A 72,089-nucleotide genomic window follows, 5' to 3' on the forward strand; every position below is an offset into this window, starting at 1 on the left:
CTTCCATACAGCAAAGAAAACAATCAACAGAGTGAAGAGACAATCTTCACTTAACAGAGTGAAGAGCTAAATGGAAGAAAATATTTGTGAAATATATATCTGATAAAGATTAATGTTTAAAATATATAAGGAACTCTAACAATTCAACAGCAAGAAAACAAATAACTTAATAAAAACAGGCAAAATACCTGAGTAGACATTCTCAAAAGAAGACATAAAAACGACCAACAGGTATAAGAAAGAAATGCTTCATATCAGTAATCATCAGGGAAATGAAAATCAAAACCATGATGAGATGTCACCTTACTCCTTTGAGAATGACTATTATAAATACAAAAAGGAAAACAAAACAGCAACAACAAAAAACACAAAAAATAGCAAATATTGGTGAAGATGTGGAGAAAAGGAACCCTTACACACTGTTGGTGGGAAGGTAAATTAGAAAAGCCATTGTGGAAAACAGGACAGAAGTTCCTTAAAACATTAAACAGAACTGCCATATGATCTAGCAGTCCCACTACTGGGTGTATATCCAAAGGAAAGAAAATCAGTATGTTGAAGAGATAGCTGCTGTCTCGTGTTTTTTGCATCACTATTCACAATAGCCAACCTATGGAATTAACCTATGTGTTCATCCACAGATTAATCAAAATAAAATGTGGTGTGTCTATTTAATGAAATACAATGCAGCCACAAAAATAATGGAATCCTCTCACTTGTGACAACATGTATGAGCCTGGAAGGCATTATGCTAAGTGGAATAAGTCAAACACGGGAAAACAAACATTGCATGTTCTCATTTATATATGGAATCCAAAAAAGCTGGTCTTGTAGAGATTAGAAGGCTATTACCAGAAATGAGGTGGTTAGGGAGGAGGAGGGCATAGAAGAGTGATTGGTCAAAGGATAATAATTGCAATTAGATAGAAAAAATAAGTCCAAGAGATCTATTGTACAGCATGGTGACTATAGCTGATAATGATATAATACATTGTATTTTTGAAAAGCCCAAAGAGAGTGGAGATCATGCCATACTCAACATAAAAATAACTATTTGAAGTAATGTATATGTTAACTAGATAGATTTAAGCATTTTGTAATATATATTTATACTTTAAAATATCCTGTTGTACATGAAAAATACATATACTGTCAATTTTAGAAAGACTGCTTTTATTATTACTTGTAATAAGTGAACAATAAAAAACGTAAAAGTAGAGGATATTCATTATTTTATATAACATTCACTTCAGAGAGGTAACAGCCCTACTCCATGTGTCATTCTTAGTCTCCAGTGCAATTTCTCACATAGCCTCTTTTATAAAATCATTTCCTATTTGAGCCTCATGGTGTTATGCTATGGCTCCGTCAGTTGTTCCTTGTTTGAAGTCATCTATTAAAATCTTAGTCTTGCTACCTCATATCAGATGTTGACAGTTGGCTTATAGTCTAGTTGGAATCAATTCAGACTAAAAGCACTGTTCTTCAAAATAAAAGATCATAGGCCATCCATGAAGAGATAATGGAAAAAAAGAGATCTCAAATCAACAATTGATGGATGGATGCTCATAGATTTGCTACATATACCTCTACAATTTGTCATGCCATTATCACTATTTCCTTCTCTTTTCTGAAATTGGAAAGTTTCAAATTATTTACAATTTCTTTTGAAACACACAAAAATACTTAGTAGGTTGTCCACATTGATCACCACTTTTCTGATTTTTGGATAACTAGAATTTCACATTTATAGGAGTTTTAAAAGTCATCAAATCTAGAGCTCATTTGGAATTTTCTCTAAGGATTCTTTCCTAAATAGATATCCAAGATTTGCTTAAATCCCACTAGTGACAAGAAACTGTCTTCTAGCACTTGTAAAACTTGTTTCTCTTTAAAAAATGTTTTAAAAATCTTTTTAAAAATGTTTCTTTCACTTATTTGCAACTCTTATTTGGGCCCATATGGAAAACACTTTCTGGTGAATTAAAATTCCAGTGGTAGCCTGAGTAAGTTTTAACAATATCTCATTTAGAATCTTGCAGGTTTCAGAGCTCTGCAAGAGGTATATTGCTCATGTACTTTTCTAAATAGTTTCTTATTCTCCGATGATGTGCTTTCTCTGTTATATTGTAAATTCTATTAAGTTACAAGATAATGGAGAAAGCACATCATTGGGGAATAGGAAGTTATTCCCCTATATGGTTATTTTATTTTATTTTATTTTATTTTATTATACTTAAAGTTCTAGGGCACATGTGCACAACGTGCAGGTTTGTTACATATGTATACATGTGCCATGTTGGTGTGCTGTACCCATTAACTCGTCATTTACATTAGGTATATCTCCTAAGGCCATCCCTCCCCCCTCCTCCCACCCCAAAACAGGCCCCGGTGTGTGATGTTCCCCTTCCTGTGTCCAAGTGATCTCATTGTTCAATTTCCACCTATGAGTGAGAACATGAGGTGTTTGGTTTTCCCCTACATGTTTTCACTCACTTTTTTTATTTTATACTGAGTCAAGCAAAATAATACAACATGAAATAATTTTAGCAAATGCTTATGAGATAGATTAAGAAAATATAAAATGCAGTAGAATGGGAGACTAGAATGACACATAGAATGATGTATAGAGTATAACAATGTGGTAGCAGTATAAGTTATAATAGGACAAATTCCTAAATATTTGATATCCCTCTGTTAAAAACAAACACTCTAGTGCATAAGGTTTTAAGACACTCTGTGAGAAGTGCTATAAGCCACTATTTTATCTTTCTCTATTTATTTATTTTTGACATGCAGTTTCACTCTTGTTGCCCAGGCTGGAGTGCAATGGCTCGATCTTGGCTCACTGCAATCTCTCCCAGGTTCAAGTGATTCTCCTGCCTCAACCTCCAGAGTAACTGGGATTACAGGCATGAGCCACCATGTCTAGGTAATTTCTTATTTTTAGTAGAGATGAGTTTCACCATTTTGGTCAGGCTGGTCTCGAAATCCTGACCTCAGGGATCTGCCTGCCTCAGCCTCCCAAAGTGCTGGGATTACAGGCATGAGCCACTGTGCCAGGCCTCATATAAAAAAGAGTTTTATATTTAAATATACACATCTCTCCTTCATTTTTGGAAGTGCATAGAAATATGTGTAGGCTTAGGCAGGTAGGTATGTTTATGCAAGTACAGTATTTCAGAAAGTGGAGATCACGAGGACAGGAAACCCAAAACATCTTTGTATCTTTTGACCTATAGGAGAAGCAATACTGTGATTATGGAAATTTTCTGAACTCCAAATATGAGCATAAAGCAGTGAGAAGTTGAGGAGTCACATTGGCTTCTCAACAATGAACTTCATAAGACATCAGCTTGCAGAAAACATTGTATAGGTACCTGTGTGAAACATCTGTTTAAAGGCTTAGCAGAAATAATACTTTGTTTTATAGTTTTTGTTTCATAGCTTGTATAACAGAATGCACTCCCTAGATATTAGTCTTTCAGGATTCAAAGACACTGATGTGAGGAAGACGTAATTGTGTTAGAATGTCTGAGTCAACCCAAAACATGTAAAGTGCAGCTCAGATCTGCACCTAGAGAGGATACTGCCAGTAGTTATTTAATTTTACATAAACACACTCTTTGAGGCTGAAGCAAATCTGATTGATTTTTAATGTGAAAATAAAGTATAAAATCTGTTCTTGGAGTTATTGCTAAATAGAACTAACATCATAATCTTCTGAATTATCAGAATCATCATATTTCAACAAAATTGGATTCATCAAATGTATCTTTGGCCAACAGTTGTTCGAGAATAATGTTAACATTATGGATAAGAATGTTATGTTTTCCAGGATTTGACATTTTCTACGATCGAGAATTACTGCATTTTGTAAATGGAAATACCTCTATTAAAATCGAATGCTGAGCGCCAGCGACACAGAAGACTGGTGATTTCTGCATTTTCAACTGAGGTACTGGGTTCATCTCACTAGGGAGTGCCAGACAATTGGTGCTGGTCAGCTGCTGCAGCCCGACCAGCGAGAGCTGAAGCCGGGCGAGGCATCGCCTCACCTGGGAAGTGCAAGGGGGAAGGGAATCCCTTTACCTACCCAGGGGAACTGAGACACACAACACCTGGAAAATTGGGTAACTCCCACCCCAATACTGCGCTTTAAACAAACAGGCACACCAGGAGATCATATCCCACACCTGGCCGGGAGGGTCCCACGCCCATGGAGCCCCCCTCATTGCCAGCACAGCAGTCTGTGATCTAACCACAAGGCAGCAGAGAGGCTGGGGGAGGGGCACTCGCCATTGCTGAGGCTTAAGTAGGTAAACAAAGCTGCTGGGAAGCTCGAACTGTGTGGAGCTCACAGCAGCTCAAGGAAACCTGCCTGTCTCTGTAGACTCCACCTCTGGGGACAGGGCACAGCTAAACAACAACAAAAGCAGTAGAAACCTCTGCAGATGCAAACGACTCTGTCTGACAACTTTGAAGAGAGCAGTGGATCTCCCAACACGGAGGTTGAGATCTGAGAAGGGACAGACTGCCTGCTCAAGTGGGTCCCTGACCCCTGAGTAGCCTAACTGGGAGACATCCCCCACTAGGGGCAGTCTGACACCCCACACCTCACACGGTGGAGTACACGCCTGAGAGGAAGCTTCCAAAGCAAGAATCAGACAGGTACACACACTGTTCAGCAATATTCTATCTTCTGCAGCCTCTGCTGCTGACACCCAGGCAAACAGGGTCTGGAGTGGACCTCAAGCAATCTCCAACAGACCTACAGCTGAGGGTCCTGACTGTTAGAAGGAAAACTATCAAACAGGAAGGACACCTACACCAAAACCCCATCAGTATGTCACCATCATCAAAGACCAGAGGCAGATAAAACCACAAAGATGGGGAAAAAGCAGGGCAGAAAAGCTGGAAATTCAAAAAATAAGAGCGCATCTCCCCCTGCAAAGGAGCGCAGCTCATCACCAGCAAGGGATCAAAGCTGGACGGAGAATGACTTTGACAAGATGAGAGAAGAAGTCTTCAGTCCATCAAACTTCTCAGAGCTAAAGGAGGAATTACGTACCCAGCGCAAAGAAACTAAAAATCTTGAAAAAAAAGTGGAAGAATTGATAGCTAGAGTAATTAATGCAGAGAAGGTCATAAACGAAATGAAAGAGATGAAAACCATGACACGAGAAATACGTGACAAATGCACAAGCTTCAGTAACCGACTCGATCAACTGGAAGAAAGAGTATCACCGATTGAGGATCAAATGAATGAAATGAAGCGAGAAGAGAAATCTAAAGAAAAAAGAAGAAAAAGAAACGAACAAAGCCTGTAAGAAGTATGGGATTATGTAAAAAGACCAAATCTACGTCTGATTGGGGTGCCTGAAAGTGAGGGGGAAAATGGAACCAAGTTGGAAAACACTCTTCAGGATATCATCCAGGAGAACTTCCCCAATCTTGTAGGGCAGGCCAACATTCAAATTCAGGAAATATAGAGAATGCCACAAAGATACTCCTCGAGAAGAGCAACTCCAAGACACATAATTGCCAGATTCACCAAAGTTGAAATGAAGGAAAAAATCTTAAGGGCAGCCAGAGAGAAAGGTCGGGTTACCCACAAAGGGAAGCCCATTAGACTAACAGCAGATCTCTCGGCAGAAACTCTACAAGCCAGAAGAGAGTGGGGGTCAATATTCAACATTCTTAAAGAAAAGAATTTTAAACCCAGAATTTCATATCCAGCCAAACTAAGTTTCAGAAGTGAAGGAGAAATAAAATTCTTTACAGATAAACCAATGCTTAGAGATTTTGTCACCACTAGGCCTGCCTTACAAGAGACCCTGAAGGAACCACTAAACATGGAAAGGAACGACCGGTACCAGCCATTGCAAAAACATGCCAAAATGTAAAGACCGTCGAGGCTAGGAAGAAACTGCATCAACTAACGAGCAAAATAACCAGTTAATATAATGGCAGGATCAAGTTCACACATAACAATATTAACGTTAAATGTAAATGGATTAAATGCTACAACTAAAAGACACAGACTGGCAAACTGGATAAAGAGTCAAGAACCATCAGTCTGCTGTATTCAGGAGACCCATCTCACATGCAGAGACATACATAGGCTCAAAATAAAGGGATGGAAGAAGATTTACCAAGCAAATGGAGAACAAAAAAAAGCAGGGGTTGCAATACTAGTCTCTGATAAAACAGACTTTAAACCATCAAAGATCAAAAGAGACAAAGAAGGCCATTACATAATGGTAAAGGGATCAATTCAACAGGAAGAACTAACTATCCTAAATATATATACACCTAATACAGGAGCACCCAGATGCATAAAGCAAGTCCTTAGAGACTTACAAAGAGACTTAGACTCCCATACAATAATCATGGGAGACTTCAACACTCCCCTGTCAACATTAGACAGATCAACGAGACAGAAAGTTAACAAGGATATCCAGGAATTGAACTCATCTCTGCAGCAAGTAGACCTAATAGACATCTATAGAACTCTCCACCCCAAATCAACAGAATATACATTCTTCTCAGCACAACATCACACTTATTCCAGAATTGACCACATAATTGGAAGTAAAGCACTCTTCAGCAAATGTACAAGAACAGAAATTATAACAAACTGTCTCTCAGACCACAGTGCAATCAAACTAGAACTCAGGACTAAGAAACTCAATCACAACCGCTCAACTACATGGACACAGAACAACCTGCTCCTGAATGACTACTGGGTATATAACGAAATGAAGGCAGAAATAAAGATGTTCTTTGAAACCAAGGAGAACAAAGATACAACACACCAGAATCTCTGGGACACATTTAAAGCAGTGTGTAGAGGGAAATTTATAGCACTGAATGCCCACAAGAGAAAGCAGGAAAGATCTAAAATTGACACTCTAACATCACAATTAAAAGAACTAGAGAAGCAAGAGCAAACACATTCGAAAGCTAGCAGAAGGCAAGAAATAACTAAGATCAGAGCAGAACTGAAGGAGATAGAGACACAAAAAACCCTCCAAAAAAATCAATGAATCCAGGAGTTAGTTTTTTGAAAAGATCAACAAAATTGACAGACCGCTAGCAAGACTAATAAAGAAGAAAAGAGAGAAGAATGAAATCGATGCAATAAAAAATGATAAACGGGATATCACCACCGACCCCACAGAAATACAAACTACCAGCAGAGAATACTATAAACACCTCTGTGCAAATAAACTGGAAAATCTAGAAGAAATGGATAATTTCCTGGATACTTACACTCTTCCAAGACTAAACCAGGAAGAAGTTGAATCCCTGAATAGACCAATAGTAGGCTCTGAAATTGAGACAATAATTAATAGCCTACCAATGAAAAAAAGTCCAGGACCAGATGGATTCACAGCTGAATTCTACCAGAGGTACAAGGAGGAGCTGGTACCATTCCTTCTGAAACTATTCCAATCAATAGAAAAAGAGGGAATCCTCCCTAACTCATTTTATGAGGCCAACATCATCCTGATACCAAAGCCTGGCAGAGACACAACAAAAAAGGAGAATTTTAGACCAATATCCCTGATGAACATCAATGCAAAAATCCTCAGTAAAATACTGGCAAACCGGATTCAGCAGCACATCAAAAAGCTTATCCACCATGATCAAGTGGGCTTCATCCCTGGGATGCAAGGCTGGTTCAACATTCGCAAATCAATAAACATAATCCAGCATATAAACAGAACCAAAGACAAGAACCACATCATTATCTCAATAGATGCAGAAAAGGCGTTGACAAAATTCAACAGCTCTTCAAGCTAAAAACGCTCAATAAATTTGGTGTTGATGGAACGTACCTCAAAATAATAAGAGCTATTTATGACAAACCCACAGCCAACACCATACTGAATGGGCAAAAACTGGAAAAATTCCCTTTGAAAACTGGCACAAGACAGGGATGCCCTCTCTCACCACTCCTATTCAACATAGTGTTGGAAGTTCTGGCTAGGGCAATCAGGCAAGAGAAAGAAATCAAGGGGATTCAGTTAGGAAAAGAAGAAGTCAAATTGTCCCTCTTTGCAGATGACATGATTGTATATTTAGAAAATCCCATTGTCTCAGCCCAAAATCTCCTTAAGCTGATAAGCAACTTCAGCAAAGTCTCAGGATACAAAATTAATGTGCAAAAATCACAAGCATTCTTATATACCAGTAACAGACAAACAGAGAGCCAAATCATGAATGAACATCAAGTTACCAATGAGTTTCTTCACAGAATTGGAAAAATCTGCTTTAAAGTTCATACGGAACCAAAAAAGAGCCCGCATCTCCAAGACATTCCTAAGTCAAAAGAACAAAGCTGGAGGCATCACGCTACCTGACTTCAAACTATACTACAAGGCTACAGTAACCAAAACAGCATGGTACTGGTACCAAAACAGAGATATAGACCAATGGAACAGAACAGAGTCCTCAGAAATAATGCCTCACATCTACAGCCATCTGATCTTTGACAAACCTGAGAGAAACAAGAAATGGGAAAAGGATTCCCTGTTTAATAAATGGTGCTGGCAAAATTGGCAAGCCATAAGTAGAAAGCTGAAACTGGATTCCTTCCTTACTCCTTATACGAAAATTAATTCAAGATGGATTAGAGACTTAAATGTTAGACGTAATACCATGAAAACCTTAGAGGAAAACCTAGGTAGTACCATTCAGGACATAGGCATGGGCAAAGACTTCAGGTCCAAAACACCAAAAGCAACGGTAGCAAAAGCCAAAATTGACAAATGGGATCTCATTAAACTAAAGAGCTTTTGCACAGGAAACGAAACTCCCATCAGAGTGAACAGGCAACCTACAGTATGGGAGAAAATTTTTGCAATCTACTCATTTGACAAAGGGCTAATATCCAGAACCTACAAAGAACTCATACAAATTTACAAGAAAAAAACAAACAACCCCATCAAAAAGTGGGCAAAGGATATGAACAGATATTTCTCAAAGGAAGACATTCATACAGCCAACAGACACATGAAAAAATGCTCATCATCACTGGCCATCAGAGAAATGCAAATCAAAACCACAATGAGATACCATCTCACACCAGTTAGAATGGCGATCATTATAAAATCAGGAAACAACGGGTGCTGGAGAGGATGTGGAGAAATAGGAACACTTTTACACTGTTGGAGGGATTGTAAACTAGTTCAACCATTATGGAAAACAGTATGGCGATTCCTCAAGGATCTAGAGCTAGATGTACCATATGACCCAGCCATCCCATTACTGGGTATATACCCAAAGGATTATAAATCATGCTGCTATAAAGACACATGCACACGTATGTTTATTGTGGCACTATTCACAATAGCAAAGACTTGGAATCAACCCAAATGTCCATCAGTGACAGACTGGATTAAGAAAATGTGGCACATATACACCATGGAATACTATGCAGCCATAAAAAAGGATGAGTTTATGTCCTTTGTAGGGACATGGATGCAGCTGGAAACCATCATTCTTAGCAAACTATCACAAGAACAGAAAACCAACCACCGCATGTTCTCACTCATAGGTGGGAACTGAACAATGAGATCACTTGGACTCAGGAAGGGGAACATCACACACCGGGGCCTATCATGGGGAGGGGGGAGTGGGGAGGGATTGCATTGGGAGTTATACCTGATGTAAATGACGAGTTGATGGGTGCTGACGAGTTGATGGGTGCAGCACACCAACATGGCACAAGTATACATATGTAACAAACCTGCACGTTATGCACATGTACCCTAGAACTTAAAGTATAATAATAATAAAAAGTAAATTAAAAAAAACAAAATCGAATGCTATAAATAGAATAATGTCTTTTGTTTCCACAGTCGATATACTAGAGTGATATGAAAATAATATTTAAAGTGAGATATTTTATGGCAAAGTTATTTTGAGGTTAACGCTGCAGCTGCAAGTGCTGCCAGCAACTGTTCATAGGGCAAATGGGAAAAGGGTTGAAAAGGAGCTTATATGGCAAATAATTATTCTTGCTGTGCTTTATCCAAATAATCAGACCAAGTATAAGAAGACTAGAGCTTACTTTGCAATCAAATCAGTCTTATCATAATTTGTTTTTAATAAAAATGAAGAGTGAAAAGAGAAAATTTATGTTTGAAGAACTATGGTACACCTGTCAGTAGAGCTGCCTGGCCACTGGTGCATGCAGACAGCCCATCCCAAGGGAAAAACCAGAGGTGAAGGAATGTAACCCCTGGAAGCATGGCAACGTATAAAACTGCAAGTCAAAGGCCAAACTGTGCGCTTAATCTCCCAAGTCGCCCGTTTGACCCTCTTCCAAGTGTACTTTACTTCCTTTCATTCCTGCTCTAAACTTTTTAATAAACATTCACTCCTGCTCTAAAACTTGCCTCAGTCCCTCATTCTGCCTTATGCCCCTCAGTTGAATTCTTTCTTCTGAGGAGGAAAGAATTCCGGTTACTGCAGACCCATACAGATTCTCTACTGCTAACAATAGGAAATTTTACATTGTTGAGTGTCTACATTTAGTTGTTTTCCTTTAGATTGTTGGAAGTTTATCTTGGCAAACCATAAGTTACATGCTGATCAGCTTGTTTCTTTCAAGTCTTGATTTTAATCTTTTTTCTTTTTATGTAGAGTAGCTGTTATTCCAGTGCTAGTTACGTACTACTACAAACTAATGACCACTTCAGCAATTCTACTGAATGCCCCAGGCATTCAATATGGTCTCTCCACAATGACTATTCCGAGATGAAACATATTCTGGCCCTGCATATGTTTCAAAATTGTTTAAGGTCCCCATTAATCATTCTTTCCCCAGTGATTGCTCTTTGTTCCTGTACATTTGCAGCTTAGGATGCATGTTATCATTCATGTGTGCTTAGAAGCTGTCCAATTAATGAGAAAATAATGTTCAAGAAAGGTATGTTAGGTGTCGACATTATTGCTGGATTATATGCTATAATACGAGCAATCCTTTGACTCATTAATAAAGCTTTGTTTGCGTACCAAAACCTGTGATATACTGGATCTGAAAGATAAATGTTCCAAGCACAGACACATTGGGGAGGAGGATTCAGGAATCTCATATCCAATAAAACTCATTGATAACTGTTACTCATATGAGAAATCAAGGCAAAACCCCTGACCTCTTGCAATGCACATTACAAAAGCTTACCTTGTAAAGTTTACCTTCTCTTAGCTTGTAAAGAGAAGGAGAGGTAGAGAGAGAGAGGAGGTGAGGGGAGAAAGAGAACTAGAGAAAAGCAATGATGTGGTTGAAGGGTGAGAGAAAAAGACCTAATTACAGACCAGTAGCAACCTTCCACCACTGAGGACTGAAATGTCAACTACAGTGTTTTTTTCTCCAATGTATTCCTTTTTGTGAAAATAAGAAAAAAAGGACATTACACATAACAGACACAACAAAATAACCACAGTTGTATTTTCAATACTATAAAATTCATGCCATATTAAGAGATGTGTGTTCAGAAATATAAATTTTTCACTTTAAAATCTGCTTTAAGGAATGTCAGTGTTTTGGACAAAATATGATTATAAGCATGGAATAAAATGAGAGAGGGCCAAGAATATTTCTGAGAAAATGGTGAAAAGAAAGATAGACTTAAAATAAAACTGATGTTTTTGAAAAGCACACAGGATATATAGTGTATCCAGTTTGAGGTTATAGGAAACAGGTATGAATTTCAGCCCACTCACTCATTAAGTCATTAATAAATTATCTTATTTTAGATATTCAGAGATCCAGCTGTCCTTGTTAGAACCCTTTCTTCAACAACCTCTGCATTCCCTGCTTAATCTCTTGGGTTCTTACCCCATAAACGATGGGGTTAAGGGCTGCAGGAATGACATGGTGTAGAACATTGAGCAAGACCGGCACATCAGGGGAGACTTTCTTCTTAGCCACATGTGTGAGGACAAAAACCAGAAGGATGGTGCTGAAGAGGATAAGGATGAAGTGGGAGCCATATGTGCTTAGGGCCTTTGCCACAGCACCCTCCACCTTGAGTCTCAGCACAGCTCGCAGAATGAGGGTGTAGGAGAGGAAGATAAGAACGAGGTCAGATCCTAGCAGAGTCCAGTCTGCAGCTAATTGGTAAAGGCGATTGATGGTGACATCATCGCAGGAGAGTCTGGAAACAGATATATTGAACAGATGCAGTTCCCAATGACATTTCTTCCACAATAACGGAGTTGTGCTGAGAGGATGGGGATGGGCAGAGTCATAAGCACATTTCTGGTCAAAATAAAAATGACAGCCTTGACTACAAATTGATCAGTGATGATTGATGGATATCTCAGTGGGTGGCAGATAGCTACATAACGATCATAAGCCATGACCATGAATGTGCAAGACTCCATGGCTTGGAAACAATTCATGATGTACATCTGCAGGAAGCAGGCAGGGAAGCTGACGGGCCTGAGGTCAAACCAGAAGATGGCCAGGACCTTGGGGATGACAGTGACGCAGAGCACGATGTCCAGCAGGGAGAGGAGGCTGAGCAGGTAGTACAGTGGTTTGTGCAGAGAGGTCTCCAGCTGGACGGTGATCAGGAGGGTGGCGTTGGCCCCTATGGCCAAGAGGAAGATGAGGCTGAGGGCCAGGGACAGCCAGTGCTGCCAGTTGGGGGATCGGACAAAACAATTCAAAAGGAAGTCTGAAGCTTCAGTGGAGAGGGTGCCATTTCGGTGTGTTGTCATATTTTCCCATATATTTTGCTGCTTTCTTTTAGTAATCTGGAAAATCAGGATTACAAATTAGTTGTGGATTCTTGATACACAAAGATAGCACAATTTGTTTGTATAGGTACAACTTGTGGTATCTAGCAGGTTATGTAGAGCCAAGCAAATTCATCCATTTATCCTCAGTGTCGTGTCACTGGGGTATTCCTATCACTTTAAACAGTACAGCTGTCTGAGGTGATCATTCCTCTATACATGTTTACTTTATTCAACATCAATTTTCAGTAGAGTTGGTTTTTTTTAGAGAAATTGAAAAGGAGAAAATACTTAGAAAACGACTTTAGTGTGACGTGAGACTCTAAATTTTACCCATAAGTTTCTTCTTCATGATTTTCGTTTTAATGTACACATAGCCTATCATGTCTACAAGTTGACTATTGCAATATGCTCAAATAAATAGCAGAGCCTGGCAAAAAGATGGGACTCAGATAAATGTCCCTAGTCCCCATGTACACATGACATCCTTATTCTAACCTTTCTACTGCATTTATTTTGCTTAGAGATTTTTTAAATCATACATGTAAAATAAATTTAGTTAACTTGTATTTTGTCTAAAATTTCATTTTTATTTAGTAGGCATAGATTCTGCCAAATAATTGCATTAATATCTCTCTATTTTTTAGATGTTCTTATTTTTAGGCTTCCTAACTTCTGGGAGAAACAGTTTTAAAAGGAGAGTGGGCACTTCCACATAGCTAACAGGGAGCAATGCTTGTCATTAGACATGAGAAAAAATTGGTGTCTCTTATTGTAATGGTGTGAGGGTGACGAAGTTCATTATTAAAGTCCCTCCATCTCCTTTCTAGTTCCTTTTTATATCTTGACTATAATGATATAGCTACACATTTCCCACTCTCCTGTCAGTAGTTCATTATTCCATTATCATTTATTTATTTATTTTTTATTATTATTATACTTTAAGTTCTAGGGTACATGTGCATAACGTGCAGGTTTGTTACATATGTATACTTGTGCCATGTTGGTGTGCTGCACCCATCAACTCGTCAGCACCCATCAACTCGTCATTTACATCAGGTATAACTCCCAATGCAATCCCTCCCCACTCCCCCCTCCCCATGATAGGCCCCGGTGTGTGATGTTCCCCTTCCCGAGTCCAAGTGATCTCATTGTTCAGTTCCCACCTATGAATGAGAACATGCGGTGGTTGGTTTTCTGTTCTTGCGATAGTTTGCTAAGAATGATGGTTTCCAGCTGCATCCATGTCCCTACAAAGGATATAAACTCATCCTTTTTTATGGCTGCATAGTATTCCATGGTGTATATGTGCCACATTTTCTTCATCCAGTATGCCACTGATGGACATTTGGGTTGATTCCAAGTCTTTGCTATTGTGAATAGTGCTGCAATAAACATACGTGTGCATGTGTCTTTATAGCAGCATAATTTATAATCCTTTGGGTATATACCCAGTAATGGGATGGCTGGGTCATATGGTACATCTAGTTCTAGATCCTTGAGGAATCGCCATACTGTTTTCCATAATGGTTGAACTAGTTTACAATCCCTCCAACAGTGTAAAAGTGTTCCTATTTCTCCACATCCTCTCCAGCACCTGTTGTTTCCTGATTTTATAATGATCGCCATTCTAACTGGTGTGAGATGGTATCTCATTGTGGTTTTGATTTGCATTTCTCTGATGGCCAGTGATGATGAGCATTTTTTCATGTGTCTGTTGGCTGTATGAATGTCTTCCTTTGAGAAATATCTGTTCATATCCTTTGCCCACTTTTTGATGGGGTTGTTTGTTTTTTTCTTGTAAATTTGTTTCATCCTGATACCAAAGCCTGGCAGAGACACAACAAAAAAAGAGAATTTTAGACCAATATCCCTGACGAACATCAATGCAAAAATCCTCAGTAAAATACTGGCAAACTGGATTCAGCAGCACATCAAAAAGCTTATCCACCATGATCAAGTGGGCTTCATCCCTGGGATGCAAGGCTGGTTCAACATTCGCAAATCAATAAACATAATCCAGCATATAAACAGAACCAAAGACAAGAACCACATGATTATCTCAATAGATGCAGAAAAGGCTTTTGACAAAATTCAACAGCCCTTCATGCTAAAAACGCTCAATAAATTCGGTATTGATGGAACGTACCTCAAAATAATAAGAGCTATTTATGACAAACCCACAGCCAACACCATACTGAATGGGCAAAAACTGGAAAAATTCCCTTTGAAAACTGGCACAAGACAGGGATGCCCTCTCTCACCACTCCTATTCAACATAGTGTTGGAAGTTCTGGCTAGGGCAATCAGGCAGGAGAAAGAAATCAAGGGGATTCAGTTAGGAAAAGAAGAAGTCAAATTGTCCCTCTTTGCAGATGACATGATTGTATATTTAGAAAACCCCATTGTCTCAGCCCAAAATCTCCTTAAGCTGATAAGCAACTTCAGCAAAGTCTCAGAATACAAAATTAATGTGCAAAAATCACAAGCATTCTTATATACCAGTAACAGACAAACAGAGAGCCAAATCATGAATGAACTTCCATTCACAATTGCTTCAAAGAGAATAAAATACCTAGGGATCCAACTTACAAGGGATGTAAAGGACCTCTTCAAGGAGAACTACAAACCACTGCTCAGTGAAATCAAAGAGGACACAAACAAATGGAAGAACATACCATGCTCATGGATAGGAAGAATCAATATCGTGAAAATGGCCATACTGCCCAAGGTTATTTATAGATTCAATGCCATCCCCATCAAGTTACCAATGAGTTTCTTCACAGAATTGGAAAAAACTGCTTTAAAGTTCATATGGAACCAAAAAAGAGCTTGCATCGCCAAGACAATCCTAAGTCAAAAGAACAAAGCTGGAGGCATCACGCTACCTGACTTCAAACTATACTACAAGGCTACAGTAACTAAAACAGCATGGTACTGGTACCAAAACAGAGATATAGACCAATGGAACAGAACAGAGTCCTCAGAAATAATACCACACATCTACAGCCATCTGATCTTTGACAAACCTGTGAGAAACAAGAAATGGGGAAAGGATTCCCTATTTTATAAATGATGCTGGGGAAATTGGCTAGCCATAAGTAGAAAGCTGAAACTGGATCCTTTCCTTACTCCTTATATGAAAATTAATTCAAGATGGATTAGAGACTTAAATGTTCGACCTAATACCAAAAAAATCCTAGAGGAAAACCTAGGTAGTACCATTCAGGACATAGGCATGGGCAAAGACTTCATGTCTAAAACACCAAAAGCAACAGCAGCAAAAGCCAAAATTGACAAATGGGATCTAATTAAACTAAAGAGCTTCTGCACAGCAAAAGAAACTCCCATCAGAGTGAACAGGCAACCTACAGAATTGGAGAAAATTTTTGCAATCTACTCATCTGACAAAGGGCTAATATCCATTATCATTTAACCCTTTTCCCTGGCATTCTGTTAGGTACCAGTATCACAAAATTTAATAAGAAACTGTCCTTACTTTTACAAAAATAAACCTATAACCACTCTGGGAGATGTTGGGTGTAGTACGAATGAAAGATATTAGCAAAGTCAGAGATATACACAAATTATTAGGAGGCTGCAGAGGAGAGTTGACTGTGACACAGGAGATAGGCTGGAAAAAACTATTATAAATAGAGTGATGTGGTACCGACATTTACATTAAAGGTAAAGGATTCTAAGATTCCCCTCCCCTGCATTGCGAAAGACAGCCCATAGAAAGAACATATGTAGCTTGACAAAGGTAAAGGTCAGGTCTTTTGGGGGCTCTTCAAATCATGCAGTTTTATTGTGCATATTTCTGTCTACTGGGACAGAGGTTTCTGTTCAGATGTTATTTTGTGAGTTTAAAAATTTAAAAAATCCTTTTCGTCGCTCTTGGCCTTTTGGCTAAGCTCAAGAGTGTGAAATTCCTGTTCATCAAATGTTTAAGAAATGTCCTGTTTCTCCCACTTTGGCTCACTAATATAACAAAATTACATGGTTATTTTTGTAATTCTTTCTACTTATTGGGAATTGTGCTCTAATGTTTTAGCACTTCTTCCCATTTAGTTATTCAACGTTCTGTAAAATATGTTTCATTATCACCACTTACAAACAAGGGAAGTGATATCTCAAAATCCAGGTTCTTAACCACCCATAATCTTACCTAATATAGAGGTTGGTTTGGATTAATTTCTAATGTTCCTTCAGACCCAATAAATAATTCTTTGTTTTGTTTTGTTTTGTTTTGTCTTTTAGATGGAGTCTAGCTCTGTTGCCAGGCTGGAGTGCAGTGGCGCAATCTCTGCTCACTGCAACCTCCGCCTCCCAGGTTCAAGTGATTCTCCTACCTCAGCCTCCAGAGTAGCTGGGATTGCAGGCATCCACCACCACACCCGGTTAATTTTGTTTGTTTTTGTGGTTTTAGTAGAGATGGGATTTCACCATATTGGCCAGGATGTTCTCGATCTCCTGACCTGGTGACCTGCCCACCTCAGCCTCCTAAAGTGCTGGGATTACAGGCGTGAGCCACCGTGCCCCGCCAAACCCAATAAATAGTTCTATGATACATATTTGCCCCATCGATCCTATAAAAAGTAAACAAACTTTGCCCAATATACAATTGATAGTTCTAAGAACTGAATCTGTCAGAGGAGAAAAGGTTTGGGGGTGGGGACAGGGTGACAAGGAAGGAAGTTACAATAAAACTGTGAACTCTAAACTGTATGATATTTTCCTATTGAAGGAAACATATTTTTGGAAGAGGTTCAGATAGTATTTTTGTTTTCAGTTGCCCTTCCTATTCCCCAAATGCAGTTCCAGTCCTTGCTCAACTGGGTCCTGTCAGATTCTCCTCATCAGAAAGACCGTGTTAGTAACTGCGGCTGCTGTCAGTGGAGGGAGGACAGGCATTCCCTCCAGGGATCCTCTCTTCACTCCTCTTGATTATCTGATTCCCCATGTAGTCTGCCAGGCATGGCCCTTCACTTTATATACAGAAGAGATTTAGATATTCTCCCAATTCTTTTCTCCTACAAATAATAGGGTATATTAGTAATGACCTTGGTAAGTTCAAAATGAATTTTAAACATACAGTTTTATTTGTGACTCATAATACTTTGAAGTAGGTAAGGTAAGTTGATTATTTTAGCAATTTATCTGTCACATAGGCAAATCAAATTTTGTGGTTTTACATGTCTTCCTACAGTTTGTCAGGGTTCAACTGTGGAGAAAATAAAAGTCTAAATAATTCATTCAGGTCCAAGCCAGTGAAAATAGGAATACGCCTGTGCCCTGTGTCACCATAGTGATGCATAAATTGTCTATGTTATTTGGGATTTTGTTTTATATATTTTGTAGGTTTTTCTTATCCACCCACACTCTCATGCATACACATGCTCTCCTAAGGGCTGTTTTTCAGCAGTCTGGAGCTTCTCCCTCTTCCTTCCTCTTGCAACTCTGACTCCTGCTTCCCACAGCTCTTAGGCTCCAATTCCCTCCTTATTCCCCTTCTGTATTATGTCTTTTATTGTATTCCTGGTTTTGACTCCTAAGGAACAACCCCTTCACAGTTAAATAAAGATGATAAATTCATTCTCTATGCACTTCATACCTGCCACCCTCCAATCTTACTTTCTCTTTTCTAATATTTTTGCCATTTTCCTTGATAGACTGGCTCAGTGAGAATAAGACATACTGGAATTACAGGAGGTCCTCAAGATAATAACCCTTAGAACAAAACTTCCAGCCTTGAGTTGGTGACTAACGACCCTTCTTCATGCCCTGGGCACTATCTTCATTCACTTCTGCCTTTCCTTCTCTCTTTGCCTTTGAATACATTAGCTTGTAAGTGTGGAACAAAAGCTAGTAAGACCTGCTAAGCCTAGAATTTGGCACAATTGACCCAACCCCAATTAACTTTACACCTATAGCAAGTGCAACTACAGGCTGTTAAATTTCACATATTCCCTTTAAACACTATTTTCTGCATTACTTTCTTGTTATTTATTCCTTTGCTTATTGCATCCTCTGATCCTACTTTCTGCAAAATTTTTTTCAGGAAAAAATCACAGCCTCTCGATTAGTTGTATTCTCAGGTATTTTATTCTTTTTGTGGCACTTGTAACTGGGATTGCCTCTTTGATTTGACTCTTAGCTTGAACTTTATTGGGGTGCAGAAATGCTACTCCGTTTTGTACATTGATTTTATATCCTGGATCTTTACTGAAGTCCTTTATCTGTTCTAGGAGCCTTTTGCAGAGTATGAAGGGGACTTAAACTTCGGTAATGTCTTATTTTATTTTTAAAAACCTGAAGCAAATAAGGGTTTTTTTTTTTTTTTTTTTTTTTTTTTAAAGAAAAATCACAGCCCCAAATCTCACCTTTCCAAGTAGCTTTTCTTCTCCGGAGATCACAAAGGACTCCTATAGGGAATTAAATGTTTTGTGCTTGGAAGCAGAGAAAATCTCGAAATGACCTTTGCAGGGTAGAGCCAAATGGAAGATCTGGTGACTCAGGCATGAGTATCGTAGAGAAGCCTAGAGGAAAAAGTACATTTTCCATTTCTTCAAGAGCTTTGGGATAATTATTTTTACCCTTAAGATGAAATTTTTGAGGATCACATAGGAGGATTTTTTTTTTCCTAACTCACTGACTCTTCCCTTTTCCTTCTATTTTCTCTAATATTTCTGCATGTTTTTCAATCATTCAACAAGCATCAATAAAGTACTCATCCCTAGAAGCAAAGCATCTGGGAACACATTTGCTCCTTTTCTCCTTTCATTATTCTATCTTGGTTTGTAATCAAAACTTGCCAGTGGCACACTAGGGCTTAGGAACTGGAGCTAATGGTCTCCAGTTCCAGCCAGGAATGAGATGAGAAAGCCAGAGAAGTTGAAGCTCAAATACTAAAGGAGAGACCATCAGCCTAGGTTTTCCCAGGTTGCAAGATAGTCCCACAGAATAGTACCAAAGAAGCCCTGTTTTAAAAAGTAAAAAAGTTGCCAGGGTTCTATCTTGAAAAAATTCAGGCAAGCCTGTAAGATACCTCTCTCAGGTGTATTTTCAGATATTATTCAGTGCATACAGTGACAGGTAGCTAGCTGCTCTTCTGGGCATAGTTTTCTGTTCTCATCAGAAGTAGATTTTAGCAATTTTGATCAGAAATCTTTTAGACTACTTCCTGACTTCCACTGGTCCTGAGCTGTGGTCTTTGTCTTCAACCTCTGAAGTTACAGAAACTAATGTCATTCTTACTTTATATTTCAGGCATTGGTAGGCGTATTCTTTGTTTTAAAGTCACTAAATTTCTGTATTCAGAGTTGAAAACTCCAAATTTTCTTAACTTGGCTCCAAAATATGCACTTTTTAGCTCTCATACTTCCTGCTAATATTCTACAGACAAATTGCAACTTTCCTGCATTTCTGCTACCACCAAGCACCCAGAGGATGACAAAAGAGAGAAGGTCCCAGAGAATATAAGCCTCTTTACCTGAGACAGGTTGCAGTTGTTACCTATTCCCTTTACAGACTACTTCAGCAGTATTGACCCAGGAATGGAAAAGAGCACAGATAGGGACTGAAGACAGAGATCTCTCCAGTCTTCTGGCTAATCTTGGTATAGCCACCTTTAACATCCTCTAGCCAGACTTACAGAAAATGTGAAGCATGGGGTTTGACTCCATTAATATTGGAGCTCTTGTTAGTTCCAGAAGTATCTGGGGCAGTTATAATTGTAGTGCCTCAGAAACTGTGACCTCTGGGAACTTCTTAATCCCTTTTCCCTTGGGACCAAAAGGTCCTCCTGGGATAAACAGGCAGTTAGATGGGAGAAGAAAATGATTTTCTTTCTTCCCATGACGAACCCCTGGTAATCCAGTGCTATATTGACTGCATGTCCTGTAGGCAGTAAGTACATCTCCTGGGTACAGGGATCTGATGTCCACATCCGTCTGTGTTCATATTCATTTGCCTATGCACACTGAACACCTTCTGTGGATCCAATAAGTGAATAGAAATTTTAGTGGGCTTCCTGCTTGTTTTGTTTGATAGGCATTGCCCAAACCATGCTATTGAATGGATTGGTGTTAATCTATCATGGCTTTTATCAAGGTTTTATGATAAAAATGCAAGAGAAAACTGAACAAAATCTTACTGAGAAAATGCAATGTGATATTCAGAGAGAAAAGATCTATAATAATTTTTGTTGTGGTGAGAGGTTTAAAAATGGAATTTATAAATAATCCGATGTTAGTTAGGAACCATGTTTTTCCTTTAGGCTTTATTCTCATTTTGAACCTTATATGAATTATTCACACTTATCAACTAATGGAAACAAGCATCATAAGTTTCTTCAAGGCCGTTCTTTTGTTTTATTTTTTTTTCCTGTATTTTCCAACATTCTTCCTATTTCTCTTCCCTTTAGAAAAGTGAAAACTCCAGTGGATTTAAAATATATCTTTCTAATTAATTTTTGGTATGCTTACACAGGGCTATATTTATTTATGGAAAAATTATTTTAAAACTGAATTTATACAAATGTCACTGGGTTATAAATCTAATGTTATTCTTTTTTATCAATGCTGTATCTTAAAATTTATACATGTTGCTATGTATAAGTTAACTTTATTATTTTTGACTGCTGTTCACTACTGAGGAAAGATCATTTGAGAATTTTACCCAATGCCTGTGAATTATGATGCTTTCCTTTCTGGACAGTGGAAACAGATATTATTTCAGGCCCTGTGAGATGATTGGATACTGTTCTCACTAATTCTTTTAGGTGCCCTCCTCCCTTCCTCCACCTTGGGTAGTGTCCTCATCTGCATATATTCTTTCATTACTTGAGGAAGATCGTCTGTAGATTTTCAGGCTTCTCTCTGTGTGCAGCTTTCTTTTCTCCAGTATTCTTTCTTGAGAGCTTTAGCAGCTTTTGTCTTTGTGTACTCCAATTACATCTCCTCAACTTAGGGACCGCACTGAGTTCCATTTGGTCTCTTTCTTCCCTGCACTGCAGCCTGAAAACTCTTTCAAGACAGAAAACTGGGGCAGTTGTAGGGCCTGCCTCATTTGTTTCACATATTTCAGGGATTACTGTCCTTACTTTCCTGATATCTAGTGTCTTGAAACTCGTTGTTTACTATATTTTATTCCACTTTTGGTTTGTTTTGTCTTAGGTCAGTTAAGAAAGCAAATTCAGTCCCTTTCATCACATCTTGGCTAGAAGCTGAATAATATGATAATTTTTAGAGTAATTTGATTCACCTCTCATCAGTATTTGTTGTAGCTGATCTCAAAAGATGCCCACCCCCAATGCAGCATGCTCGTGAAGAATCAACACTTTGTATGATCCCCTTATTTTCAATCTGAGATGAGTGTTAGATTCACTTTTGATTGAAAGAATGTGTTGGAAGTGAAACTGCTTGAATTCTGAGACAAGATATTAAGAGGCCTTGTAGCTGCTACCAGGATCTCATAGTTAAGTTGTTTATGGGAATAACTGACTGCACTGAGACAGTTTTGCTATGATGAAGCCCACATTAGCTATATGGAAAAAACTCATAAACAGAGGCCTATGCTCAGTCATGCTCTGATGTTTGAACCATCTCAACACAGGGGACAGGCATGTGAGTAAAAAAGTCATATTGGACATCCCAGCTGCAATACATGTCACACGAGGAAGAACCAAGAAATTCAGCTAACAGCTACATGGTACAGCCTAGCTGTCATGTTACTCAATCCATCCCAGTTCATGACCCAGTCATTGTTGTGCGGAAAAGATTTCCCCACTGTTTCCTTTCTGAATTCGCAATGCACAAATTCATTAGCATAATAAATGCTTATTTAGATGACACTAATAGATAACCAGAATAGAAATCAACAGTCAATCCCTCTTAGACCTGGGAAAGTAGGGCCCTGGCTCTGGTGTCTGACACCTTATGGGACCCAAGAGTTGGAGGATTTAGCTTATCAGAGAAGCAAGAAATTATTAAGACTGAATGGAAACATATGGAATGAAAATAGTTATGAAAGACTTGCATGAAGAAGTTACATGATTTCTATTGAATAGAATTTGACAATGTTGGAGTATACCTAAATTAAGCCAATTGGTTGTCTTGGATTTGATGGAATCGTTCTGAAATCGAACAGCCCTCATTCCTACTATATGATATGGGCATCTGACCCAGAGAAGACTGGGTCTCCTAGGCTGTGAAGGAAAGAGCAGGTGTGTAAGACTGTGAGCCAGGGGACCCAGAGAATCCCAAGAACACCTGAGCAGGGAAAGGAATAGGATATAGCCTTCTCACAGTGACCACTTCAAGTTAGATGCTGAAAGGGCCAAATGCCACTTAGTGGTGTGCAGTGAAGTATAAATCTGTCTTGTTCTCCAAATGAGCCTTTGGGACTAGGCCAAGACTGCCTCCCAAGAGAGGCAGGACCATGTACCTAAGTTCCAGTCATGTGAGATATCTCAGGGATACCTGGGGCCACGTAGATATCAGGTCTGGAATGGTGGGATCAGCAGCCCAGGTGATCTCAACCCAACCTCATCACCCTCATTTCATCCCCCTCCCACGCAATCTGGTCTAAGGCACTCAGAAATGTATTTCTGAAGCTCATTCCCACAACCTGCCTGCATGATTAAGACATGGTCTGACCCCGTCCCTGTTTGGTGTTGCTCTCAGTCTATACCTTGGACACATTCCTTAACCACAATGCATTCATAAAATTTGATCAGAGAGACCATACCTCATAAGTGTGTCCTGCGTCTAGAATGGAATAAGCTATCAATCAATGCGGCCAGTAATTATTCATCACCAGGAGAAAGAAATTCCTGGCCTTCACTCTGTTGGACTCCAGCCCCGTGTACCAAGACATCACCTGTGCACTGTGGCTGGTCTCTGTGCTGAAGGCACCTGAATCACAGGAACTAAAGGTAGGGAGAAAGAGAAGGAAAGATGGACTAAATCTGTGCGATTGAAGAAGAAACCTAAGACCGCTGAAGATGAGAACAGCGTTGTTAGACTCCTGGCAGACTCGAGAGCCCGAGAATAACAAACCGGTCACCAGGGCCCAGCGGCGTAGGCTCGGGGCTGTTCTCCTTCGCTGCAACTGAGGTCCAGGGCAGGACAGGGCGCTCGCTGGTTACCATGGACACGGCGAGCGGATGCACACCAATCAAAAGACAGCGTTCCTCGCTCCTTTAAATACGCCTCACCCAAAGCAACCTCCTCCATTCTGCTGGAACACAAACGCGCTTCTACGTTTCTATGGAGGAACTTGATTGGTCCTGTAAACCTTGTCCCGCTGGACAAAGACTTGCGAAGGAAAACGAAGTGCCACCAGGACTCCGTGGCCCTCCCTGCTTCTTCTCTTCAGGATGGTGAAGTCCAGATGAGTGAGACGCCACATACCGGCAGAGTCCCGGAAGGGTCACCCCAGTAAAAAGTGGGAAATCCGAGGAAAAGGAATGCAATGGAAGAAACTAAAGAGACTAGGATTAAGAGGATCAAAAGGCAAAAGAGAATAGGGAGACATGAAGGCGAAATAAGGAGAGAGCCCACTGCGAGCAACGCCTCCAATCCCCCCTGCAGCAGCAAAAGCAGAGGGAGAGCTGGCGGAGTCTTGAACCCCTAAATCCATAGTCCGTGTTGCTTTGAAGGAACCTCCAGGCCCATCTTGGAAGAATGTGTGCAGAGCAGCAGGCTGGTTTCAAAGCAAGACTCCACCCCGTTGAGCACACAGCCTTTCAGCAAACTGTTTCACCTATAGGACTCTCCCTTCTCCTCCAGGTGCTCTTTCAGGATGCAAACCTTTGCCATTCCAAATTTGGAATAAATTAGCAACACACTGCTATTTTCAGTTTTCTGTACAAACTTGAAAATTATGAATGCAGAAAAACTTAAGAAATGAATTAAGGAATGAAAATAATTACAATTTAATTGGTAAGGCTTTATTTGATAAAATTAAGATAATCTGCCGTTGTTGTATGCAACATCATTGCAATATTTAGATATGATATGTAAAGTTCATTTATTTCCAAATTACAGTAATTGGTTTAAGATTTTAGTGACAATTCTAGTTACTACTTCTTTAGCGGAATGAAGTTTTCTAAATTTAAGTCAAGAAAAAAATTCTACCTTAAGACTAAATGATTCAAGAAGAGCTTATCTAATTTGGCATTAATGTCAACAGAATATTTAGCATGTAAAAATCTGGATTTCAGTAACAATGACTTTGTGGAAATAAAAGTAGTAAAACTACATTTTTCTGAATAAACATAATTAATGATTTTATATGTCTTTTTTGGGCAGTTTTTATATTTATTTAAACAGAAAACGTGCACACGAGCTGTCTACTCATTTTCTTCACTGCGCAGCCTGGCATTGGGATTGGTGACTCTGATGGCCAGTTGGGCAGCTCTTTCCACGAAGGCTTTGTGGTTCTTGGAGGAAACATTGTGAGCAATCTTGGCACAGTAAGAGTTATTGCACATCAGCAGCACTTCCAGCTCCTTGACGTTGTGGACCAGGAACTCCCGGAAGCCAATGGGCAGCATGTGCTTTGCTTTTTTGTTGCTCCCATAACCAGTGTTGGGCATCAAGATCTGGCCCTTGAGTCTTCTACCAACCCTGTTGTCAACACCTCTGGGTTTCCGCCAGTTACGCTTAATTCTGACATATTGGTCTGACTGGTGCTGGATGAACTTCTTGGTTCTCTTTTTGACGATCTTGGGCTTCACAAGGGGTCTGAGGGCGGCCATGATGCCGAGGAGGAGATGGCTGCCACCTCCGTAGGCAGCGCCGAGGAAATTATATCTCATTTTATGTGTTGGATCCACTGTTTATGAATAGAACCTCCTGACATACGTAATCTTACATATAAAATAAATATTCTGTTTTGTAATTCAAATTTTAGCCTTACCACTGGAGTATTTTACATTAATGAGTTTATCCTAACATGGTACATTGCAACACGGCTTATTGCAGTGAAATTCACAAGTTTTCTATTTTGAATCCAAGAACAAATGAAAATGTCTTTTCAGACATTTGTTTTATTGTGGACTGTTATGGAAGATACCGGTGAGCATGCTATTGTATGAATCTTTAGAGAGACTGTGATCAACATTCAAAGACTTTGGGAATGCAGTGATTATGGACTAAAGAGTATATGTGGTCAAGTGAAAAGTAAATTTAGCATGTCCAGAAAATGAATTATTGTTCACATTTTCCTGCATATTCTGATCAAGAATTGCATTTGTGGTCACCATCAACTGAGAAGGGTAAGAACCTTGGAGGGTGAACAGAAGCCAGCATCTGTGGGCAACAGAATGGATATAATGCGCTGTCATGAGTAATGCTGAAGTTAGTATTAAATAAATGCTACTAAGGAATTGTGGAGGCAAGATCTGTATAATTTCCTCAAAACATGTTCCAAAGGGTCATAGTATTGTGAGTAATAGCAGCATTGCTTCAATTTTCTTGAGGTGGAAAATATAGAATTAACTAGGAATGGCACATTTGACAATATAAGAGAATGAACAAATGCTACCTGTATTGAACTGGAAGAAATGGCACCTTGAGACTGCAAAGAATCTTTATGTAAACTGATTGGACAATATATACATATATAAGGACTTTTCTCTAACTGTTATTCTAACTTTTTAATGATAAACCTATATACATTTTATAATAGGCTTATAAATATTAAAATGCATTTTAAATGTTATTTATATTGACAAGGATTTTTCAAACTCCATAAGTGGCCTTTAATGCAGTTGAACATGCCCTCCTAATACATAATAGTGCATTTTGAAGTGATTTGTTCTGTGACTCTTTTGTTTCTGCCTCTCTTCCCCTGACCACTACTTCTTTTGTTTTCTCTCCATGCTACTCTCCCTACACCAGAAGTTAAGGATAATGTAGGGGCTCTTCAGGGGTTTTTGGTAGGTTTCCTTCTCTTCTTACTCTGTTCTTTTCCTGGGTCATCCCTTCTACTTCCATTGCTTCACTTATAATCCGTAATCAATTCCCATATTCATATCTTATTTGAGGGCCAAATCCGTAAGTCCAAAAATCAATAACCAGGATAAAATTAACCTACACCATTTTGTTATAAGACCAACAGGTTTGTATGTCCACTGTTCAGTAACAGAACCATTACACTTAGATAGCAGGAATGCAGCAGAGATAGGATTTATTGATCGTAGAGTGTCAAGCAAGGATATGGGAGAAGACTCTGAAATCCATCTCCCTGAGGGGTTCTGGGGAAGAGTTTTTAAGGGGATGGAGGGTGACGGGATGGAAAATCAGAGTTGTTTACTGTTCAGGGCAAGGAGAATGAAGTCATCTGGATTAGGAAACTGCAGACAACAAACAACTATGAGGCAGCAGGTCAGAGAGCAATCTGACTTAATAATCAATGCTGAAAGTGCTGCAAGCTTGGTTTATTTTTATTTATCTATCTCCCGTCTTCCCTGATTAATTTTATACAGTTTATAGAAGTGATTCTCATTTCTTTTATCAAAGTTTCAACTTTACCACATTATATACTCATTTTTTTTTTTCACGCTTTAATGCCTTTAGTTTTCCGTCCCCCTTAATGTTTATAGATGTTATCTTCAGGAGTATCAGGTCTGTCTGGATGTTACTTAACCATGCCAGAAATGGAAAACTGTCTGATACTAGTACAAGCACTCGAGGTTTCTTATGATTTAGTTTGCTTTGTATACTTTTTTTTCCCATTCTTATAGTTTTTATTCTGTGTTATATTTATATATATTCTGTGTTATATTTAAAGTGAATTTCTTCTGAACAGCATATAGGACAGACTTGCTTTTTTTTGAAAAAAAAATTCATCTATTTCTTCCATTCATTTAGACTGAGGTTTCTCAGCCAGAGCACTGTAAACATTTGGACTAGACACTTCTTTGTTGCTGCAGCTGGGAGTAGAGTGCTATTCTGTACATTGTAGGATTCATTTTTTTAATTATTATACCTTAAGTTCTAGGGTACATGTGCACAACGTGCAGGTTTGTTACATAGGTATACATATGCCATGTTGGTTTGCTGCACCCATCAACTCATCATTTACGTTAGGTATTTCTCCTAATGCTATCCCTCCCCTAGCCCCCCACCCTCCAACTGGCACCAGTGTGTGATGTTCCCCACCCTTTGTCCAAGTGTTCTCATTGTTCAGTTCCCACTTATGAGTGAGAACATGCGGTGTTTGGGTTTCTATCCTTGTGATAGTTTACTGAGAATGTTGGTTTCCAGCTTCATCCATGTCCCTACAAAGGACATGAACTCATCCTTTTTATGGCTTCATAGTATTCCATGGTGTGTATGTGTCTCATTTTCTAGTACAGTCTATCACTGATGGACATATGGGTTGGTTCCAAGTCTTTGCTATTGTGAATAGTGCTGCAATAAACATATGTGTGTATGTGTCTTTATAGTGGTATGATTTCTAATCCTTGAGTATATACTCAGTAATGGGATTGCTGGGTGAAAGGGTATTTCTAGTTCTAGATCCTTGAGGAATCTCCACACTGTCTTCCACAATGCTTGAACTAATTTACACTCCCACCAACAGTGTAAAAGCATTCCTATTTCTCCACATCCTCTCCAGCATCTGTTGTTTCTTGACTTTTTGATGATCACCACAGTAACTGGTGTGAGATGGTATCTCATTGTGGTTTTGATTTGCATTTCTCTGATGATCAGTGATGATGAGCATTTTTTCATGTGTCTGCTGGCTGCATACATGTCATCTTTTGAGAAGTGTCTGTTCATATTCTTTGCCCACTTTTTGGTGGCACTGTTTGTTTTTTTTCTTGTAAATTTGTTTAAGTTCTTCGTAGATTCTTGATATTAGCCCTTTGTCAGATGCAAAAGTTTTCTCCCATTCTGTAGATTGCCTGTTCACTCTGATGCTAGTTTATTTTGCTGTGCAGAAGCTCTTTAGTTTAATTAGATCCCATTTGTCAATTTTTACTTTTGTTGTCATTGCTTTTGGTGTTTTAGTCATGAAGTCTTTGCTCATGCCTATGTGCTGAGTGGTGTTGCCTAGGTTTTCTTCCAGGGTTTTTATGGTTTTAGGTCTTACGTTTAAGTCTTTAATTCACCTTGAGTTAATTTTTGCATAAGGCGTAGAGAGGAGTTCAGTTTCCGTTTTCTGGTTATGGCTAGCCAGTTTTCCCAATACCATTTATTCAATATGGCATCCTTTCCCCATTGCTTGTTTTTGTCAGGTTTGTCAAATGTCAGATGGTTGTAGATGTGTAGTGTTATTTCTGAGGCCTCTGTACTGTTCTATTGGTCTATATATCTGTTTTGGTACCAGTACCATGCTGTTTTAATTACTGTAGCCTTGTAGTATAGTTTAAAGTCAGTTAGCATGATTCCTCCAGCTTCGCTCTTTTTGCTTAGAACTCTCTTGTCTATACAGGCTCTTTTCTTGGCTCCATATGAAATTTAAAGTAGATTTTTCTAATTCTGTGAAGAAAGTCAATGGTAGCTTGATGGGGATAGCATTGAATCTCTAAATTACTTAGGGCAGTATGGCCATTTTCACAATGTTGATTTTTCCTATCCATGAGTATGGAATATTTTTCCATTTGTTTGTGTCCTCTCATTTCCTTGAGCAGTGGTTTGTAGTTGTCCTTGAAGAGGTCCTTCACATCCCTTATAAGTTGTGTTCCTAGGCATTTTATTCTCTTTGTTGCAATTGTGATTGAAACTTCACTCATGATTTGGCTCTCTGTCTATTCTTGGTATATAGGAATGCTTGTGATTTTTGCACATTAATTTTGTATCCTGAGATTTGCTGAAGTTGCTTATCAGCTTAAGGAGATTTTGGGCTGAGATGATGGGGTTTTGTGAATATACAATCATGTCACCTGCAAACAGAGAAAATTTGACTTCCTCTCTTCGTATATGAATTCCCTTTATTTCTTTCTCTTGCCTGATTGCCCTGGCCAGAACTTCCAATACTATGTTGAATAAAAGTGGTGAGAGAGAGCATCCTTATCTTTTGAAAGTTTTCAAAGGAAATGCTTCCAGATTTTGCCCATTCAGTATGATATTGGCTGTGGGTTTGTCAGAAATAGTTCTTATTATTTTGAGATGCATTCCATCAACACCTAGTTTATTGACTGTTTTTAGCATGAAGGGTTGTTGAATTTTATTGAAGGCCTTTTCTGCATTATTGACATACTCATGTGGTTTTTGTCATTGGTTCTGTTTATGTGATGGATTGTGTTTATTAATTTGCGTATGTTGAACCAGCTTTGCATCCCAGAAATGAAGCTGAATTGATCGTGGTGGAGAAGGTTTTTGATTGTTGCTGGATTCAGTTTGCCAGTATTTTTATTTTATTTTATTTTATTTTTCATTATTATACTTTAAGATCTAGGGTACATGTGCACAACGTGCGGATTTGTTACATATGTATACATGTGCCATGTTCGTGTGCTGCACCCATTAACTCGTCATTTACATCAGGTATATCTCCTAATGCTATCCCTATCCCCTGTCCCCTCCCCACAATAGGCCCCAGTGTGTGATGTTTCCCTTCCTGTGTCCAGGTGATCTCATTGTTCAATTCCCACCTATGAGTGAGAACATACAGTGTTTGGTTTTCTGTTCTTGTGATAGTTTGCTGAGATTGATGGTTTCCAGCTACATCCATGTCCCTACAAAGTACACAAATTCATCCTTTTTTCTGGCTGCATAGCATTCCATGGTGTATATGTGCCACATTTTCTTAATCCAGTCTGTCACTGATGGACATTTGGGTTGATTCCAAGTCTTTGCTATTGTGAATAGTGCCGCAATAAACATATGTGTGCATGTGTCTTTATAGCAGAATGATTTATAATCCTTTGGGTATATACCCAGTAATGGGATGGCTGGGTCAAATGGTATTTCTAGTTCTAGATCCTTGAGGAATCGCCAAACTGTCTTCCAAAATGGTTGAAGTAGTTTACAGTCCCACCAACAGTGTAAAAGTGTTCCTATTTCTCCACATCCTCTCCAGCACCTGTTGTTTCCTGATTTTTTAATGATTGCCATTCTAACTGGTGTGAGATGGTATCTCATTGTGGTTTTGATTTGCATTTCTCTGATGACGAGGGATGATGAGCATTTTTTCATGTGTCTGTTGGCTGTATGAATGTCTTCTTTTGAGAAGTGTGTCTTCATATTCTTTGCCCACTTTTGGATGGGGTTGTTTGTTTTTTACTTGTAAATTTGATTGAGTTTTTTGTAGGTTCCGGATATTAGCCCTTTGTCAGATGAGTGGATTGCAAAAATTTTCTCCCAATCTGACGGTAGTTTCTTTTGCTGTGCAGAAGCTCTTTAGTTTAATTAGATCCCATTTGTCAATTTTGGCTTTTGTTGCCATTGCTTTTGGTGTTTTAGACATGAAGTCCTTGCCCATGCCTAGGTCCTGAATGGTATTACCTAGGTTTTCTTCTAGGGTTTTTATGGTATTAGGTCTAACATTTAATCCATCTTCAATTAATTTTCATATAAGGAGTAAGGAAAGGATCCAGTTTCAGCTTTCTACTTATGGCTAGCCAATTTTCCCAGCACCATTTATTAAATAGGAAATCCTTTCCCCTTTTCTTGCTCTTGTCAGGTTTGTCAAAGATCAGATGACTGTAGATGTGTGGTATTATTTCTGAGGACTCTGCTCTGTTCCATTGGTCTATATCTCTGTTTTGGTACCAGTACCAAGCTGTTTTGGTTACTGTAGCCTTGTAGTATAGTTTGAAGTCAGGTAGCATGATGCCTCCAGCTTTGTTCTTTTGGCTTAGGGCTGTCTTGGCGATGCAGGCTCTTTTTTGGTTCCATATGAACTTCAAAGTAGTTTTTTTCCAATTCTGTGAAGAAACTCATTGGTAGCTTAATGGGGATGGCATTGAATCTATAAATTACCTTGGGCAGTATGGCCATTTTCATAATATTGATTCTTCCTATCCATGAGCATGGTATGTTCTTCCATTTGTTTGTATCCTCTTTTATTTCACTGAGTAGTGGTTTGTAGTTCTCCTTGAAGAGGTCCTTTAAATCCCTTGTAAGTTGGATTCCTAGGTATTTTATTCTCTTTGAAGCTATTGTGAATGGGTGTTCATTCATGATTTGGCTCTCTGTTTGTCTGTTACTGGTATATAAGTATGCTTGTGATTTTTGCACATTAATTTTGTATCCTGAGACTTTGCTGAAGTTGCTTATCAGCTTAAGGACATTTGGGGCTGAGACGATGGGGTTTCCTAAATATACAACCTTGTCATCTGCAAACAGGGACAATTTGACTTCTTCTTTTCCTAACTGAATACCCTTGATTTCTTTCTCTTGCCTGATTGCCCTAGCCAGAACTTCCAACACTATGTTGAATAGGAGTGGTGAGAGAGGGCATCCCTGTCTTGTGCCAGTTTTCAAAGGGAAAGCTTTCCGTTTTTGCCCATTCAGTACAATATTGGCTGTGGATTTGTCATAAATAGCTGTTATTATTTTGAGATACGTTCCATCAACACCAAATTTATTGAGCGTTTTTAGCATGAAAGGCTGTTGAATTTTGACGAAAACCGTTTCTGCATCTATTGAGATAATTATGTGGTTTTTGTCTTTGGTTCTGTTTATATGCTGGATTACGTTTATTGATTTGCATATGTTGAACCAGTCTTGCATCCCAGGGATGAAACCCATTTGATCATGGTGGGTAAGCTTTTCGATGTGCTGCTGGGTTTGGTTTGCCAGTATTTTATTGAGGATTTTTGCATCGATGTTCATCAGGGATATTGGTCTAAAATTCTCTTTTTTTGTTGTGTCTCTGCCAGGCTTTGGTATCAGGATGATGTTGGCCTCATAAAATGAGTTAGGGAGGATTCCCTCTTTTTCTATTGATTGGAATAGTTTCAGAAGGAATAGTGCCAGCTCCTCCTTGCACCTCTGCTAGAATTCGGCTGTGAATCCATCTGGTCCTGTACTTTTATTGGTTGGTAGACTATTAATTATTGCCTCAATTTCAGAGCCTGCTATTGGTCTATTCAGGGATTCTACTTCTTCCTCGTTTAGTCTTGGGAGAGTGTTAGTGCCCAGGAAATTATCCATTTGTTCTATATTTTCTAGTTTATTTGCGTAGAGGTGTTTATAGTATTCTCTGATGGTAGTTTGTATTTCTGTGGGGTCGGTGTTGATATCCCCTTTATTGTTTTTTATTGCATCTATTTGATTCTTCTCCCTTTTCTTACTTTTTAGTCTTGCTAGTGAGCTATCAATTTTGTTGATCTTTTCAAAAAACCAACTCCTGGATTCATTGATTTTTTAGAGGGTTTTTTGTGTCTCTATCTCCTTCAGTTCTGCTCTGATCTTAGTTATTTCTTGCCTTCTACTAGCTTTTGAATGTGTTTGCTCTTGCTTCTTTAGTTCTTTTAATTGTGATGCTAGGGTGTCAATTTTAGATATTTCCTGATTTCTCTTGTGGGGATTTAGTGCTATAAATTTCCCTCTACACACTGCTTTAAATGTGTCCCAGAGATTCTGGTATGTTGTGTCTTTGTTCTCATTGGTTTCAGAGAACATCTTTATTTCTGCCTTCATTTTATTATGTACCCAGTAGTCATTCAGGAGCAGGTGTTCAGTTTCCATGCAGTTGAGCGATTTTGATTAAGTTTCTTAGTCCTGAATTCTAGTTTGCTTGCACTGTGGTCTGAGAGATAGTTTGCTATAATTTCTGTTCTTTTACATTTGCTGAGGAGTGCTTTACTTCCATCTATGTGGTCAATTTTGGAATAATCTGATGATTTGGGGTGGAGAGTTCTGTAGATGTCTATTAGGTCCACTTGGTGCAGAGTTGAGTTCAATTCCTGGATATCCTTGTTAACTTTCTGTCTCGTTGATCTCTCTAACGTTGACAGTGGGGTGTTGAAGTCTCCCATTATTATTGTATGGGAATCTAAGTCTCTTTGTAAGTCTCTAAGGACTTGCTTTATGAATCTGTGGTGTGTAATGGTAAGCACTCTGGACTCTGAAAGTTTCTTTCTTTGAAATAACTGACCACAACTGTACTGAAGGGAGGTTCAATGCTTACTTTTTTGTAATTCCTATTAGTGGGGACAGATAATATTTGCAAAGTACCATATATCAGGCACTATGATTAGTATTATTCATGTTATATCATTTAATAAATGCAATTAACATGAGATAGATGCTAAGTTTATGACTGTTTTCCAGGGGAAGAAATAGGTGCACAAAGACATAACAACAGCTTGACAAATGCTTCACATACAGCAAGTAGTGAAACAAAACTTGAACCCAGGAAGTATAATTCCAGTGTCAAGGTATTAACTACCACTTCACCCTCATTTATGAAAGTATGAAACAATGTAGTTCGTCTTTGTTAAATAAGAGAAGCTCAATATTTATTACATGAAATATCCATCACACCTCTTTAATTGCTATTTCAATCAGAATTCTTACTTTCAAGCAACAAAACATAATTTTAGATGTTTTAAGCAAAGGAAAAATTTTGAAAAGATGACAGATACCTCAGGGAATCACTAGGAAAGCAGAAAATAAGAAAAGAAAAGAAAAGAAAAGAAAAGAAAAGAAAAATACAAACCAGGTAATACCCAGGACCTCTGTAAAATTAATCCAGAGAACTAATTCTGTGCTCAAGTGTTGTTGCAACCACTGCTGAACTTCAGATGACATGGTTTACACAAATAGCTCTTTTGTGTTTATTTCAGATGGTTTTCAGTGGTCAAATAACTATATATGATATAATAGTGACTGTTGTGGAAAATCATTTTGTTTTAAAATTTTATTATTATTATTATTATTATTATTATTATTATTATTATTATACTTTAAGTTCTAGGGTACATGTGCATAACGTGTAGGTTTGTTACATATGTATACTTGTGCCATGTTGGTGTGCTGCAATCCCTCTCCCCTCCCCCCTCCCCATGATAGGCCCCGGTGTGTGATGTTCCCCTTCCCGAGTCCAAGTGATCTCATTGTTCAGTTCCCACCTATGAGTGAGAACATGCAGTGTTTGGTTTTCTGTTCTTGTGATAGTTTGCTTAGAATGGTGGTTTCCAGCTGCATCCATGTCCCTACAAAGGACACAAACTCATCCTTTTTTATGGCTGCATAGTATTCCATGGTGTATATGTGCCACATTTTCTTAATCCAGTCTGTCACTGATGGACATTTGGGTTGATTCCAAGTCTTTAGTAGTTAATAGTTAATACATATGATTCAGTTATAACTTTAGTAATTTTTGAGGATTTATGTCTTCAGAAACTTCTCTAAAGTTCAATTTACAGTTAAAAGCATCATAAAAGCCATGCTAAGTGAATATTTTATAGTGTATTTTAATATAGTAGACATTATATTAGCAATATGTTTCAATAGAATAATTAATGAAAATAATTTTTATCTCCTTTGACTACACCTTCACAGACACACCCAGGAACAACACTTTGCATCCTTCGATCAAATCAAGTTGATATGTTTGCCTGTGTGCCCACCCAAATCCCATCTTGAATTGTACTCCTGTAATTTCCACATGTTGTGGGAGAGACCTGGTGGGAGATAATTTGAATCATGGGGGTGGTTTTCCCTATACTGTTCTCATGGTAGTGAATAAGTCTCACGAGATCTGATGGTTTTATCAGGGGTTTCTGCTTTTGTATCTTACTCATTTTCTCTTGCCACTGCCATGTAAGAAGTGCCTTTCACCTCCCGCCATGATTCTGAGGCCTCCCCAGCCATGTAGAACCATAAGTCCCATTAAACCTCTTTTTCTCCCAGTCTCAGTATGTCTTTATCAGCAGCATTAAAATTGACTAATGCAGTAAATTGGTACCAGTAGAGTGGGGTGTTCCTTAAGAGATACCCAAAAATGTGAAAGTGACTTTGGAACTGGGTAACAGTCAGAGTTTGGAACAGTTTGGAAGGCTTAGAAGATAGGAAAATGTGGGAAAGTTTGGAACTTCCTAGAGACTTGTTGAATGGCTTTAACCAAAAGCCTGAAAGCAATAGGGACTACAAGGTCCAGGCTGAAGTGCTCTTGGATGGGGATGAGGAACTTGATGGGAACTGAAGCATAGGTGACTCTTATTATATTTTAGCAAAGAGACTGGCGGCATTTTGCCCTTGCCATAGATATCTGTGAAATATGAATCTGAGAGAGATGATTTAGAGTATCTGGTGGAAGAAATTCCTTTATTATTATTACTATTATTATTATTATTATTATTATTATACTTTAAGTTCTGGGATACATAAGCAGAATGTGCAGGTTTGTTACCTAGGTATTCATGTGCCACAGTGCAACCATCAACCCCTCATCTGCATTAGGTATTTCTCCTGATGCTTACCCTCCCCTTGACCGCCACCTCCAACAGGCCCCAGTGTGTGATATTCCACTCCCTCTATCCCTTTTTTTCTCATTGTTCAATTCCCACTTATGAGTGGGAACATGTGATGTTTGGTTTCCTATTCCTGTATTAGATTCCTGAGAAAGATAGTTTCCAGTTTCATCCACATCCCTGCAAAGGACATGAACTCATTCTTTTTTCATGGCTGCATAGTATTCTATGGTGTATATGTGCCACATCTTCTTTATCCAGTCTGTCATTGATGGGGATTTGGTTGCTTCCAAGTCTTCGTTATTGTGACTAGTGCTGCAATAAACATACATGTACATATGTCTTTAGAGTAGCATGATTTACAATCTTTTGGATATGTACCCAGGATAGGGATTGCTGGGTCAAATGGTATTTCTAGTTCTAGTTTCTTGAGGAATCAGCACAGTGTCTTCCACAATGGTTGGACTAATTTACAATCCCACCAATACTGTAAAAGCGTTCCTATTTCTCCACATCCTCTCCAGCATCTGTTGTTTCCTGACTTTTTAATGATCACAATGCTACTGTCATGAGATGGTATGTCATTGTGGTTTTGATTTGCTTTTCTCTAATGACCAGTGATGATGAGTCTTTTTTTTTCATATATTTGTTGGCTGCATACATGTCTTCTTTTGAGAAACATCTGTTCATATCCTTCACCCACTTTTTGATGTTCTTTTTTTTCCCATAAATTTGTTTAAGTTCCTTGTAGTCTAGATATTAGCCCTTTGTCAGATGGATAGATTGCAAAAATTTTCTCTCATTCTATAAGTTGCCTGTTCACTCTGAAGATAGTTTCTTTTGCTTTTCAGAAGCTGTTTAGTTTAATTAGATCCCAGTTGTCAATTTCGGCTTTTGTTGCCATTGCTTTTGGTGTTTTAGCCATGAAGTCCTTGCACATGCCTATGTCCTGAATGGTATTGCCTAGGTTTTCTTCTAGGGTTTTTATGATTTCAGGCTTTATAGTTAATTCTTTAAGCCATTTTGAGTTAATTTTTGTATAAGGTGTAAGGAAGCGGTCCAATTTCAGTTTTCTGCATATGGCTAGCTAGTTTTCCCAACACCATTTATTTGTCAAGTTTGCCAAAGATCAGATGGTTGTAGATGTGTGGCATTATTTGTCCTCTATTCTGTTTCATTGGCCTATGTATCTGTTTTAGTACCAGTACCGTGCTGTTTTGATTGCTGTAGCCTTGTAGTATAGTTTGAACTCAAGTAGTGTGATGCCTCCAGCTTTGTTCTTTTTGCTTACAATTGTCTTGGCTATATGGGCTTTTCTTTGGTTCCATATGAAATTTAAAGTAGGTTTTCTAATTCTGTGAAGAAAGTCAGTGGTAGCTCAATGGGAATAGCATTGAATCTATAAATTACTTCGGGCATTATGGCCATTTTCACGATATTGATTCTTCCTATCCATGAGCATGGAATATTTTTCCATTTGATTGTTTCCTTTCTTACTTCCTTGAGCAGTGGTTTGTAGTTGTCCTTGAAAAGGTCCTTTGCATCACTTGTAAGTTGTATTCCTAGGTATTTTATTCTCTTAGTAACAATTGTGAATGGGAGTTCACTGATTATTTGTCTCTCTGTTTGTCTATGATTGGTGCATAGGAATGCTTGTGATTTTTGCACATTGATTTTGTATCCTGAGACTTTGTTGAAGTTGTTTATCAGCTTAAGGAGATAATGGGGTTTTCTAAAAATACAATCATGTCATCTGCAAACAGACAATTTGACTTCCTCTTTTCCTATTTGAGTACCCTTTATTTCCTTTTCTTGTCTGATTGCCCTGGCCAGAACTTCCAATACTATGTTGAATAGGAATGGTGAGAGAGGGCATCCTTGTCTTGTGCTGGTTTTCAAAGGGAAGGCTTCCTGCTTTTGCCCATTCAGTATGATATTGGCTGTGGGTTTGTCATAAATAGCTCTTATCATTTTGGTATGTTCCATCAACACCTAGTTTATTCAGTGATTTTAGCATGAAGAGGTGTTGAATTTTATCAAAGGCCTTTTCTGCATCCATCAAAATAAACATGTGGTTTTTGTCATTGGTTCTGTTTATGTGACGGACTACATTTACTGATTTGCGTATGTTGAACAAGCCTTGTATCCCAGGGATTAAGCCAACTTATCGTGGTGGATAAGCTTTTTGATGTGCTGCTGGATTGATTTTCCCAGTATTCTATTGAGGATTTTTGCATCGATGTTCATCAGGGATATTGGTAGAATTTGGCTGTGAATCCGTCTGAAATTTTCTTTCCTTCTTTTTTTTTTTTTTTTTTTTTTTTCTCTCTGCCTGTTTTTGGCATCAGAATGATGCTGGTCTCATAAAATGAATTAGAGAGGAGTCCCTCTTTTTATTTTGTTTGGAATCATTTCAGACGGAATGGTACCAGCTCCTCTTTGTATCTCTGGTAGAAGTCCTTGAATCTGTCTGGTCCTGGGCTTTTTTTAGTTGGTAGGCTATTAATTACTGCCTCAATTTCAGAATTTGTTATTGGTCTATTTAGGGATTCCACTGCTTCCTGGTTTAGTCTTAGGAGGGTGTGTGTGTCCAGCAATTTATCCATTTTCTCTAGATTTTCTAGTTTATTGGCATAGAGGTGTTTATAGTATTCTCTGATGGTAGTTTGTATTTCTGTGGGATTGGTGGTGATATCTCCTTTATCATTTTTTATTGTGTCTATTTGATTATTCTCTCTTTTCTTCTTTATTAGTTTGGCTAGTGGTCTATCTATTTTGTTAATCTTTTTAAAAATCAGTTCCTGGATTTATTGATTTTTTGAAGGGGTTTTTGTGTCTCTATCTCATTCAGTTTTGCTCTGATCTTCATTTTTTCTTGTCTTCTGCTAGCTTTTGAATTTGTTTGCTCTTGCTTGTCTAGTTATTCTAACTGTGATGTTAGGTTTTTGATTTCAGATCTTTCCTACTTTCTCCTGTGGGCATTTAGTGCTATAAAGTACCCTCTACACACTGCTTTAAATGTGTCCCAGAAATCCTGGTACTTTGTGTCTTTGTTCTCATTGGTTTCAAAGAATATCTTTATTTCTGCCTTCATTTAATTATTTACCCAGTAGTCATTCAGGAGCAGGTTGTTCAGTTTCCATATAGTTGTGCAGTTTTGAGTGAGTTTCTTAATCCTGAGTTCTAATTTGATTGCACTGTGGTCTGAGAGACAGCTTGTTATGAATTCCGTTCTTTTGCACGTGACGAGGAGTGTTTTACTTTCAATTATGTGGTGAATTTTAGAATTAGTGCAATGTGGTGCTGAGAAGAATGCATATTCTGTTGATTTGAAGTGGAGAGTTCTGTAGATGTCTATTAGGTCTACTAGGTCCAGAGCTGAGTTCAAGTCCTGAATGTCCTTGTTACTTTTTGTCTCATTTATCTGCCTAATGTTAATAGTGGGATGTTAAAGTCTCCCACTATTTTTGTGTGAGAGTCTTAGTCTCTTTGCAGGTCTCTAAGAACTTACTTTATGAATATGGGTGCTCCTGTATTGGATGCATATATATTTAGGATATTGAGCTCTTCTTGTTGCATTGATCCCTTTACCATTATGTAAGCCCTTATTTGTCTTTTCTGATATTTGTCAGTTTAAAGTCTCTTTATCAGAGACTAGGATTGCAATCCTTGCTTTTTTTTCCTTTCCATTTGCTTGGTAAATCTTCTTCCATCCCTTTATTTTGAGTCTATTTGTGTCTTTGCACATGAGATGGGTCTCCTGAATAAAGTACACCAATGGGCCTTGACTCTTCATCCAATTTTCCAGTCTGTGTCTTTTCTTTAGGGTATTTAGTCCATTTACATTTAAGATTAATATTGTTTTGTGTGAATTTGATCCTGTCATCATGATGTTAGCTGGTTATTTTGCACATTATTTGCAGTTTCTTCATAGTGTTGATGGTCTTTACATTTTGGCATCTTTCTGCAGTGGCTGGTACCAGTTTTTCCTTTACAGATTTAGTGTTTCCTTCAGGAACTCTCATAAGGCAGACCTGGTGGTGACAAAATTTCTCAGCATTTACTTGTCTGTACAGGATTTTATTTCTCCTTTGCTTATAAAGTTTAGTTTAGCTAGATATGAAGTTCTGGGTTGAAAATTCTTTTCTTTAAGAATATCGAATATTGGCCCCAATCTCTTCTGGCTTGTAGGTTTTCTGAAGAGAAATTCTGTGGTAGTCTGATGGGCTTCCTTTTGTGGGTAACCTGGCCTTTCTCTCTGGCTACCCTTAACATTTTTTCCTTCATTTCAACCTTGGAGAACCTGATGATTATGTGTCTTGGAGTTGCTCTTCTCCAGGAGTATCTTTGTGGTGTTGCTTATATTTCCTGAATTTGAATGTTGACCTGTCTTCCTAGGCTTGGGAAGTTCTCCTGGATTATATCCTGAAGAGTGTTTTCCAACTTGGTTCCATACTCCCCATCATTTTCAGGTACGCCAATCAAATGTAGGTTTGATCTTTTCACATAGTCCCATATTTCTTAGAGGCTTTGTTTGTTACTTTTCATTTTTTTCTCTAATCTTCTCTTCACACTTCATTTCATTAAATTGATCTTCAGTATCTGATATCCTCTCTTCTTCTTGATTGATTCAACTATTGATACTTGTGTATGCTTCATGATGTTCTTGTGCTGTATTTTTCAGGTTCATCATGTCATTTATGTTCTTCTCTAATCTGATTATTCTAGTTAATAATTCCAGTAACCTTTTGTCAAGGTTTTTATCTTCCTTGAATTGTATTAGACTTTGCTCCTTTAGCTTGAAGGAGTTTGTTATTACCCATCTTCTGAAGCCTATTTCTGTCCATTCATCCAACTCGTTCTCCATCCAGTTTTGTTCCTTTTCTGGTGAGGAGTTGTGATCTTATGGATGAGAAGAAGTATTCTGGTTTTGGGAATTTTCAGTATTTTTGTGCTGGTTTTCTGGTGGAAGAAACTTCTAAGCAGCAAAGCATTCAAGAATTGACTTGGGTGCTGTTAAAGACATTTGGTTTTATAAGGGAAGTGGAACATAAAAGTTGGGAAAATTTGCAGCCTGACAATGTGACAGAAAAGAAAAAACCATTTCTTGAGGAGAAATTCAAACCCACTGCAGAAATTTGCATAAGTAACAAGGAGAGGGTTAAATGTTAACAACCAAGACAATGGGGAAAATGTCTCCAGGGCATGTCAGAAGTCTTCACTGCAGCCCTTCCCATCACAGGTCCAGAGGCCTAGGAGAAAATGATTTCTTGGACCTGGCTCGGGTTCCTTGTGCCATATGTAGTCTATGGAGTTGGTACCCTGTGTCCCACCCACTCCAGTCATGGCTGAAATGGGCCATAGAGCTCAGGCTATGGCTTCAGACGGTGCAAGCCCCAAGCCTTGGCAGCTTCCACGTGGTGTTGTGCTGTCAAGGGCACAGAAGTCTAAAACTGGAGTTTGAGAACCTCCACCTAGATTTCAGAAGATGTGTGGAAATGCCTGTATGCCCAGGCAGAAGTTTGTGGCAGGGGTGGGGTTCTCATGGAGAATCTCTGCTAGGGCAGTGCAGAAGGGAAATGTGGAATCAGAGCCCCCACACAGAGTCTCTACTGGGGCACTATCTAAAGGAGCTGTGAGAAGAGGGTCACCATCTTCCAGACCCCAGAATCCACAGCTTGCACTATTCTCTTGGAAAAGTCACAGATGCTCAACACCAGCCCATGAAAGCAACTGGGAGACAGGCTTTACCCTGCAGAGTCACAGGAGCAGAGCTGCCCAAGACTATTGGAACCCACCTCTTGCATTAATGTGACCTGGATGTGACACCTGGAGTCAAAGGAGATCATTTTGGAGCTTTAAAATTAGACTGCCTTGCTGGATTTCAGACTTGCATGGCCCCATAACCTCTTTGTTTTGGCTAGTTTCTCCCAGTTGAAATGGCTGTATTTACTCAATAACTGTACCCCCATTGTATCTAGGAAGTAACTAGCTTGCTTTTGATTTTGCAGGCTGATAGGTGGAAGAGACTTGCCTTGTCTCAGATGAGACTTTGAACTGTGGATTTTGCGGTTAATGCTGAAATGAATTAAGAGTTTGGGAGACCATTGGGAAGGCAGGATTGGTTTTGAAATGTGAGGACATGAGATTTGGAATGGCCAGGGATGGAATGATATGGTTTGACTGTGTCCCCACCCAAATCTCATCTTAAATTGTACTCCCATAATTCCCAGGTGTTGTGGGAGGGACCCGGTGGGAGATAATTTGAATCATGGGGGCAGTTTTCCCCATACTGTTCTTGTGGTAGTAAACAAGTCTCATGAGATCTGATGGTTTTATCAGGGATTTCTGCTTTTGCATTTTCCTCATTTTCTCTTGCTGCCACTCTGTAAGAAGTGCCTTTCACCTCCTGCCATAATTCTGAGGCCTCCCTGGTCATGTGGAACTATAAGTCCAATTAAACCTCTTTTTCTTCCCAGTCTCAGGTACATCTTTATCAGCAGCATGAGAATGGACTAATACATAAGTTGACACTCAATATTAACCATCACATTGCCCTAAGGAGAAATCCTCTGTTATCTGTTTACTCACTGGTCCCACAGTAGGATTGGCTCAGAATATTGCAATCTCCAGATGACAAGCATTGCCTCTCTACATCTGAGGCTGAATATTCACTTGTAGCCACTATCTGTTTCCCTATCCTATATCACAGTTTATTCAAGAGGACTTCTTCATCTACTACTTTTCTTAACCCTATCAAAAACTTTATCTTTAGCCTTATGACTGTAATAGCTGTTTCTTAACCCAGAACTCTCCATTACTTATTAAACACCTTAGTTTATTTGATCAAGTATTTTGTGGAGATGAGGTTAGATGTATAAGAGCAGTAAAATGTGCAATATCTAATTACAGTTCTTGAAGCCTGGGAAAATAAATGTATTACATTGAAGAATACAGACATACATATTTAAGGTAGTCCTGGCAAGGTTTGAATGGGAACCCAAGAATTTGCACATCTGAAATCTAAAGTAATCTGTGAGCTGGGTGAAGGACAGCCACCCTCTCTTGTTGAAGAGAAGTCACCAGGTTATTATGGGGTTTTATCCAACACTATTCAATGAATAACAGGTTCTGTCATGGAAGCGTCATTGGCCTTGTGCAGCAGATTGGACTCCAGTATTGAATTGACTTCTATAAAAGCAATAAATAAGGAACAAATCACTTAGCAGCCTTATGGGCCTCTGATTCTAACATTAGAGTCTTCTGCAAAGTATGACAAGGCCAATACGGCAGGTTTCATGCTGAGAATAAGCTCTAGAGAACACTCAAAATAACTGTCTTTTATAAGTAAGTACCAATGATAAATTTCGATTAGATCACAGAAAATTTGCAACTGGATTTGTATTAGAAAGAGCATGAAATAAAGGAAATAATGAATTACGAAAACAGATTCTAATCACCCAAATATCCATTTGTGGTCCTGAGGCTGACCTTGATAAAGAGTTATTGGTGTGAAATTTGCTCCACCTCCCAACCACATCAACATGAATTAATCTTATAAAATAAAAAGGGAACTTAGCTAGCTTAACAAGTATTAAATTAAGATTATCTTCATCAGCACACCAAATGAACATAGTTGGACCAATTTTGAAATGTCTTTCTTAAAAAGTTATCTATATGACCTCTACAAAATTAACCATGAGAGAGATGAGAGATAGGCACAATACATGTGCATGAGTTTCAATTAGAGACCCAAAGACAACTATATTTACTAAGATGCTATAAACAAAGAAAATCATTTTCTAAAATGAGCACAAAACCAACAATAATGAAACCAACAACGTCACTTATTTGAGATCAAACTGTCTTTGGCATGTTAATTCTATGTAACAGGCTCCATGGTGAATAGAAGCAAACATTTAGTAAATTATTGTTGACATCCTTTTTCCCCAAAACTGGTGGGAGACGAAATCTTATAGTAATCACAATAACAATATAAGAACCACCAAGTTCTTTTCTAATATAATCACATTTATTCCTCACAACAACTATACAAATTAGAAATATGAAACTCAGATAATGTATATAACTTGTCAAGTGGCAGACCTGGGAGTTGATTACAGTTCTGTCTAAGCTCTAGCTTTGGGCTCTTGGTCACGAGGATGGGGAATGGTTGGGAAAAACTTATCACAAGATTAACCATCCATTTTACCTCCCAGGAAATAACAAACTAAATTATAAAGTTAAGTATGGATTTTTGTACTTTTGATTACCTGTAGGACTAGTTACTTGTAGGGCTGAGGCAAGAGGATCAGTTAAGCTTGGGAGGTCAAGGCTACAGTAAGCCATGTTTATGCCACTGCATTCCAGCCTAGGTAACAAAGTTAGACCTTGTCCTAAAAAAAAAATAGAGAAATTAATTCTTTTGCAGCAACATAGCGCAGCTGTTGAACTACTGCATTACCTTAAGTGAATTAATGCAAGGACAGAAAACCAAATACCACATCTTCTTATAAGTGGGAGCTAAACACTAAGTAAAAATGGACAAAAAGAAGGGAACAATAGACACGGGGGCTGACCTGAGGGTGGAGGGTGGGAGGAGGATGAGGATCAAAAAACTATCACTTATTATGATCACTATCTGGGTGATGAAATAATCTGTATATCAAACACCAACAACATGCAATTTATCCATGTATCAAACTGCACATGTACCCCCTGAATAAAAACGTTGGAAAGGAAAACAGAAGAAAGGTCTTGAAGAAACTGATGATGTTTGTTCCCATTATGTGAGGAGTATGAATAATTCACATGAGGCTCAAAATGAAAATTAAAAATAAAACACAATCTCATGATTCTTAACTAAAATCCAGTTATATATAAATGTCATTTTTAAATATCTCTCTACAGCAAAATTTGTTATGAGACTTTCCTCTCTGAAGAAAGTTTTCTCTGTAAGATTGCATTTTCTCTGTAAGATTACATTTTCTCTGTAAGATTTTATTCAATTTTCTCATGTATTTTTATCATTATAATGCCATGATAAAAGTTATGATGTTAACACGAGTCCATTCAACAGCATGGTTTGGGCTGTACCTATCTAACAAGCATGTGCAAAACACCTGCAAAAATTTCCGAGTTTGCTTATTGGATCCATGAAAGGCCCTACTGAGTATGCACAGGCAACTGAATGTGAATACATACAGATGTGTACATAAGAGTCCTGTACCCAGGAGACTGACTTCCTACCTACAGGACATGCAGTCTGTGTATGGCTGGATTGCCAGGAGTCCTTTCTTTCAGAGAGAAAGAAAAATCCTTTTCTTCTACCATATATCTGTCTGTCTCAGGAGAGCCTTTTTGTCCCAAAGAACGAAGAATTGATAAGTTCCCAAAGGGCAGGGTTATTGATATACTAGAGTTATGACTGCCCCAGCTACTTCTGGAACTAACCAGACTTCATTATCAGTGAAGCAAGAGCCCATGCTTTACATTTTCTGAGTCTGGATAGAGGGGGCTATACCAAGATTAGCCAGAAGACTGGAGAGAACTATGTCTTCAATTCCTACTTGTGCTCTTTTCCATTCGTGGGCCAGTACTACTGAAGTAGTCTGAAAAGAGAGTAAGTAGAGGCTGCATCCTCTCTCAGGTTGGGAGGCATATGTGCTCTGGAAACTCTTCTCTCTGGAAACCATCCTCTGGGTGTTTGGTGGTGCCAGAAATGCAGAGAAACTGCAGTTAATGGGTGCAGCACACAAACATGGCACAAGTATACATATGTAACAAACCTGCACATTGTGCACATGTACCCTAGAACTTAAAGTATAATAAAAAAAAAAAAGAAAGAAACTTTCCTGGTGCTACAGTAGAAGTCTCCAATAGTGGAGCCTAATAGCCTAACACAATATTGAAGGTCAGGTAAGGTCATTGTAAGTAAACCGAAGTAGGTTGAACAAGAAAGACAAATAGGAATGACCTAAGCAAAGAAAAATGAAAAGATTATTTTAGGCAATGAAAACTATACACATGCAGAGGCTCCGTACTAAGAGAGAAAACATACTGAGTTTTAGGAGCAAAGAGAAGAACAATAAAGCTTTGGATAAAAACTTAGGTACTTTTCATCATTTAATGACAATATGCTCAACTGTCAATATGAAGCTTCATCCATCAGTATAAAGGTATATTAAATATGTGTTGTTATTGCTTCTCTGACCCAACTGGTCTTCCCAACTGCCCTCCCTTATATAATCCCAGATTTATTCAAATATTCCAATATTTTGTGAAAAAGCAGACACTTGGGAGGTTCCAGTGGTCAAGAACTCCTGCAGTTACTGAGCAGCATTTTTTCCCTTGCAAGATTACAACTTCAAGTCAGAAAGTTCATGTCTTCTCCTTTCTTCTGTCTTTTTGTTTGTGGAGAGGAAGTATAAATTTTTCTTTTCCAACTCAAAGACAGTGCATTTTCTTATTTCTATTCTCTATTTAGCATTAACTTTTCAAAGGACATATATTTTCTCAAAATACCAGAAGATACCTTGTCTTTCTGTTCTCAATGAATTCTCAAGGTCAATGAGCGACTAAGGATCTGGCTGCTTATTTGGAAACAAAATAATGGAGGGTGACATTGGCTCCATAATCAGGAGAAATAGGACGCTAAAGACATTCAGTTCTGCCAGTTTGGGGCCTGACAAAACAGTTCTGGAGAAACTTGAAGGCCTCAATATAACAGTTGTTGCTAAGCAATAACAAGGCACTGATCATGTCATCAACTAACTGACCAAAGAGGAAAATTTTCTTTTTCTTTTCTTTTCTTTCTTTCTTTTTTTTTTTTTTTTTTTTTTTTTTTTTTTTTTTTACAAAAGAAAGAGGTTTATTGGACTTGGAGTTCCAGTGGCTGGGGAGGCCTCACAATATGGTAGAAGGCAAGGAGGAACAAGTATATCTTTTGTGGATGGCGACAGGCAAAGAGAGCTTGTATAGGGAAACTCCCATTTTTAAAACCATCAGATCTCATGAGACTCATTCAGTATCATGAGAACAGCACGGGAAAGACCCACCCCCATAATTCAATCACCTCCAACGGGGTTCCTCCCACAACACATCATAAACAAGTCATTTAAATATGTAGGAAATCATGTAAGAAGGTTTGTGGAATGTATTAGTGTATCAAACCAGTTTTTAAAAGTTTTAAATAACAGACTAATCTGCTCAGTCAGATTAAGTGACAATCACTGTGTTTGGTCTTGTGAGAAAAGATAAAATATTATTCATCTCTACTTTTGGGGAATTAACTTTATAAAGAGGGCACAATAACTTAAAGTAGAATGATGGCAGTATAATATGGCTGCTATGTTTTGAATGTCCCTCAAGGTTCATGTGTTGGAAGCTTAAACCCCAATGCAATAGTATTGGGAGGTATGACCTTTAAGAGGTGATTAGGTCACATTTAGTGCTGCTATCATGGGAGTGAGTTTGTTATAAAAGCTGACTCAGCTCTCCATTTCTAACTCCCTCTCTTCTCTCTTTCTCATGCTCATACTCTCTTGCCCTTCTACCTTCCGCCATGTGATGACCCAGTGACAAGGCCTTCACTAGAAGCAGATCCCTTGACCTTGGACTTTTCAGCTTCCAGAGCTGTGAGCCAAATAAAGTTCTATTGTTTATAAATTATCCAGTCTCTGATATCCTGTTATAGTTACACAAAACAGTACCAGGAAAATTGATATTGGGAGTAGAGTTGTTGCTACAACAAATACCTGAAAATGTGGAAGTGGTTTTTGAACTGGGTAATAGATAGAAGCTTGAAGAATTTGGAGGTGCGAGGTAGAAAAAGCCTAGATTGCTGTGAATGGAACATTAAGCACATTAATTATTTTTATTGGGGAAAAATGAGCATTTGAAATCAGTTCTATAAACTTCTGCCTTAAAAATCTATGAGAAAAAGATGAGAAAAGCATATTCAAAAAATGGAAAGAAGAAAATAATAAAAATAAGAGCCAAACTCAATAAGATAGAAAATGAACAGAAAAAGGAAAAAAAAAGTGCTACATTGAAAAAAATCATAGTGTGATATATTTCTTTATACACTATTCAGTCAAGAAAGACAAAAATACACAGAATCAAGACTCAGATTAAGATGGCAAATAGGAGGCAAGACTAGCTTGCAGCTCCTGCTCAGAGAGACAGAGCAGCATGTAGAGACTCACATCATGAACTTTTGCTCCAAGAACTACTGCAGGATCATGCCAGGAAAGCTGAGATAATCCATAGACCCTTTGAAGGAACTAGATTGCTTCTACAGACTCCCTGAGATACTGAAAAACTGTGAGTCAGCTTGCTTTCTCAGTGGGGAATCTGGTGGTCTGGAGCAAGTTCTCAGAACTGGTCACCAGCTGCCTTGAAACACTTGGTGCTGTTGTGGGGGCACAGCATTTATGACTGTGACTGCATAGGAACAGGGTGAGGCCTGTGACTGCTGGCTTTTGCCCACTTCCCTGGTGACCTGTGTGACTCAGCAGAGGCAACCACAATGTACCATGAGATATAACTCCATTGGACTGGGAATCACACAGCTATCCCCCACAACACTGCAGCAAGTTCCATTCAAGGATAGTCTGAGCTCAGCCCCCACGTGGTGGTCTTTCCCTACCCACTCTGGTTGCCAAAGACAAAGGAAATAATATCTTGAGAGCTCTATGGCCCTGCCCACCACCTGAGAAACCTGAATACTTAACCAGGTGACCCTAGGGCAAGTGTACATCCTCCCTCTAGTACTGCAGTTGATGTACTCTTGAATGTGCCACCTCCTGGCTGCAGGCCAACCAACATAAAACCAGTACACTAAACAAAAATACAACGGAGAACCCTCACAGACTCCACTTAACTCCCCTGCTACCTCCACCCGAGCAGGCGCTGGTATCTGTGGCAGAAAGACCTGAAGATAGATCACATCACAGGACTCTTTGCAGACACTCTCCAGTATTAGCCCAGAGCCCTATAGCTACACTGGGTGGCTAGACCAAGAAGAGCAAAATCAGTCATTGCAGTTCTGGTCTCAGGAAGCCTCATCCCTAGGGGAAATGGGAGAACACCAAATCAAGGGAGCACCCCCATGGGACAAAAGAATGTGAACAGCAGCACTTAATTCCTAGATCTTCCCTCTGACTTAGTCTACCCAAATGAGAAGGAGCCAGAGAAACAATTCTGGTAATATTACAAAACAAGGTTCTTTAATACCTCCAAAGGATCAAATCAGCTCACCAGCAATGGATCAAAACCAAGATGAAATCTCTGAATTACCAGAAAAATAATTCAGAAGATCAATTATTGAGCTGATCAAAGAGACACCAGAAAAATGTGAAATCCAACTTAAAGAAATAAAAAACATAATACAGGATGTGAAAGGAAAAATCTTCAGTGAAATAGATAGCATAAATAAAAAATAAACACAACTTCTGGAAATGAAGGACATACTTGGAGAAACGCAAAATGCACTGGAAAGTCTCAGCAATAGAATTGAACAAGCAGAAAAAATAACTTCAGAGCTCAAAGACAAGGTTTTCAAATTAATCCAATCCATCAAAGACAAAGAAAAAAGGATTAAAAAAATGAAGAGTCTCCAAAGAAATTTGGGACCGTGTTAAGCATCCAAACCTAAGAATAATTGGTGTTCCTGAGGAAGAAGAGAAATCTCAAAGTTTGGAAAATATATTTGAGGGAATAATCAAGGAAAACTTCTCCAGCCTTGCCAGAGAGCTAGATATCCAAATACAAGAAGTTCAAAGAACACCTGGAAAATTCATTGAAAACAGATCATCACCTAGGCACATAGTCATCAGGTTATCTAAAGTCAAGACAAAAGAAAGAATCTTAAGGACTGTGAGGCAAGGCTGGTAGTGGAGGCTCACACCTGTAATCCCAGTACTTTGGGAGGCCTAGGCAGGCGGATCACTTGAGGTCAGGAGTCCAAGACCAGTCTGGCTAACATGGTGAAACCCTGTCTCTACTAAAAATACAAAAGTTAGCTGGGTGTGGTGGCATGGGCCTTGTAGTTCCAGCTACTGGGAAGGCTGAGGCAGGAGAATTGCTTGAAACCTGGAGGCAGAGTAGCCGAGATTGCACCATTACACTCCACTCTGGGTGACAGAACAAGACTCCATCTAAAAAATAAAACAAATAAATAAATAAAAATAGAGCTATGAGACAAAAGCATCAGGTAACATATAAAGGAAAACCTATCAGAATAACAGCAGATTTCTCAGCACAAACCCTGCAAGTTAGAAGAAATTGGGTTCCTATATCTAGCATCCTTAAACAAAACAATTATCAGTCAAGAATTTTGTATCCAGTGAAACTAAGCATCATAAATAAAGGAAAGATACAGTCTTCCGTAGACAAACAAATGCTAAGAGAATTTGCTACTACCAAGCCAGAATTACAAAAACTGCAAAAAAGAGCTCTAAATCTTGAAACAAATCCTCAAAATACACCAAAATAGAACCTCCTTAAAGCATAAATCTCACAGGACCTATATAATAAAAACACAATGAAAACAACAACAACAACAACAAGGCATTCAGTCAATGAATAGCATAATGAATAGATGAGTACTTGACATCTCAATACTAAAATTGAATGTAAATGGCCTAAATGCTCCACCTAGAAGATACAGAATGGCAGAATGAAAAAGAATTCACCAACCAAGTTTCTGCTGTCTTTAGGAGACTCACCTAACACATCAAGACTCAAATAAAGTTAAGGTAAAGGAGTGGAAAAAGATATTCCATGCAAATGGACACCAAAAGCAAGCAGTAGTAGTTATTCAGACAAAACAAACATTAAAGCACCAACAGTTTAAAAAGACAAAGAAGGACATTATATAATGAAAAAATGATTAGTCCAACAGGAAAACCTCACGATCCAATATATATGCATCTAACACTGGAGCTCCCAAATTTATAAAACAATTACTACTAGACCTAAGAAATGAGATAGATGGCAACCCATTAATAGTGGGGTATTTTAGTCCTCCACTGTCAGCACTAGACAGGTCATCAAGACAGAAAGTAAATAAAAAAAACAGTGGACTTAAACTATACCCTACAACAAATGAACTTAACGGATATTTACAGAATATTCTACTCAACTACTGCAGAATATACATTCTATTCATCAGCACATGGAACATTCTACAAGATAGACCATATGATAGGCCACAAAACAAGTCAGTAAATTTAAGAAAATTAAAACTATATCAAGTACTCTGTCATACCCTGGTGAAGTCAAATTGGAAATCAACACCAAAAGGAACCCTCAAAACCATGCAAATGCATGGAAATTAAATAACCTGCTTCTGAATGATCACTGGGTTAACTATGAAATCAACATGGAAATTAAAAAATTCTCTGAACTGAATGATAATAGAGATACAACTTATCAAACCCTCTGGGATACAGCAAAGACAATGCTAAAGGAAAGTTCATAGCCTTAAATGTCTACATCAAAAAGTCTGAAAGAGCACAAATAGACAATCTAAGGTCACACCTCAAGAAACTAGAGAAACAAGAACAAACCAAACCCCAAATCAACAGAAGAAAAGAAATAACCAAGATCAGAGCAAACTAAAAAAAATAGAAACTAACGAACAAACAATATAAAAGATACATAAAACAGTAAGCTGCTCCTTTGAAAAGATATATAAAATTGGTGGATCATTGGTGAGATTAACCAAGGAAAGAAGAGAGAAGATCCAAATAAGCACAATTAGAAACAAAACAGGAGATATTACTGCTGATATGACAGAAATACAAAAGATTACTCAAAGCTCCTATGAACACCTTTATGTGGATAAACTAGAAAATCTAGAGTAGATGGATAAATTCCTGGAAATATACAACCCTCCCAGATTAAACCTGAAAGATACAGAAACTGTAATCAGACCAATAACAAGCAGTGAGGTTGAAATGGTAATTTAAAAATTGCCAACAATAAAAAGTCCAGGCCCAGGCAGATTCACAGCTGAAATCTCAGATATTGAAAGAAGAATTTTTACCAATCCTATTGACACTATTCCACAGGATAGAAAAAGAGGGAATCTTCCCCAAATCATTCTATGAAGCTAGTATCAGCCTAATATCAAAACCATGGAAAGACATAACAAAAAGAGAAAATTACTGACCACTATTCCTGATTAACATAGATGCAAAAATCCTCAACAAAATATTAGCCAGCCAAATCCAACAGCATATCAAAAAGATAATCCACCATGGTCAAGTGGGTTTTATACCAGGGATGCAAGGATGGTTTAACATCTGCAAGTCGATAAATGTGATACACCACGTAAACAGAATTGCAAGCAAAAATCACATGATCATCTCAATATATGCAAAAAAATTCAACAAAATCCAGCTTCACTTTATGATGAAAACTCTCAGCAAAATCAGCATACAAGGGACATATCTCAATGTATTAAAAGCCGTCTGTGACAAACCCACAGCCAACATTATACTGAATGGAGAAAAGTTGAAAGCATTCCCTCTGAGAAATGAAACAAGACAAGGATGCCCTTTCTCATCACTTCTATTCAACATAGTACTGGAAGTCCTAGTCAGAGCAATCAGACAAGAGAAAGAAATCGCAGGCATCCAGATTGGTAAAGAGGAAGTCAAACTGTCACTGTTTGCTGATAACATGATTGTATACCTGCAAAACCCTAAAGACTCGTCCAAAATCTCCTAGAACTGGTACACAAATTCACCAGTTTCTGGGTACAAAATTAATGTACACAAATCAGTAGCTATGCTATACACCAACAACAACCAAGCTGAGAATTAAATCAAGAACTCAGTCTCTTTTACAATAGCTTCAAAAATAACATATAAAGTATGCAGGAAAATACCTAGCCAAGGAGGTGAAACACCTCTACAAAGAAAACTGCAAAACACTGTTGAAAGAAATCATAGACAACACAAAAAATGGAAACTCATCCCATGCTCACGATGGGTAGAATCAAATTGTGAAAATGACCATACTGCCAAAAACAGTCTACAAATTCAACGCAATTCCCATCAAAATACCACCATCATTCTTCATAAAACTAGAAAAAAAATCCTAAAATTCATATGGAATCAAAAAAGAGCCCACACACCCAAAGCAAGACTAAGCAAAAAATAACAAATCTGAAGGTATCACATTACCCGACTTCAAACTATACTATACAACCACAGGCACATAGACCAATGGAACAGAATAGAGAACCCAGAAATAAACTCAAATACTTACAGCAAACTCATCTTCAAAAAGCAAGAAAAACATAAAGTGGGGAAAGGACACCCCTTTCAATAAATGGTTCTAGGATAACTGGCAAGTCATATGTAGAAAAGTGAAACTGGATCCTCATCTCTCACCTGATACAAAAATCAACTCCAGATGGATCGAAGACTTAAATCTAAGATCTGAAACCATAACGATTCTAGACGATAACATTGGAAAAACCCTTTTAGACATTGGCTTAGGCAAAGACTTCATGACCAAGAACCCAAAAGCAAATGCAACAAAAACAAAGATAAATAGGTGGGACTTAATTAAACTAAAAAGCTTCTGTGTAACAGAAGAAACAATCAGCAGAGCAAACAGACCAACCCCAGAGTGGGAAAAATTCTTCACAATCTATACACTCGATAAAGGACTGATATACAGATCTACAAAGAACTCAAACAAATCAGCAAGAAATAAAACAATCCCATCAGCAAATGGGATAAGGTCATGAATAGATAATTCTCAAAAGAAGATATACAAGTGGCCAACAAGCATATGAAAAAATACTCAACATCACTAATTACCAGAGAAATGCAAATCAAAACAAGAACGTGATACCATCTTACTCTTGCAAGAATGGCCATAATCAAAAAATCAAAAAAAATTATAGATGTTGGTGTGGTTACAGTAAAAAGAGAACACTTGTACACTGTTGGTGGGAATGTAAACTAATAAAACCATTATGGAAAACTGCGTGGAGATACCTTAAAGAACTAAAAGTAGATGTACCGTTTGATCCAGCAGTCCCACTTCTGTGTATCGATTCAGAGAAAAAGAAGTCATTATACAAAAAAGGATAATTGCACACTCATATTTATAGCAGCACAATTTACAATTGCAAAAAATATGGAACCAGCCCAAATGCCCATCAATCGAGTGGATGAAGAAAATGCATTATATACATACACCATGGAATAATGCTCAGCCCTAAAAAGGAAAGAAATAATGGTATTTGCAACAACCTGGATGGAATTGCAGACTATTATTCTAAATGAAGTAACTCAGGAATGGAAAATCAAACTTTACATGTTTTCACTCATATGTGGGAGCTAAGCTATGAAGGCACAAAGGCATAAGAGTGATACAATGGACTTTGGGGACTCAGGTGAAAGGGTGGGAAGAGGGCAAGGGATAAAAGACTATACATTGGGTACAGTGTACACTGCTCGGGTAATGAGTGCAGCAAAATCTCAAAAATCGCCACTAAAGAACTTATTCATATAACCAAACACCACCTGTTGCCCCAAAACCTATTGAAATAAAAAAGAAAAAAATACACAAATATATACATACACACATATATAATCACACACATATATGTGTATATATATTTACATACATATCCCAATACATATATCATGACTAGAAGTGGCTGATCATCAAATGTCTTTGGGTCTATAACCTAGTCTGGGATCATACACACATATATAGTCACACACATATATGCCCCAATACATATATCATCATGACTAGAAGTGGCTGATCATCAAATGTCTTTAGGTCTATAACCTAGTCTGGGATCTGTTTTTTCCTGATCCCATAGATAACAGGGTTGAATACAGGTAGAACAACCATATATAGATTGACCAGAAATATACAAGTATAACCAGGGATGCTTTCAGCAAGCAGTGCATCAGAAAAAAAATACTGGGATGTAGAAGATGAGCATGACAGACATGGGAACCACAGGTACTGAGAGCCTCGAACTGGCCAGTCCATGGTGGTAAGTGAAACACTGTGTAGTTTCTTTACATAGGAGGAACCAATTGCATTAAGATCAATAAATCCCACAAGAAGGCAACCACTCCAAACAAATTATTGGCTCTGATACTGGCATGGGAAAGATGGGCAATGCCCATGTGCTCACAGTTCACGTGGGGGATGATATGGGCAGCACAGAATGACAATAGCAAGATGAGAAACTCAAAAGGGATGATGAAGATTAAAGATCTCATTATCATGACTTCATAGGATGGCTACCACCTTGTTCGTGAGAATCATGGTATATCTCAGTGGACTGTGAAATACAACATAGTGGTCTATGGCCAGGATAGTTAGTACCCCAAATTCCACGCTAGTGCATAGATAAATCGTAAGCATCTGTATGTAAACAAGGAAGGCACCAAAAACTATTTCTCTGAAGTTGAACTGGAAGATACTAAGCATCTTGGAGATAGTAACAATGGACAGACTTAGGTTAGTGGAGGTCAACATTTTCATCAGTGGCCCCTGATGAAAATATTCAGCTATCAAATAGAGTGACTGTGTGTAAAGACCTACCTTTCAGCAGCCTTGGAATTTTGAAATAATAAGCAAAGTTGAATCCTTTTAGATTGGCTTGAAACATGCCAATGTTTCACAGATGTGGACTCAGCCAAGATGACCAATATTCAATGCTTTCCATAACATTTGTCATAGCCCAGCCGAACTGCTCCAAGACTCGCAGTATTGATGGCTTTGTACAAAATGAGTTTAAAAAAAGACTCGCAGTATTGATGGCTTTGTACAAAATGAGTTTAAAAAAACTCAAGAGCTTGATAAACTCCCTAGACACCTTTCCTTCTTGGGAATTCTATGTGCACACAGTGCTATTTTCAAACATGCTCCTGGCTCCCATGTTACAGTCCCTGTAACATGCACTTGGTGATGAATGGGGTTTTCTCTTCTGTATTAGCTTCTATGCTCCTTAGAAATTACGGTTTTCTATTATTCATTTCCATTCAGATTACTCACTTTCTGGAGCAAGCAACATTTAACAAAGTCTCAGAAATGATACAGGAAAACTCTTAAATAGTAGAAATTCTTAACGTATGACACCAAAATTAAGTGGTCTGGTGGTTAAACATATTTTGGGTACAGTGAACAAAATTGAACATATTAGAGCCTTTAAATATACAAATGTAAATATTCAGACTCTAAAATGAGATTTTCATAATTAAAATATGAAATAATAACACATTAAATAAACTATAATTGAAAAGTGGTATTTTACTTAGAAGATAATCCATAATGATTTTTTTCTCATCTTTATTCCTTGTTAAATTATCTGTTTAGTTTTTCTTTATTTCTTTGTCAATTTCAAAATATCTACTTAGAAAATAATTACTTCATTTCTTTTTCTTTATATATTTATATGACGTATCACTTCAGTTTACTTCCACTTGTCAATTTATACTGCCATTTATTGTTATTACTTTTGCACTATTCTCTGTACATTCCTACTCACTCTACCTTGAGTTTCAATCAGGGCTCCATTTCCAATTAGAAGCCAGCTTCACATTTTTGCAGCTCCTAGAATACTCAAATAAATAAATTGTCCTATTTATCTTCTTTTATTTTTTATTATTTATTTATTTATTTATTATACTTTAAGTTCTAGGGTACATGTGCATAACGTGCAGGTTTGTTACATATGTATACTTGTGCCATGTTGCTGTGCTGCACCCATCAACTCGTCATTTACATCAGGTATAACTCCCAATGCAATCCCTCCCCCCTCCCCCCTCCCCATGATAGGCCCCGGTGTGTGATGTTCCCCTTCCCGAGTCCAAGTGATCTCATTGTTCAGTTCCCACCTATGAGTGAGAACATGCGGTGGTTGGTTTTCTGTTCTTGTGATAGGTTGCTAAGAATGATGGTTTCCAGCTGCATCCATGTCCCTACAAAGGACACAAACTCATCCTTTTTTATGGCTGCATAGTATTCCATGGTGTATATGTGCCACATTTTCTTAATCCAGTCTGTCACTGATGGACATTTGGGTTGATTCCAAGTCTTTGCTATTGTGAATAGTGCCGCAATAAACATACGTGTGCATGTGTCTTTATAGCAGCATGATTTATAATCCTTTGGGTATATACCCAGTAATGGGATGGCTGAGTCATATGGTACATCTAGTTCTAGATCCTTGGGGAATCGCCATACTGTTTTCCATAATGGTTGAACTATTTTACAATCCCACCAACAGTGTAAAAGTGTTCCTATTTCTCCACATCCTCTCCAGCACCTGTTGTTTCCGGACTTTTTAATGATTGCCATTCTAACTGGTGTGAGATGGTATCTCATTGTGGTTTTGATTTGCATTTCTCTGATGGCCAGTGATGATGAGCATTTTTTCATGTGTCTGTTGGCTGTATGAATGTCTTCTTTTGAGAAATGTCTCTTCATATCCTTTGCCCACTTTTGGATGGGGTTGTTTGTTTTTTTTCTTGTAAATTTGTTTGAGTTCTTTGTAGGTTCTGGATATTAGCCCTTTGTCAGATGAGTAGATTGCAAAAATTTTCTCCCATTCTGTAGGTTGCCTGTTCACTCTGATAGTAGTTTCTTTTGCTGTGCAGAAGCTCTTTAGTTTAATGAGATCCCATTTGTCAATTTTGGCTTTTGCTGCCGTTGCTTTTGGTGTTTTAGACATGAAGTCTTTGCCCATGTCTATGTCCTGAATGGTACTACCTAGGTTTTCCTCTAGGGTTTTTATGGTCCTATTTATCTTCTATATCTTATTAAGAATGACTTCATATTATTTCAGCAGCCACACTATTACAGTCTGCCCTAAAACCCACTCTAGCAAAGACTGTGAAGGATGGGATTTCTCTGAGTCCTTAAGCCCAAGATAGATCCCTGTTAACTCTTCAGGCTTTATAGTCTCCTGACTGAAAGTCTCTTTCATGAAGGTAAAAACTGAGAAGTACATGAAGAGCCACATGCATTGGAATAATCTGGATCTGGAGAGCTGACCTCAAACCAGGGATTGTATACTGGAGCTGGATTAGTAAATGAAATCTGCATACATTAGAAATAACAGTTACACTATAATTATGTTTGGTAAGCACTCACTGTATTTGTTTCCAAATCTTTTAATGCTTTACAAGCTTCACAGGTTTTCACAACATTCCCTTTAAGCTTCAGTATCCCTGCTCATAAAATGTTATAAATCAGTATGAGTTTAGTACTGTGAACTCAAAGAGTCTAAGTGAAATTCTCACGTCAAAATTTTAGGTAAGGCCATAATCTGTATTTAAATCTAGATCTTATGACTCCCAGTTAATTTCTCTTGTCGCTGTATCCTGCTTGGTTTTGATGAAATACCACATCATTTTAATCATCATGAACTTCAGCTTTGGATATTAAATAGAGAGAATCTACAATTACTGGGCAATAACTTTTACAAAACCTTTGTCTCTCTTTAAGCATTTTGTAGTATCGTGGGGTTTAAATGTGGGTATTTTTTGTACTTTTAATGGGTGAAACAGAGAGATTGTTTTGGAATCTTTGAGCTATACCTTCCAATGGACCGTACTGAAATCACGCGACGTTGTAGGGGATATAATGCTATTGGCTCATGTGGGGCTGCAATAGAAGTAGTAAAAAAAAAAGTTTCCAGTGTTTATTTTGTTATGACTTCATTATCTTCTAACTGAATTGTTGTGGAAGATCCACTTGGGGGCAAAATGCCAAAAGCTTTTAGGATTAAGTATCCTATGTTTTGTCTTGACCCCATAGATAACAGGGTTAAGAGCAGGAGGAAAAACCACATATATATTGGCCAGAAGAATGTGGATGTAATGAGGGATGTTGTGGCCAAAGCAGTGTATCATGAAGGAAAAGAGGACTGGCAGGTAGAAAGCCAACATAACACAGACGTGAGAGCTACATGTGCTGAGTGCCTTAAGCCGGGCATGCCAGGATGGGAGATGGAAGACAGCTCAGAGGATTTGGACACAGGAAAATCCAATCACAGAAAGGTCAATGCATCCCACTGAGAAGGCAATCAATTCATATATAACATTAACTCTAATACTGGCACAAGCTAACTTTGCCAAGCCCATGTGTTCACAATAGGTATGAAGGATAATCCGGACACCACAGAAAGGCAATCTCAGGATGAGAAATAAGAATGGAGTCACAAACACCAAAGTCCTGACAATGATGACTATGACCAGAATGGCTATTACCTTGTTAGTAAGGATCATGCTATATCTCAGGGGGTTGCAGATGGCAATATAATGATCTATGGCCATGACTGTCAGTACTACAGACTCCAGGCCAGTGCATATATGAATGGTATACATCTGTGTGATGCAGGCACCAAACACAATCTCTCCAAGATTAAACCAGAAAATTCCCAGCATCTTGGGAATGGTTGTTGGAGACAAGCCCAGTTCAGTGCAGGCCAACATGGCTAGGAAGTAAAACATGGGTTGGTGGAGGCTCTGTTCAGTCTGTATCACAAACAAGATAGTGATGTTCCCTAGAAGGGCTATTAGATACACTGCAAAGAAGGGGAAGCCAATCCATACATGCACATCCTTCCAGCCCTGGGACCCCCACTAGGAGGAAGGTGGAAGGGTGAAACCGTGTGTTGTTTAGATGAAGCATATTGGTGGCAATTCCCTACAGACACATTTCTTGCATGAGTTTTCTTGCTTCCAGTGAGAAACGATAACTTCTTTCACAGTATGGTGTCTATTTCTTGGAGAAACAGAAAATCCATTCTTTAACTCCATAATACAGCATAGGAGACCTAAAGAGGGAATATGAAATATAGTTAAAAAGACACTCTCACTTTCAAATATTTGCTCCACTTACACAGAAAACCATGCAGAAAGTTTCCAAAATATAACAATCCTGCACTTCCCATGTTTTTCATCCCTTCAGTCTCTAAGAAAAACTTCCATATGGTATTAAATTAGCATATACTTATTGCTAATTATACTTGTTAATCAGGATGTAAAGAGCAGCCAAGATGAAGTGTGTGTGTGTGTGGGTGTAAAATATCACTGGACTGAGATTGAGGAGGAAATGATAAGAGGAATGATACATTCTTGCAAAGTACATCTGAGAAATTAAGAATATTCTATGTGAGAGGAGCCTCAGTAAATTTGGAGGATTGGTTAGCAGGTGTTTGGATTTGAGATAATCAATAAAATTTTAAAATTTAGACACATAAGGTAACTATTGCATAATTCCAGAAAAACAATGCTCCCTCTTAGAACTTCAAAGGCCCTTCACTCACTATGTTATGTTATGTTTCCTTTCCTGAATAGAAAACACTGGATGCTCTCAGATACTTTGTGGAGCCTTTTATGATTTATGATCTTCTTTTCTGTCTTCTCCATTTTGCATTATATAAATGGACAATCGCTTCATAATACCACCTAGATAGTGGCAATGTAATTGATTCTATCTTTTTAAAAGATACTGAGGTCAGATACTTGCCTCAGACTGGGGAGATTCTAGTTTGCATTAATGCTGTAATAGTTTCCCTGGTATACTGATGGACAGTAATATATTTAAGTTGGCAGCAGGCTAGTTTACTGTCATAGTTGAGTCTGTCTGGTGTGCCTTGTGGTTGAGTCTGGGTTGTAACTGGCCCTGTGCGATTCTATCTGCAACATAACAGAACTGTGGGGTGCTTGGGTGTGTGCAAATGAGACTAGGACTTGATTAGAAACTTTGCTGCTACAGGGTGTATTCTGTGGTAGGTTTTGGGCCATGGATGGAATATATTGAGTGATTGGGTTTGTCAGATTCGGGCAGTGCCATATCCAGAGCAGTGCCATGGCTTAAGTTACTTTGATGCTCATTTCAATGCAATGAGTTCTAATATGGTGCTACTAATCTTAAAGAAAAAATATTCCTGTGACTTGGCTATAATGCAGGCCTAAAGAATTGCTTTGGAAGTATAGTGGTATGTGTATTGGGGTTTGTATATTCCCAGATTCTGTCCAATTTCATGGTGTGGAATTGCTTCCCAAGATATGTCATGATTCTGCTGAAGGGAGGGAAGATACTTTATGATATGATGTTTTCCTGAGTTGTATTAGAAATTTTTTCTACTTATGGGATTTGATTACAGGAAAGTCAGTGTCACAAAATCAACATACAAAGATCAGTAGCATTTCTATATACCAGTATTCTTCAAGCTGAGAACCAAATCAAGAATTCAAATCCATTTAAAATAGCCACACAAAACTAACATATATAGAAATACATTTAACCAAGGAAGTAAAAGATCTCTACAAGGAGAACTAAAAAACTTTGATGAAATAAATCACAGATAACACAAACTAATGGAAACACATTTCACACTTTTGTTCTGGAATTTTTTTCTAGTTTTTATCTGAGGATATTTCCTTTGTCACTATAGGCTTCAAAGCAATCCAAAATATCCCCTCACATATTGCACAAGAACAGTGCTAGCAAACTGCTCCATGAAAGAGTGGTGTAACTCCGTGAGATGAATTCACACAGCACAAAGCAGTTTCTCAGAAAGCTTGTTTCTAGTTTGTATCTGAGGAAATTTCCTTTTTCAACATAGTCCCAATGCCCTCCCAAATATCCCACTGCAGATTCCGCAAAAACAGCAAACTGCTCAATAAAAGAGTGGTGTCACTCTGTGAGATGAATTTACATCTCACAAACAGTTTTTCCAAAGGCTTCTCTCCAGTTTTTATCTGAGATTAATTCCTTTTTCACTATAGTACTCAATGCGCTCACAATATCCCATTGCAGATTCCATGACAACAGTGTTAGGAAACCGCTCTATGAAAAGAAAGGTGTAACTCAGAGATGAATTGACACAGCACGAAGTCGTTTCTCAGAAAGCTTTCTTCTAGCTTTATCTGATTATAGTGCCTTTGTCACCTTAGGCTTCAAAGTGATCCAAAATATCCCTTCTCAGATTCCACAAAAAAAGTGCTAGCAAACTGCTCTATGAAAGAGTGATGTAACTCTGTGAGATGAATTCACACTCACAAAGCAGTTTCTGAGAAAGCTTCTTTCTACTTTTCATCAGATGATATTTCCATTTTCACCATACTCCTCAATGTGCTCCAGAATATCCCACTGTAGATTCTGCAAAATCAATGTTAGCAAACTGCTCAGTGAAAGAGTGGTGTGACTCTGTGAGAAGAATTCACACATCACAAAGCAGTTTCTCAGAAAACTTGTTTCTAGTTTTTATCTGAGGATATTTCCTTTGTCACCATAGGCTCCAAGTCATCCAAAATATATCCCCTCTCAGATTCCACAAAAACAGTGCTGGCAATCTGCTCCATGAAAGAGTAGTGTAACGCTGTGACATGAATTCGCACATCACAAAGCAGTTTCTCAGAAAGTTTCTCTCTAGTTTTTATCTGATGCTATTTCCTTTTTCACCATGGGCTTCAATGCAATCCAAAGTATCCCTTCTCAGATTCCACAGAAGCAGTGCTAACAAACTCCTCCAGTAAAAGAATGGTGTAGCTCTGTGAGATGAATTCACACATCACAAAGCCGTATCTCAGAAAGCTCTTTTCTAGTTTTTATCTGAGGATATTTCCTTTGTCACCATGGCCCTCAAAATAATCAAAAATATCCTTTCTCAGATTCCACAAGAAGTGCTAGCACACGGCTCCATGAAAGAGTGATGTAACTCTGTGTGATGAAATCCTACATCACAAAGCAGTTTCTCAGAAAGCTTGTTTCCAGTTTTTATCTGAGGATATTTCCTTTGTCAAAATTGGATTCAAAGCGATGAGAAATGTCCCTTCTCAGATTCCACAAAAACTGTGCTAGCGAACGGCTCCATGAAAGATTGATGTAACTTTGCGAGATGAATTCACACAGCACAAAGCAGTTTCTCAGAAAGCTTCTTTCAAATTTTTATCAGGACATTTCCCTTTTCACCATTGGCCTCAATGCCCTGCCAAATATCCCATTGCAGATTCCACTAAAATAGTGTTAGCAGACTGCTCAATGAAAGAGAGGTGTAACTCTCTGAGATGAATTTACACATCACACAGCAGTTTCTCCAAAGTCTTCTCTCCAGTTTTTATCCGATGATATTTCCTTTTTCACCATAGTACTCAATGAGCTCGCAATATCCCATTGCAGATTAAACAAAAACAGTGTTAGTAAACTGTTCCATGAAATATGGTTTCACTTTGTGAGATGAATTCACACATCACAAAGCAGTTTCTCAGAAAGCTTCTTTCCTGTTTTTTTATCTGAGGATATTTCCTACTTAAACACAGGCCTCAATGTGCTCCCGTATATTTCATCACAGATTCCGCAAACACATGTTAGTCAACTCCTCAATGAAAACCACTATGTAACTCTGTGAGATAAATTCACACTTCACAAAGCTGTCTCTCAGACAGTTTCTTTCTAGTTTTCATCTGAGGTTATTTCCTTTGTCACTATAGGCTTCAAAGCGATCCAAAACATCCCTTCACATATTCCACAAGAACAGTGCTAACAAACTGCTCCATGAAAGAGCCATGTAACTCTCTGAGATGAATTCATACAGCACAAAGCACTTTCTCAGAAAGCTTGTTTCTAGTTTGTATCCGAAGATGTTTCCTTTTTCAACATAGTCCTCAATGCCTTCCCAAATATCCCACTGCAGATTCCACGAAAACAGTGTTAGCAAACTGCTCAATAGAAGAGTGGTGTAACCCTGTGAGATTAATTTATGCCTCACAAAACAGTTTCTCTGAAGACTTCTCTCCAGTTTTTATCTGAGTATATTTCGTTTTACACCATAGCACTCAACGCGCTTGCAATATTCCATTGCAGATTCCACAACAACAGTGTTAGGAAACTGCTCCATGAAAAGAAAGGTGTAACTCTGAGGGATGAATTCATACAGTATAAAGCAGTTTCTCAGAAAACTTCTTTCTAGCTTTATCTTATTACATTGCCTTTGTCACCATAGGCTTCAAAGTGATCCAAAATACCTCTTCTCAGATTCCACAAAAAACAGTGCTAGCAAACTGCTCCATGAAAGAGTGATGTAACTCTGTGAGATGAATTCACACTCACAAAGCAGTTTCTGAGAAAGCTTCTTTCTACTTTTCATCAGATGATATTTCCATTTTCACTATACTCCTCAATGCGCTCCAGAATATCCCACTGCAGATTCTGCGAAATCAATGTTAGCAAACTGCTCAGTGAAAGAGTGGTGTGACTCTGTGAGAAGAATTCACATGTCACAAAACAGTTTCTCAGAAAGCTTGTTTCCAGTTTTTATCTGAGGATATTTCCTTTGTCACCATAGGCTCCAAACCATCCAAAATATCCCCTCTCAGATTCCACAAAAACAGTGCTGGCAATCTACTCCATGAAAGAGTAGAATTAATCCAGGTGTCCATCAATGGTAGATTGGATTTTAAAAAGTGGTACATATATACACCATTGAATACTATGCAGCCATGAAAAGAATGAAATCATATTCTTTGCAGCAATAGAGATGGAGCCAAAGGTCATAATTCTAAGCAAATTAACACAGGAAAACAAAATCAAATATTGCATGTTCTCAGTTATAAATGGAAGCTAAACAACACATGGACATAAATATGGGAACAATAGACACTGTGGACTATTAGAGGCTGGAGGGAGAAAGTAGGTTGAAAAACTGCCTTTTGGGTACTATGTTCACTACCTGAGTGATGGAATTCACACCCCAAACCTTAACATCCTGCAACAGTCCCATGTAACAAACCTGCACAAGTATCCCCTGTATCTGAAATAAGAGTTGAAATTTATTGTGTATTTCAAAATAGCTAAAAGAGAGGATTTTCAATGTTGTCACCACAACGAATCAAGAAACATTTGGGTGACAAATATGCTAATTATCATGATTTGACAATTCTATAATGTACATATATATCAAAACATCACAATTCACCCCATAATATATATCATTATTATTTATCAACTAAAAATTTAATAAAACTTTTAAATTTTGCGCCAGGACAACAGGATATGCACATGATAAAAGAGGGAAGTTTTATGTGTGCAGGTGCTCATGCTTGTAATCCCAGCACTTTGTGAGGCCAAAGTGGGGAGATTACGAGGTCAGGAGATTGAGACCATCTTGGCCAACATGGTGAAACCTTGTCTCTACTAAAATACAAAAAATTAGCCAGGTGTGGTGGCACGTGCCTGTGATACTAGCTACTTGGGAGGCTGAGGAAGGGAAATCACTTGAATCCAGGAGGTGGAGGTTGCAGTGAGCTGAGATTGTGCCGCTGCACTCCAGTCTGGCAACAGAGCAAGGATCTGTCTCAAAAAAAAAAAGTAAACTTAACACTATATATATATACACACTATATATATACAAAAATTAAATTTATTTATTTATTTAGTTTTTTATTTATTTTTTTATTTTTTCATTTAAAAAATACTTTATTGTTTAAAAAAATGCTAATGATCATCTAAGCCTTCAGCCAGTCATGATCTTTTCTCTGGTGGAGGGTCATGTCTACGTATTGATGGCCGCTGACTGATCAGCATGGTGATTACTGAAGGTTGGTCTGGCTGTGGCAATTTCTTAAGACAACAGTGAAATTTGTTGCATCAATTGACTGTTCCTTTCATGAAAGATTTCTCTGTAGCTTGCAGTGCTGTTTGATAGTATTTTACCCATAAACTTCTTTCTGAATTGGAGTCAGGCTTCTCCAACCTTTCCACTGCTTTATCAATAAAGTTTATGTAATATTCTAAATCTTTTGTTGTCATTTCAATAATGTTCACAGTATCTTCATCAGGAGTAGATTCCATCTCAGGAAACCGCTTCCTTTGCTGATCCATAAAATACAACTCCTCATTTGTTCAGATTTTGTCATGCGATTGTAGCAGTTGAGTTCTGTCTTCAGGGTCCACTTCTAATTATAGTTATCTTGCTAATTCTACCACATCTGTGATTACTTTCACCATGGAAGTCTTGAACCCCTTGAAGTCATTCATGAGGGTTGGAATGAACATCTAAATTTCTGTTACTGCTGATATTCTGACTTCCTCCTACGAATCAGAAATGCTCTTAATGGCATCTACAATAGTGAATCCTTTCTAAAAGATTTTCAATTTACTTTGCCCAGATCCATCAGAAGAATCACTATCTATGGCACCTACAGCCTTACAAAATGTATTTCTTAAGTGGCACATATACACCATGGAATACTATGCAGTCAGAAAAAAGGATGAGTTTGTGTCCTTTGTAGGGACATGGATGCAGCTGGAAACCATCATTCTTAGCAACCTATCACAAGAACAGAAAACCAAACACCGCATGTTCTCACTCATAGGTGGGAACTGAACAATGAGATCACTTGGACTCGGGAAGGGGAACATCACACACCGGGGCCTATCATGCGGAGGGGGGAGAGGAGAGGGATTGCATTGGGAGTTATACCTGATGTAAATGACGAGTTGATGGGTGCTGACGAGTTGATGGGTGCAGCACAGCAACATAGCACAAGTATACATATGTAACAAACCTGCACGTTATGCACATGTACCCTAGAACTTAAAGTATAATTAAAATATATATATATATATATATATATATATATATATATATATAAAGGCACAATTTGAGAACAAAAAAAAGAATTATGCTAATTCTACTCTTCTTGTGCTAAGTGGAACAATAAAGGCTAGATGACAGTCTATCTGTTTACAGCTAGTTTAGAAGAATATTTCATGCCCACCGCTGAGACCTATTGCTCAGAAAAAAAGATTCCTTTCAAAATATTACTGCTATTTGAAAGTACACCTAGTTACCTAAGATCTCTGATGGAGATGCACAGGGAGATTCATGTTTTCATGCGTGTTAACACAAGATCTATTCTGCAGGCCATAGATAAGGGAGTAAAAATTAAATTTAAATGAATCAAAAACTTAAATATAACTAAAACAATGAAACTCTTAGAATAAAACATAGGATAAGTCATGACTTCAGACTTGATTTCTTATATAGGGCAACAAAAACAGAGCAATGAATTATAAATTAATGAATGAAGTATTAAGATTAAAAACTTTTGTGCATTAAATAACACTATAAGGAGAGTAAAAAGACAACCTATACAATGGGAGAAAATATTTCCTGAATTAAATGTTTTTAAACCATTTCTATTATTTTTTAAAAAATCTCTTAAGCTAAGCATGAAAGGGTCTCCCTTAATGTGCAGACCAACAGAATGAAGGAGTATGCATACTGTGGCAATACGTATTTACCTGAAACCAGAAACATGACAAAGATACTGTCTTGTCCCCATATAACTAGAAGCTCTTTTTAGTATATAAGACAAGAAAAATAAATAAAAATACAAAAATTTTTAGAAAGTAAAAAATAAAACTGTCATCATTCACAGAGGACATGATTAGGTTTACATAAAATTTAAAATATTCATGGAAAAACTATTAGAATTAACAAATAAATTTTTCAAGGATACTTGATACAAAGCCAATATAAAAAAATTTGGTCAGGCATGGTTGCTCATGCCTGTAATCCCAACACTTCGGGAGGCCGAGGCAGGAGGGTTACTTAAGCCCAGGATTTTGAGACCAGCCTAGGCAACTTAGGGAGACTCTGTTTCTATAAAAAAAAGTAATAATAATTTAAAAATTAATTACATTTTTCTATACTACTAATAAAAAATTGATAAATTAAAATCTTGAAAATTATATATTTTTAAATGGCATCACAAAACATCAGATGCTTTGACCTAACTCTAACAAATTGATATGCAAAACTTCTAAATAAAAGCATAATAATCCTGCAAAGGAACTTTTTAAATACATGAAAAGATATACCTAGTTTACGATTTGGAATAGTCAGTAACCTTTTTAAAACATTCTCTATAATTGAACTATATATTCAATGCAATAAATATTTCAATGAACTTGTTTGCTTATTTGTCCTCTTGTTTTTGTTTTCACAGTGTGTGTGTGTGTGTATATATATATATATATTTTTTTGAGACGGAGTCTCACTCTGTTGCCCAGGCTGGAATGCAGTGGTGCCATCTCAGTTCACTGCAAGCTCCACTTCCTGGGTTCACACCCTTCTCCTGCCTCAGCCTCCTCAGTAGCTGGGACTACAGGTGCCCGCCACCTCGCCCAGCTAATTTTTCGTATTTTTAGTAGAGATGGGGTTTCACCATGTTAGACAGGATGGTCTCAATCTCCTGACCTCATGATCCGCCCGCCTCGGCCTCCCAAAGTGCTGGGATGACAGGCATGAGTCACCACATCCGGCCTGTATATTTTAAAATAAATTGGCTTGACAATCCTGAAGAACAAAATTTTAGGATTTATATTACTATATTCCGTAATTTATTTTATAGCATGACTTATGAAAATTACTTGTTCAAGAAATACTTGTACAGGAACAGACAACAAGCAGAACAACATAGTCCAAACACAAAAATACACATGTATAAATGTATAATTTATGACAAACAGCACCACAAAACACTGGAAAATTCATAGGCTTTTTAATAAATGAAGCAAGATCAAATGAATAGCAAATGTAAATCAACTATATACCGAAAACTAATTGCCTCTATGTCACTGCCCTACAATGTGATAGTTAATATCCTCTCAAGGGGTTAATCTTGACAACGTGAGCAAGATGGACTACCAAAATGTTCCAGCTCTTAGTTGTCTCACACAGATAGCCAGAACAATGAATAAACAACTACATTTTAATGAAAGTAACTGAAGGAGAGTGCTAGTTTGTGAGACCCTGAGCCTTGAACCCTGGCTCCACAGCCACTCCAAGCCACTGCAATTAGAGCCCAGTGCTACTGCAGCAGCTTACAGGTTATGTCAAATCGAAGGGATACTGTCAGCTGAGTCCTCTCATTGTGGGAAAAATTAAAAATAGGAGGACCCCAAAAGCCCTTGACACTAAGGACATAAACAAACTATGTCATCACTACTGCTGTGCTACTACAAACTTCTACAGTCTAAGCCACTGAGGCACCTGCAATTATTGCAGACATATTAAACTCAGCTCAGGAAGCTGCACAGAGACTATACTACACCTATCTGGAAACAGAGTCACCACACTCTTCCCAACTGGCACACTAAAATCCAACTGCAGGTGATAGTTGTCCTCTACAAAAACCACTTTGGAAAGTTTGGAGATAAGTATTCCACCAGATACACAGGCATCAATACAGAGACACAAGAAACATGAAAAGGCAAAGAAATATGATACCACCAAAGGAACAAAACACTGTAGCAATGGACTCCAGTAAAAAGAAAATTAACAAATTGCCAAAAAATAAAAATAAAAAGAATGATGCTGAGAAGACTCAGAAAAATACAAGAAAATACAGCATAGACAATTCAGTAGAATCAGGAAAATAATTCATGAAACAAATGAGAAATTCAACAGAGATAAAAATCATACAAATCAAATAGAAATCCTGTAGCTGGAGAATTCAGTGAATAAGTTTTCAAATTACAATAGAGAGATTCAGTAGCAGACTTGGTCAAGCAGAAGAAAGAATCTGTTGACAGGTTGTTTGAAATAAGTCAGAGAAAAACAAAAGAAGGATTTAAAAAAAGTACAGAAATAATGGGACCCTTAATGGGACACCATTAAGTAAATAAATATGAGAATTCTAGAAGGAGAAGAGAAAGAAAAGGGCAGAGGAAACCTACTTAATAAAATAATAGCTGAAAACTTTCGAAATGTGAAGAGAGATACAGATACCCAGATCCAAAAGCTCAAAATCCCCCAAGTAAATTCAACTCAAGAAGATCTTCCCTGAGGCATTATAATGTCAAATTGTCAAAAGTCCAAGAAAAAAACTCTCTAGGTCTTTAGACTATTTGGCATGAGGAAATGGTGAAAATTGTGGGAAAATACATACAATCCCTCAACACTTTTCAGGAGAAGTAATGTCCTTAGAGAACAACTGGGATTCTGTTTCAAAAGGAAGAGAAACCAAACATCAGAAGTGGTTTAAGGCCAAAAATAATATTACTGCTAATAAAAAATTGATTCCAGAAGTCACAGTGAAATAATCTTGGGAATAGGAGGGGGCAGGTACAGTGACTGATTAGGAGATATATGATTATTGACATTATGACCCTAACAGAAATAGAATTTTTATATTTTAAAAATAATGTAATTCAATAATGCCAGAGCACCTCTTATAGTCAAAGCAATATACTAGGTGAACTGAAGGATAAAGTTGACTTAAACATCACGCTAATATCAATCCGTAAAATAATGGAAGAGAGAAAACACAAAACCAACACAAAAGAAAATTTGCCTGTTATAATTGTGGCACACACTGATATTGAGAACACAAAAGACAAAGATTCCATCAGATTGATTCATATGAAAGATCATTAAGAAGTATAGGACAATTGAGAAAGTGCTGAAGCAAAGTAGAAATGAGAGGTAGTTATTTTATATGGAGGACTTTTGATTATCAAAGACAGGATGTGTGTTTGGGAGTCATGTAGTACAATGAAAGTATGAAAGGTTGATTGGATATTGAGTGAAGGAATTTGGTAACAATGGTGTTTGCTCTTTATTACATAAAGTCTGCAGTATACAATGGAGAATGTATGGGTCATGGGAAGGAATTTTAAGCAGAAATTGGATGGAGTCAGACTTGACTTGGGAAGATAAATATGGATACAATAACGAAGATGGACACAATGAGGGAGAAACAGGAACCTAGGGAGTTACTTTCTCATTAATCAAAAGAGAAGTAATGAACGCAAGAACATGGCAGATCAAACCAGAATCTTTCTTGGACCATAGACAGCATTACTATTTCTGTGCTAACAACTCAAAATAGTCTGAACTTAGAAGGCAAAAAATACCAACTAATTGTCTTTGTACTCATTTTTCCCTCAGTCGATTTCTTTGTGTGTGTGTGTGTGTTTATAAAAGTTTTTATTTTTTCTTCACGTTTTTTTGCTTGCATTTTTTATTGTGGTAAAAATCACATAATAAACTAACAATCTTAGCCATTTTTAAGTGTATAGTTCAATAGTGTTAAGTATATTTACATTATTGTGCAACCAAACTCTAGAATTTTTTTTATCATATAACATCAAGACTCTGTACCCACTAAACACTAATAATTCCCTCTTTCTCTTCTCTCCAGCCCTTGCTAACCACATTTCTGCTGTTTCTTTTCTACAATTTGACTACTTTAAATACTTCATAAAACCTAATAAAAAAATGAGAAAATGACTTTAATAGAAAATTCTCCAAAGAAGATATATGAATAGCCAATAAATACTTGAAAAGATGCTCATCTTCACTAATCATCAGGAAAATGCAAATCAAAACAATGAGACATCAACTCATACTCACTAGAATGGCCACTATCAAAAGAGAAGAATGTAAGTGTTGAGTATGTGGAGAGCCCTTGTGCACTGGTGATGGGAATGCAAAATGGTGCAGGTAGTACAGAGAGCAAGCAGTAAGGAGATACTACTAAAATTAAAAATACAATTAGAATATGATTCAGTAATCCCACTTCTGGATATATATCCAAACAGAATTCAAAGCAGGATCTTAAAGATAAATTTTCACCCATGTTCATGAAAGCATCATTTATAATGGACAAGGGGTAGAGTGGAAACAATCCAAATGTCTATTGACAATGAATGGAAAAGGAAAAACGGTATATACAAAATGGAGTATTATTAAATCTTTTTTTTTTTTTTTAAAGAATATTGTGTCACATGCCACAACACAGGTGAGCCATTAGGGCATTATGCTAAGCAAAATATGCCAGTTGCAAAAGGACAAATACTGTATGAGTCCCCTCAGTCTATTTCTAACTATAATCAGGAAAACCAGGCTCTGTAGCACGTCCTAGTAGTA

The 72,089-nt window shown here is 38.0% G+C and overlaps 3 protein-coding genes across 3 annotated transcripts; all 3 read right to left on the bottom strand.

The window, feature by feature from the left end:
* Nucleotides 1-11,797: 11,797 nt before the first annotated feature.
* Nucleotides 11,798-12,741, bottom strand: OR56A3 (olfactory receptor family 56 subfamily A member 3). Its single transcript, XM_037995636.1, is given in 2 exon segments — nt 11,798-12,192; nt 12,195-12,741. Coding segments are annotated over 2 exon segments (942 nt in total).
* A 12,373-nt stretch (nt 12,742-25,114) lies between these two features.
* On the bottom strand, nt 25,115-25,564 carry LOC103241684 (large ribosomal subunit protein eL32-like). The gene has a single exon (XM_037997645.2). The coding sequence runs from the start codon at nt 25,520-25,522 to the stop codon at nt 25,115-25,117; it is 408 nt and encodes a 135-aa protein (XP_037853573.1). The 5' UTR covers nt 25,523-25,564.
* Nucleotides 25,565-58,860: 33,296 nt separating this feature from the next.
* On the bottom strand, nt 58,861-59,833 carry LOC119624262 (olfactory receptor 52E5-like). Its single transcript, XM_037997647.1, is given in 2 exon segments — nt 58,861-59,763; nt 59,765-59,833. Coding segments are annotated over 2 exon segments (972 nt in total).
* Between the last annotated feature and the right edge of the window lie 12,256 nt (nt 59,834-72,089).

This window comes from Chlorocebus sabaeus, chromosome 1 (genome assembly GCF_047675955.1).
Source record: "Chlorocebus sabaeus isolate Y175 chromosome 1, mChlSab1.0.hap1, whole genome shotgun sequence".
Classification (NCBI taxonomy): Eukaryota; Metazoa; Chordata; class Mammalia; order Primates; family Cercopithecidae; genus Chlorocebus; species Chlorocebus sabaeus.

Excerpts from the sequence above, each read along its gene's own strand:
- LOC103241684 (XM_037997645.2), bottom strand. The coding sequence starts at position 25,522 with ATGGCCGCCCTCAGACCCCTTGTGAAGCCCAAGATCGTCAAAAAGAGA.